Consider the following 72,089-nt stretch of genomic DNA (forward strand, 5'->3'; position numbering starts at 1 on the left):
TTCTACGTGGCTACCATCTACATGGGACATGAAGGTCACGGCCATGAGAGATCATAGGGATCTAAAAACCTATCAACCGATAAGCTCTTTAGTGATCTAAAAGCTTATGAATTTGAGATGAAATCAAAATTAGAGGAAGATCATGAAGAAAGAACAACGCGTTTATAGCCGAGCAACCATCAACTTCAAGGTCAGTACAAAATGTTGAATTATTGCCTAATGATCAATTTGCTCTCTTTGTCAAGAAATTTAGGAAATTCATGAAGAGAAACAACTACAAGAAAAATCCACAAGGGGAAATCGGTGGAATGGCAACAAAGAATTCAAAAGAAAGAAATAGTTGAGGAAGACTCGAATTTGTGCTACAACTGTAGAAAGCCTGGACACTTTGCAGCAAGTTGTCCACACTCCCAAGGTAAGTAAAAGTCAATATACAAATGTCTCTAACTCTCACAGGAAGAATTCAAGCCCAAAGATAAAAGGTTCACAAAGGAGAGAAGAAAAACACTTATTAGTGACCCACTTGAGATAAGTGAGTCAGAAGAATCTTCAAGTGATGAAAGTGACACCTCAAAGGATGACAATGCAATGTTTTGCATGAGCATCTCCAACAACTCACCTACGAGGACATGTGTCTTATGGCAAATGGAAGTGAAGAAAACGAGGTAACATCTAACTCTTATGATTCTGTCATTCTTCATTTTCTTAGAGAGTCCTTCTTTCACTTAATGGAAGAATGTCAAACCGTAATGGACACTCACTCTCACTCAAAGAGCGCAATTGTCTTTTTGATTCTCCGAAAAAGATCAAATAAATGAAAAATTGCAAATTGCTCTACTTGAAAGATAAAATTATTTGTCTTCAAGAAGAGTGTAAGTCAAGGAAGTGAGAGAACACAACCTTAGAGAGGTTATAGCAACATTTACACATTCATCCAAAATAATGGACAAAATGGTAAATATGCAAAAACCCTCAGTTGATAAAACCGGACTTGGTTATGATCCATCGTGTTCTCAAGCCTCCAAAAATTTGGCCAATTCTACTACTACTTTAAATAATAAAGTCCAAGTAGTAAAATTTGTAAAAGGTCAAGAAAGCACAGTGAGACAAGGAATTGGTCACCAAAACGAATGTCAAAATTAATGCTATTAGGCCGAAGCCTCAAAGAAACAATATTTCGCCTAAACAGTATGCAAAAAGACAAAAGTTTGTTCCTAAATGGAAATACACCAATGAGTTTAGTGCACAAAGCCCTCATAGGAGAATGGGAAGGAATCCAAGAATTGAGGCAGGGAGATTTTATCCTCCAAACAAGATTGGTTTGATAACATTAAACCATGGACCAAGTCCAGATTTAATGCCTATCATAGGCTCAAACAATCTACCTCCCACGTGCCAAAAAATCGAGTCAATTTTCAAAAACCGGCACAAAAATTGTTTTCAAAAATTAAATATGATTATAATGTGTTTAATGGTTACCAATCACCTAAACTTAGATCAGTGAGTACAAGGTGGATTTGGGTACCAAAAATGACTAACACCCAAGGACCCAAATCAAGTTGGGTACCTAAAAATATGTAATTTATTTGCAGGAAGTTTGGTACTTCGATAGTGGATGCTCTAGACACATGACTGGAAATAAATCTAGTCTTGTGAATCTTAAAAATATCGAAGGACCAAAAGTCGTATTCGGTGGAAATGAACGATACGGCATAACAAAAGGAATTGGTACAATATTTCGAAATGGTTTGAAAAATCGAAGATGTATCCTTTGTTGAAGGTCTAAAATTCAACTTGTTAAGTACAAGTCAATTTTGTGACAAAAGATATCTAGTAGAGTTCTTCAAAGACAAGTGCCAAGTGAAGAATAATTCCTCGGGAGAAGTCGTGCTTGAAGGAATAAGGAAGAAAAATATGTATCTTGTGGATTGGAACACAACAAAAGAATCAGTGTGTCTACTAGCAAACAACTCACACGTGACAAGTTGGGAATGGCACAAGAAGTTGAATCATCTAAACTTCAAGACTATCAACAAGCTGGCAAGAAATAAACTCGTTGAAGGTCTACCCGACATTGTCTACAAGAAAGATCAAATATGTGATGCTTGCCAAAGAGGAAAGCAAATCAAGTCATCTTTCAAATCCAAAGCCCAAGAATCTACAACAAGACCGCTAAGTCTACTACACATGGATCTATACGGCCCAGTAGACCCAGTAAGTCTAAGTGGTAAGAAATATACACTAGTTGTTGTTGATGATTTTTCCAGGTACACATGGACGATATTTCTCAAAAAGAAAATGAAGTAGAGCAAAAGTTGCCAGAACTACTCAAGCTACTACAAAACGAGAAAGACTTGAAAATTGCAAAAATCCAAACTGATCGTGGAACAGAGTTCGTGAATCAAGTAATTGAAGCCTATTGCAATTCTCAAGGAATTCTACATCAATTATCTGCCGCACGTACACCTCAACAAAACGGTGTAGCCGAAAGAAGAAATAGAACGCTAAAAGAAGCCGCACGAGTGATGATTACGTCAGCCGAGCTACCTAAAAGATATTGGCTGAAGCAATCAACACCGCTTGCTACACGCAAAATCGAAGCTTGATACACAAGTCTTACAATAAGACTCCGTACGAATTATGGAAAGGGAGAAAACCTTAACTCAATTACTTTCATACTTTTGGCATCAAATGTTTTATTCTTAATAATGGTAAAACATATCTAAAGACTTTTGATGAGCGTGCAGATGAAGGAATATTTTTGGGATATTCATCTACCAGCAAAGCATTCAGAGTATTGAACAAGAAATCCATGGTGGTAGAAGAATCAATTCATGTTACATTTGATGAAGCTCATAAGAAGGAAACCCAGAGCAACAAAAATGATCAGGAAAGATGTCAAGTTGAAAAATCATTTAATGATACTGACATATCTTTTAAAGATCAAATTGTACAGGGTATGGAGCAATTGGACATTGATTGCAATAGTGAAGGACACGTGGAAGCTAATGAAGATTCACACGTGGAAAATCAAAATTCTCAAGTTGAAACACAAGTTGGAGAACAATCAGATGAGCAAAATATATCTACCTCCAATTTACCTACTGAACAAGGAAACGTGGAAAGCCCATGCAACCTACAACCTGACTTGAGATGACTCAAAAATCACCCTCCAGAGCTAGTGATTGGAGATCCACGAGAAGGAGTAAAAACAAGGTCCTCAAATATACATACTTTATTTCTTGTTTTCTTTCTCAGGTGGAGCCCACAAGCATTGAAGAAGCTCTAAGTGATCCAGATTGGATTAATGTAATGCAAGAAGAGCTTGATCAATTTAAAAGAAGTGACGTATGGGAATTAGTTCCAAGACCTGAAAATTACAATGTAATTGGAACAAAATGGGTCTTTCGGAATAAAGCAAATGAGGATGGAATTGTCATACGAAATAAAGCACGTTTAGTGGCAAAAGGATATTCACAAGAAGAAGGCATAGACTTCGACGAAACGTTTGCACCTGTGGCAAGACTAGAAGCCATCAGAATATTTCTAGCATATGCCGCGTACAAGAATTTCACTGTCTATCAAATGGACGTGAAAAGTGCATTTTTAAACGGCTTACTTGAAGAGGAAGTCTACGTTGAGCAACCTCCTAGTTTCGAGGTAAAAGGTGATATTGATAAGGTCTACAGATTAAAGAAGGCGTTATATGGGTTAAAACAAGCACGAGAGCTTGGTATGACACCTTATCAACGTTCCTAATTAACTGTGGTTTCACAAAAGGCCTTGTTGATAAAACCTTATTTAGAATTCAAGAAAATGATCACATTTTATTGGTACAAATTTATGTTGATGATATTATCTTTGGTAGTACTAATAAAACTTTATGTGAGAAATTTTCCAAGCTAATGCAGAATAAGTTCGAGATGAGCATGATGGGAGAGTTGAACTACTTTCTTGGCTTACAAGTAAAGCAACTCAACGAAGGAATATTCATCAATCAGGCCAAATACACGAAAGATCTTATAAAGAAATTCGGTCAAGATGGAAAATCCTCAATCAAAATCCCGATGAGCACATCTTTAAGATTAGATAAAGATGATGAAGGCAAGGACGTTGACGAAACAAAATATCGAGGAATGATTGGATCATTACTATACCTCACTGCAAGCCGACCAGATATATCTTATTCAGTGGGAGTATGTGCCAGGTTCCAGTCAAAGCCAAAAGAAAGCCATTTTTTAGCTACCAAGAAAATCATCTGATACCTAAAAGGAACAGTCAATGTGGGATTATGGTATCTCAAAGAAGGTAATTTTACACTAACTGGTTTCTCAGATGCAGATTTTGCAGGATGTAAAATCGATCGAAAAAGTACCTCAGGGACATGTCAGTTCTTAGGGGGAAGATTGGTATCATGGTTTAGCAAAAAGCAAAACTCCATAGCCACGAGTACAGCCGAAGCTGAATATATAGTCGCTGGGAGTTGTTGCGCGCAAATTCTTTGGATGAAACAACAACTGAAAGATTATGGCGTGAATTGTGAAAATGTTAACATATTGTGTGACAATACTAGTGCCATAGCCATAACACACAATCCCGTGTTACATTCAAGAACAAAACACATTGATGTGAGACATCATTTTATCTGGGATCATGTAGAAAAGAAGGAATTATCAATTGAATACATCCCGACCGAAAATCAAATAGCTTATATTCTCACAAAGCCTCTGTGTGAATCAAGATTTTCGAAATTAAGACACGAGATGGGCATGATTGAATTGAGCTAAGTTTCTAAACTCTTCTTAAATTAAAAGCTCAAATTTTTTCATCTGAAAAATTCGTTACTTCATCTGATTTAATTAATTTCGTGCCTATGTGTCTCTCATGCAAAAATGTCACATCTTAACATTTAAGTCTACAATAAATATTGAAAAAGCACACATTGCATGCATATCTAACCGTGAATCTATTTACCTATATGAAAATTATTTAGATTTACAAAATCTTACCATTTAAGAGATGACAAGATGGTATGATGATGAGTTATCTTAAATGAGAGCATCTTTTTATGGTAGTTGCACATAATAAATAGTCTAAAAAGAATCAATTTCTTTTTCTTTCTCCCAATTACATTTAACATGTATATATATATATATATATATATATATATATATATATATATATATATATATATATATATATATATATATATATATATATACATGCACGTTTTATTTTCGAACAGATTTAGTGCTCTATGAATTTTATTTCAGGTAAAATCAGTCCGAGCATCTAAATTTTTGGCGCCACATCAGCAGACAAATTGGATGGAGAGAATATAACCTAAACTAACTATCAGTTAGGTCAAAGGTTGGAAATATTGAAATTTCAAAAATACCCCTCACTTATTAAAAGTCAAACATTCAATTGTGAGGATATTTTTGTAAAAGACACCTCTTTTTCCACCCAACCGGTCGAAGAGCCACCATTACACTCAAAACTCTGAAAACCTTACACCTTCCATAGCCGAAACCTCTCAATCTTCATCTCTTTCAAATCTTCAATCTCTCAATCTCTAAAAATACCAAGCACATTATGGCTGCCATTGGAGATTCAAGCTCTCACCCGAATGAAGAACAACTCAATCTCACCAAGCTAGCAGTTGGAATCAAGGCAGGGGGAAGTTTCGACCGTCAAGGATATCTCAAAGAGGCCAAAAACTCTCAACTAGCACAAAGGATCATCCATGCACTTGAACAAAGCAATCTTATGAGGTTATGTTCTTATTCATACTCAGGTTTTTATGATGAAGATGTAGCAGATTTTTATGTGAATGCCAAGGTTGTTGGATGGACCATTGAGTCCACCGTGAATGGAACTCTCATCACCATTGATGAAAAAGAGTTGCACACAACTTTTGGACTACCTATATCTACTCCAGAACAACCACTGTTGGACTTAGATATTCACACATATGATCACACGGAAGTTTGTACAGAAATTCGAAATGAGAATGCTTCTCTCGAACCAAATCTTTCCGGTCAAAAATCTGATTTGAAGTTAGAGTATGAAATGCTAGTCAAAATCTTGTACAAATCTGTTTTATGCAAACTGAATAGTATGGAGGATATATCACCTGTGAGAATTGGATATTTGCATGCTGTGATGAATGATGTTAGGGGTGACTGGAGTAAGCTTATTTTGAGCCGGATTGCACATTTTGTGACAGGTGCAAAAATTAGGAATGGGAAATTCAATCATATCCTAGGGTTCGGTTTACTTATTGGTGAAATCATAAAAAGGAAAGGATTACCAATGAGATCAAGGAAACCATTTGGAAGCAACCGGATATTGTTCAAAGATCATGAAGTGTCAACCGAGTTGAACTCCAAAAGGAAGAGGAAACCGAGAGGCATTCCTGCTAGGAAAATGCCAGTTGCAGAAATTCTTGGTTTATCTTCTCAACCCTCAACTCAACCCCATAAAACCCTACCTCTAGCCAAAATCCAAACATAAGTCAAAATCCTACCACAAGCCAAAATCCTACCATAAGTCACAATCCCAACACAAGCCAAAGTTTCATGAATCCTTTTTCCCAAATAGCCGAGATGAAAACTATGATGCATGAGGAGATATATCAAGTTGATGGACTTGATTTGATATTGGTGAATGAATACCGAAGAGTTCTCAATTGGAGAAATTGGAGACTTGGTTCCTATCAAGATTTGATGACAAAAGGACCGAGTATGTAAGAAGAAGAATTATTTTCCTTAAATTGGATTGGAAATTTTGATGTTGGCCATGCAACATTGATGTCTACTGTGAATGGAATATTTGAGAATAAATTAAAAGCCAAGTTGGCCGAGACTTCTCTTGATGGCACAGTCCAAGGAAATATGCCCACTGAAGATGATTTCCTAGTTGATATTGATGAGTTTGTCACAAGAAATGAAGAAGAAGAAAATGTCACACGTGGTGCACATTTAATGGACAGTGGCTTATATGATGCGAGTGTGTTGAATATCACTGAAATAAGTCGAGATCAAAATGTCATACAAGTTAGCCACCATACGGAGGAAATTCAATCCATTCATGAAGAAAGTATGCAAGGTGACACACACGTGTTACACACACCGGAAAGAGAAGGGCATCAAGTAGAAAATCAAGCACAATCTCACATGCTTGGAATCAATTATGCTCAAGAAGGAGCAAGGTGTGTTCCCACAAACCGAGAAGAGCAAGACATTGATGACACAACCTCAAATGAAAAATTGAAAAATCTGGAGAATGTTGTACTAAGCCTTGTTGACCGAATGGAAAGTATGTTTCAAGGCATCTACACTCATGTGGATCATGTTGTCAATACTCAAGGAGGAAAATTCGAAACATCTTTTGATGAAAATCGGAGGAGTCAACAACATTTGATCGACACACACCAAGCACTTGAGAGACAAGTTGGTGGATTGAATGCAAATGTCAAAGGGCAACTCAATGAGTTCTACATCCAACTGTCTCAAATCCTCAAAAATTCTGGAAAAGCAAATGAAGCCATTGTCGTGAATCAAAGTCAAGGAATTCTCAATGTGGTTCATCAACATGAGAAGCAGATTAGTGATGTCCACACAGATCTCATCTCCATCAACACCAAAGTGGGCTGCCTTTGAGGTTCATATGAAAATATTTCCGAATCTATTTCATCTCTTCGTGAATCAGTTTATACACTCATTGATTACGCCAAAAAGGGGGAAGAGAGATTCAGTCATTTGGAAGGCATGCTTGAAATGATGATGACTGCCATGGCTACCCGAAATGTTGGTACAAGCAGTAGTAGAGGAGGAGGAGGCAGATCTGCTGGCAGAAATGTTGCTAGAAGAGGAGGATTAGAATATTGGTTCGGTGGTGGTGAAGCTGGCAGTCCAGGAGGATCAAGCAGCACAAATACCACTAAACGTTCATTTCATGATATTGTGTGTACAGGTGGAAATATTGAGCAAATCAATTGGTACAACAAAGCAGCTCTCTATTTGGAATCCACACCAAGAGATGGTAGAGTTGAAATGCCAAAGTTGGCAACTTTGAATGATCTACCGAAGGGAATGAAGAAGAGTGGTCCAAGTGATCAAAATTTGTGGTTTCGAATGAGAACTTCAGGAGGATCAAAAGCTATGCTAGAGCTTTGATTATCATGGTTCTTAAAGACTACATCAAAGTCAATGATGCCGAGCTTCAAGGAGGAAGGAGTCTAGAAGAGTGCATCATATGGTATGAAGAAGGAATACTGCCCGGGGACAACATTATTGAAGCATTCAACTATTATGTGATTGGGCAGGTATGCAACAATTATGCCATTAGTGACAATTTCATTGAAGTCCAAAATCATATAAATCATGTGCTTGAAGAAAGGAGAAATAGAATCATTAGATGATTTGTATGATTGTCACAATGTTTTTGTGTATGGTCCACGAGAACATGAACTCATGATCATGGAACAATTTGAAATGGTTCGAATTATCTGTTTATGATGCTATTAAGTTTTTCCTTGTTATTTATTTTTATTTGTCTTGGAAGGTAACATTTTAGCTTAGAATGTATCAAATCGCATAAATTAGAAAAATTACAAAATTCATTATCATTAAACTCCAAAAATGCGAAATAGGAATATAGTAGCTAAAAATACCTTTCCTAGAGTCAAAATCATCTGTTAAACTCATCTTGGCTATGTCAAAGTTAATAAAATCATTTGAAAAATAATTGTTTTTAAAAGACAAGCCAAATGACTGAGCATAGGTTTTGGCGTCATCAAAAAGGGGGAAAATTGATAGGAATATTTTTGTAAGTTTTGATGAGCCAAATGTACTTTAGATCCCCTTAGTTTTAGGTGTTTTAGTACAAGCATCATAAATCAGAATATCGAATCAAAAGGAATCTACCATAGGAAGAACAAAATTAATTTGAGAAATTAATTTTGGTCCTACGAGTATTCATCCGAGAAAGAAGCATAAAAGAACGGCGTTGCAAGGAATGATTGGATGAGCCTAACGGCGAAATGGTAGAAGTTCTTACTCAAAACAATCACACCCAAGATTGATTCCCCCCAAGGACTTATTTTTTACAAGTCAAGTTTTCGGACAAACACAATGTTCCTCAAAGGAGCACAATGTTACAAAAAGAGCACGATGCGGACAAGCACAATGTGTGCTAAGGAGCACAATGTATCAAAAGGAGCACAATGTTCAAGTCAAAGGAGCACAATGTGGCAAAGAAGCAAGATGTTCAGAATATGAATAAATTCGAAGGAATTTATTTTGGATCAGCCCACATGCCACAAGAATCCAAAATTGCCTAAAGATATTTGATCAGAACGGAAAAAATATTTATGAAGACATGAATATAAAAACTTATCCTAGAAATAAATTCTAACAGATGAATTTATTTCACAGATTCGTTGGATATTCAAATTGACAACTAAAGTAATATTTTAAGAAACAACTAGAAAATCAAGTTGTGTTAAAATATTATTTTGTCAGGCAAGTTGACAAATCAAATCAAAATTGAAGATCTACTATTGTCAACAATATCAGGCTATGAAGATTCGAAATTCAAAATATCAAATTATCCCACTCCAACGGATATATTTGATTGCCTATAAAAAGCCATGAAGACTTGAAGATAGAAGCAGATGTGAACAAGATAGATCAAGAGATAGAAATCAAAGTGCAAAATTCAAAAGTGCAAGTGCTCAAATATTCTTAGAGACTTAGTCTGAATAGTCTCAAATCTAGTTGGAAAGAGATACAATTACCTTTGTATTTGTAATTGTAAAAAGAGTATAGCTGTGTGCAAAATACTCTAGTGAGTGTAGCTGTGTGCAAAACACTTAGTTGGCGTTGAGTATAGCTGTGTGCGAAATACTCGGAGTTGAGTGTAGCTGTGTTCGAGACACTCGGAGTTGGGTGTAGCTGTGTGCAAGACATCCGGAAGAAGTGCTTGTGTAGCGCTTATTCACTATTGTAACTGTGTGTGGAAAATAGTGAATTACTCCTAGAAGTGAATGGAGTAAAGTGGACTAGGAAGATTACGCCACTTCTGAACCACTATAAATTGCCTCTCTCATTTACATACCGCACTTACATAATTTGCTCTATTTATCTATCTTATCCAACTAACCCGTTTACTATTCACAGTTAATCTTAATCATCCGGGTTTAGTGTGTTTTCACGTATGCATGTGACTCAAACTTCACAAGCTTAAATATTGGAATATTCTAAGCAAGTGTGACGTGTTGCATGTAACGTTTGGTCGACGTAACACGATATTTGTTTACAATCTTGAATATTATTATTATTATATATTGAGTGCACCATCTCCTTTATATATTCAAGATATCTCTGTCACTTTACATATCATCTGTACCCTTCTTACATGCGCATTTAAATTATTGGTTGGGCATAACTCTTTACATACTATTATTTTGCTGTGTAGTTTAAACTTACTCTATTTACTTGTTACTTAGAGTTGAAGTTACCAAAGAGTTATTTATTTTGAAAAAGCTTGAAAGTCTATTCACTCCCCCCCCCCCCCCCCCCTTCTAGACTTTCACCACCCTATTGGGACCAACAGGTTAGTAGTAGTATTAGTTTGGAAAATGTAAAATTCTATAGAAAGCAACACAGTGGTGCAAAATTGCAACTCAAGCACAAATATAATGCAGCTATGTAATGCAAAGAGCACTATAAGGAACGTAACCCCCAATGCTGAACTCAAAGTTTCCTACAACTGACAATTTCCTAAACATTTAAACTGCATTCACACGCTCCACTTAGTATCTGCAACCTTGTTTTGCATTTCGTAAGAATGTATTGACTTAACACATACCAGTGGTTAATAATAATTAATCAAAGTGTTATTAGTAAGAGTTGATCTTATACTAGTTTCATAATATTTTAGGCCGGTTTGGTTTTTGCATGATAGTAGTGATTCTTTATGGTTGACTGGTTTTAGGTCGTGTTCTTGGTCTTGTTTTTGTGACTGTGTGTGCACGTTCGGGTGTTTTTGTGTGTTGTTGTTGTTGGTCTTGTGCGCACTTTAATTTTTAATTATTTAGTTCCTCCTCCGAAACATTTAAACTGTCTTTGCATGCTCCACTTAGTATCTGCAACCTTGTTTTGCATTTCCTAAGAATGTATTCACTTAACACCTACCAGTGGTTAATAATAATTAATCAAAGTGTTATTAGTAAGAATTGATCTTATACTAGTTTCATACTATTTTAGGCCGGTTTGTTTTTTGCATGATGGTAGTGATTCTTTATGGTTGACTGGTTTTAGGCCGTGTTCTTGGTCTTGTTTTGTGATTATGTGTGCACATTTGCGATACCCCAAAAATCTAATTCTTAAATAGAATTAATTATGAAATTAATTCTAAATCTTCCTTATGAATTTTTCCCTTCCAATTTCTTACTTGTAAAGTCGGAGGACTTAAATTGACCAATTCCTTGGTCAATTGGTTTAGTCAATAAAAAGGACCTTGAGCTTTATAGGTTGTACACAGCCTTTTGAGGTCTTCCTAGTCTTTTTGAGAAAGTAAGGGTAGTTTAGCCTTTCCACCCTTGCTTGGCATTCAAGATTCACCCTAGCAAGATCACACTTCACTTCCTACATTTGGCAAGAAACTTTAGTCACTCTACCTTCTCTCTAGAAAGGCTAGCTTTCTCTCCAAGCCAAGTAAAATCCACTTTCATCCTTGCAAAAGAACTCTCCAAGATTCCACCTTTCCAACATTAAAGCAGTCGGAAGGGTAAGATCTTGGCTTAGTTGGTGTTTTTGAGTAGCTTTGCCTAGTCTTTATCTAAGTTGTGGTTTTTCTTTGTATGCTTGGTTGTGTTCAGAAGATTTGGTTGAGGAGGAACTTCAAGGAGAAGTCTATGGGCTAGAAATAAAGTATATCTTGGTCTACAAAGGTAACCCATGTTATACAAAACCTATTTTGAACTTGCTATGATGATTCTTGGCATTCTATTTGATGTTCTTGATGTTCTTGTGAGATTTGATTCATAATATTGTGTTTACGCTTGTTAGAGCTTGTATCTAGGGTTCTTAAATGTTATCTTTTGAGCTATTCATGTGTTCAAGTCATTTCCTTGTTGAATGTGAGGTTTTGGGTGTTTTGGACTTGAGCATGGTATTGTTGATGTTTTTCCTCGAAGGGAAAATCTCCCCTGGGTATATGTACCCGCGGGCGGAACAGCGGGTGGACCACCCGCCGTTCCACCCGCGGGTGGAAAACGGCGGGTGGAAAGGTGAAGGGTGGCGGGCAGGGCCGTGGGTGGTTGTCCACCCGTGGTTCTGCCCGCTGGAACCTGTGATGGGGGTAGGCGTGTGGTTGTCCACCTGTGGTTCCACCCTCTGGTACGTGATGTTTTGGCCTCCGTTTGAAGAATTCTTGAGTACTTGTGTGTCTTGTGACACCCTGTATTTCCTAAAATAAATTATAGTCCCAATATTAAATATTTTTAATAAAAATATTTATATAGGTATTTATTTTAAAACGGGCTCGGGTCTACCTATTATGGTGAACCAATATTTTTGTACAAAATATGCCTAGACCCAAATGATTTTAATTCCTAAAAGCCTAGTGATAATTTTTGGAGCCCAAGTGTCTTATCATCCTTAGCCTATACCTATATAGTATATTTAAGTCTTGAACCTAACCAATCAAGCCCAAATATTTATATAAACATGTATGTGTTATTATTGTGTAGTCCAAAACGGTAAGCCCATATGCTATGTATCATTCTTGAACCTAAAAGAATTACCCAACCCAACTTCCTAACCCAAGCCCAACCTAGTGATGTCTACCCTACAAGTGATATATGATGTATATGTTTTTGCGTATAAGCCTAGGCAAGCATGATTCTTCCTTCGAATCTCCTCAGCCGCATTTCGGCCTCTCTCTTGTCGCACCAAACTTCAACCACACCATCTCAAACGCCATCACCAACTTCACACCTCTCTGTTCCCTGCTTCCCTTCAGTTTCCAGCGTGGGTGAGTAAAATCGGCGGTGGTGAAGCCTAAGAGTGTTCCGGCAGTGAAGCTCGACGGATTCCGGCGGCGAGGAAACTTCCATGCTCCGGCAGAGTTCAGCTCCTCCTCCGGCGAGCTCAGACAGTGAACAGGAGTGACCAAGCCCCTCCTTGTTGTCTCCTTCCTTCGGCAGTAGCGGCAAGTTAGCGAGGACGGCAACCTCCGGCGAAGTCGGAGTAGCAACGACCATGGTGGTTGTTCGACGTCATGACGGTGGTTCCGTGCAGCGTTCAGTCAACAAAAGGCAAGCTTTTTCCCTTCCCTTGAGCCCAGGCGACGTCTCAAAGATGCGGCGGTGGGTTTCGGAGTGGCGGTGACAGAGGAGGAGCAGCGACGGTGATGCGTGGCAGTGGCGGTAACGGCGTTGCAGCAACCGGGTCTACGAACCTCGGTGGCTCTCCTCCCTTCTCCGGTGGTGGTTTCGGTTCTCTTCAAGAGGTAGAGCAGCGGGCAGAAGTTGGGTGGTGCTCTCCCTCATGTTCCACCCGCTGCCTTCGTTCAAAATGAAGAAGATCGAAGAAGATGTTGGTGAGTTTCTGTTTCGTTGTTGCTTGTTGTTATTAGGATTCGGTTAGTTAGTTTGTTGTTGTTTAATTTTAATAAAATGTAGCTTAGGGTCTGTTTGGAAACTCGGAAAATGATTTCTGGAAATCATTTTCCGGGTTTCTGGTGTTTGGCTAGGTTAGAAAATGAGTGGTCAAAGGAAAATGATGAGTGGTCAATGGAAAATGAGGCCAATTTTCTGGAAAATGACTTCCCCTTTTTTTGAGGGGAAGTCATTTTCCATCCTTCGGTTCATCACTGCTGGAGCTGAAGGTTCATCGCCACAACATCAACGACCGTCGCCGGATACTACATCAACACCAAAGACCATCACCGGCGACCATCACCACTGTTGGAGGTTCATCCCGCCGCCGCCGATCTACTTGTCACCACTGTCGATCTACCCGTCGCCGCCGTCGATCTGCCCGTCGCCGCCGTCGATCTGCATGTCGCTGCTGAGGAAGACTGAGGAAGAAACCCCAGGTACGCCGTTGCTCTGCCCAGCCACCGCGTCCGGTCACCGCCACTGCTCTGCTCTGCCATTGCTTCCAGTCACCGCCTACCACCATCACTATTGGTTGAGAAAAAAGAAAGAGGTAGACGGAGGTTCAAGGGCCAAATCTGTTGTCCACCGCCGTCTGCTGTCCACCGCCACTGTCAAGGGTTGTTGCTTCAATTTCAATTTCAATTTCATCATTTCTATTGTTGTTGTCCACCACCGTCGTCTGCTGTCCACCACCAATTTCACCATTTCTATTTTCAATTTCAATTTCACCATTTCGATTGTTGTTGTGATTGCTGTCCACCACCGCCGTTTGCTGTGTCTAATACCAATTTCACCATTTCTATTTTCAATTTCAATTTCACCATTTCTATTGTTGTTGTTGTCCACCACCATCATCTGCTATATTTGTCTAAATACTAATTTCACAATTTCTAATTTTGTGCTTTGTTTATGGAGTTAATACCCAAAATTGTCCTCGACTATAGTGGTTTTTCTCAATTTCATCCTAAACGACTTTGGTGACCTAATATAGTCCCAGACTTTTGTGTTTCGCTCAATTTAGTCCTCCATTTGTTATTCCGTCAAATTGGTGTTAAATAAAGGGACAATTCAATAATATCAATATTGACCTCTCTTTACTTTCAACCTGCGAAGTGAGAAATCTCTCTTTCTTACACGAATTACACCCAGAGTTACTCTCAGACCTACGAATCAAATTTTATATTCGTAGCTTTAGAAGTGATTCTAGGAGTAATTCGTAAAAAAAGAGGGATTTCGCACTTCACATGTCTATGACTAAAGAGATGCCAATATTAAAATTACTGAATTGTCTATTTATTTAACAACAAATGGATGGAATAACAAATGGGAGACTAAATTGAGCAAAAACACAAAAGTCTGGGACGAAATTGAGTAAAAACACAAAACTCTGGGACTACATTAAGTCACCAAAGTCGTTTAGGACAAAATTGAGAAAAACCACTATAGTCGAAGACGATTTTGGGTATTAACTCTTTGTTTATGTATAATGTTATGTTAAAAAATAATAATTTGTGATTTTTGTTTTTGGATTTTATCATTTTCCTACTCATTTTCTAGAAAATGAACAAAACATACAAACACAATTTTTCGTTGTGTAGCCAAACACCGGAAATGAACATGTTTTCTGGAAAATGACTCATTTTCCAGAAAACATTTTCCAGAAGTCATTTTCCTGCTTTCCAAACGGACCCTTAGTGTGTTGGTAAGAAGGGTGCTTGGTGTGGGTAGTGGCTAGGGTTTGAATCTCCCTTTAAGTTTTTGTTATTAGTTTTAATTAGCTTTTTACCTTAAGCTTGGTTAATAGTTATTCTCTAGTACTTTAATGTGTGATTTGGTTAACAAAAGTATGCCTAGCTTAGTTGGTTGAGCTTATGGGTAATTAAGGAAAGATCTAGGGTTTAATTCCCCTTATGAGCATACTTAGTTTTGTTTAGTGCTCTTGTTAATTAGTGAGAATCCGGTTTGATTCACAGGTTCCCGATAGCTTGGCTTTTTGAGTTGAGCCTAAGTTGGCATTGTTTTTGATTGGATAAGCGATTGAGGTAACCCATGCTTTACAAAATCTATTTTGCTTACCTATATGAATATTTCTTTGATTCTACATGTGATTTTGCTATGAAATGTGAGTGTTTATGCATTGTCTTGTGAAAATACATATTAGAGCTTGTGTTTAGGGTTCTTGTGTGCCATTGCTTGGCTATTCCTTTGATTCAAGTCACTTTGTTGTATTCGCTGAGTTTTGGCATGTTTTGGACTAGAATTTGAGCTTGGAGTTGAAAATCCCCGTAGGGATTATTTTGGGCACAGGAGTGTACCCGCGGGCGGAACGGCGGGCAGAGCCCTACCCGCCGCCCCACCCGCGGGGACGTGGTGCTTGTAGGTGTATGTACTCGCGGGCAGGACCACGAGTAGGGGCCTACCCGTGGGTCCACCCGCGGGGAACGTTGTGTGGATGTTGGGGGATTTGTTCCCCGTGATTCTTTAGACTCGGTATTTGGTCTTTTGACTTCCCGATGTTCTTTTGTGGAAATATTTGAGTGTCTTCTTGATGTTTCGTATGTCTAGAACTATATGGTAGGATTCCATGTAGGTTTTGGTGTCGTGAACCGTGCTAAGTGTTCAACATTGTGTTTCGTTGAACCGTGGTGAGTCTTGTGCGTTCTTCGGAACTACGTTTGGTTTACCCGTTTGATAAGCATGCTAGTTCGGTGTTTAAATGCTAGTGTGTGTGTTGTTCGTACCTTCTTATTGGTTGATGATAACTTGTGTTATTCATCGTTGTTGTTGTTGGGCTGTGACCCATTCCTTGATTGAGTATGGTTTCATATCTTCGTTGTGATCCGTTGATTGATTCATGTTGTGGTGTGATGCGTGTGTGGCTTTACCTGGATTGCACGATTAGTGGTATGGGACACTATCACCAAGGTATTGCAGTGGTCCTCGTGGTGGCCATGACGTGATTATAGAGTTGTAACCTGTGTGTTAGGTTCACGTATTTTGGGAGAGGCATGTGTTGCCGTGTGTGTGAACGGTACCCTCATGTACTATGAAATCGGTGGTTTTGTTGGCGGTCGTTGGCGTATGGGGACGATGGTCCTCGGAGGGAAAAGGTTGGACTTGGTGTACAGGGGTCCTGGAGGTAATGGTTGGAAGAAGATATAAGGTTGGGGGTAGCCATAAGGTTGGAACCAGGCATAAGTAAGGCATATCAACTCGTGATGGGTGATGTCACGAGGGCTTGTGTAGCCGTTGTTGTGAGTTCTCTTCTTGTGACGTGTGTAGTCACAAAGGCATGTGTTGCCGTGTGTTGTGTCTTTATTCCTTTGAGTTATGCATGTCGGGTATTAATCTATTGTGTGATGATAGATTATGCCTTGAGACTTCTTGTGAGTCGTTGTTGTCCTTTGTAGTCTTGGGATGTGTTCCCGTGTTCTTGTGGATAGTGTTGAGTCTTGTGTTGATTATTACTCTTGGTTTTGGACTTATATATATACGTATTCTGTTTCGAAAATGGCTTTACAACTTATATCTTATCTATGTATGATATTTCACATGTATTGGTGGCTTACCAGCATTATTCGCTGACCAGGCGCCTTCCCCTTTCTATTTGTTGCTTTACAGGTTGGGTAGCCTTGGAGAGCGCGCTAGTGGCCTGTAGATAGATTAATCTCTTCCTTTAATAGTTGTTCAGGCCTGTGAGCCTAAGTAGTTGATTTGTTAGACTGCTGTAGTTGTAGTATCTGCCTGTGCACCTATGTTTGATATAGGTGTGGCATAGCATCTCCCGAATTTATGTAGTTAGCTTCCGCTTTTCTTATGTTGATGTTTAGACTGTTAATCCCTTTAAATTAAGTTTTAAAAATCGTTGAATTCGGGGGTGTTACAGTTGGTATCAGAGCCTAGGTTTGAGCCTAGGATGTTAAGAGTTGTACTTTAAAGACCTAAGTTGAGCTAAGGATAGTGCTCTAAGTTGAGACCTTAAGATGTTTAGTGAAGCCTCTAAGTGTTTAAGTACCTAAGTATAGGATTCTTAGGACGCGCAGTGAGGTTGTTTGTTATCTTTTGATATCTATGTAGTTCTCTTATCTTGTTCTGTTGTTAGCTCTAGTAGTTTTGGGTTGTTGCTCTCGTTTGGTGTGAACCTTCTCGGTTGTGTGCCTCGTTCTGGTTTCGTTAAGTCTTGACGAAGACTGTGTCCAAGAGTAAGAAGACCGAAGATCTGCTGATGCAAGTTAGTCAAGTCGTGGTGGTTGCAGCTGGGCACGTGGTCAACACAAGAAGAAGACTGCTCTACCCGCAACCGGCAGTTAGCTACAACAATCTTCGTTCAAGCAAGTGAAATGTCTCTCGTACGACATCGTCATCAGTTCTACGCTAATCCTAGAGTTTAAGTCTCAGTTTCGTGCAACCGTAATCCGATAAGAAGCAATACGTCGTTTAGAGATCGAAGATCAAGTTTAGAAGACCCTCACTCGCGAGGGAAAGCCAAGAGCGGTCCCAGACGCTCTAAGAAGATGTTAACGCACGCCAAGGGATCGTTCGTGGGTTAAAGTTATAGAAGCATCCCAGAGATTAAAGAGCTACAAGTCAATCTTGGACCTTTCTAAAGCACGAAGAGTTGAAGTGTAAGATCGAAGTGTTCAACATAGAAGTAGTCCTACCAACCTACAGAGAAACCAAGGTTGGGAAAGTTCTAAGCAACGAACTTGGAAGTAATAAAGATCAAGATGGCCATACATGAAATGCTTGGACCTCTAAGGTACATGGAAGAGAAGAGCATCGATGTTGGCAAGTCGTCCGACCCCGTGAAGCGTGAAGAGGTTAAGAAGTAGTTGGGGGATGAGGGTAACCTTTATCCTTTTCGGCACACCTGGAAAGTTATGTCTAGCATGAAGACTTTTGTAAGAAGGTTTGGCAACAAGAAGAAGTGAAGCCGTAACCGAGTTGCAAACAATCGTTGGGGCCAGCGGAAGACTAAAACCGACAAGAGCGAAGCAAAGACAGATCCGATCACCGAGTGTTCTTAAGTTGCAAGTGAGACGTTGTACCAAAGATTCCTGGTAAGAGATCTACCTAAAACCAGGAAGGGACGAGAAGTAGCTAATCTGGTATGGGAAGTTTGAACAGTAAAAGGAAGGACAGTCAGAGATCAACCTACAGACCGATTCTACCGTTGGACCTTCATAAGTAGGACATGTTTGTGCGGCAACAAAGTTTTCAGGGATGGCTTACCGTTAATCAAGACAAGAAAAGACCAAGTGGTTGTGATCGTCTACCGCATGAAGATTGCAAAGTTATCAATAGTGTACAAGACTCGACCAACTGAGCTTCTAGTAAGGACATGAGCAAATCGTTGAGTAAGGAACCATGTCAGGCCTCCAGATGTTGATCTTGGTAAAGACCTTGGTTTACGAAAAGTTCTACCATTTGCGTTTGGTTTAAGGTTACAGTTGAGCTCTACGATCCAATCAGCTAAGAAGTGGTTAATGAGAAGGGATCATACAGAACAAGAAGGCAAGTTGGAAACTTGCGCTACGGATTTACGAAGGCCGTGGATTGTGCTCTAATGATGGATCAAGTTTTCCTTACAGTGGTGGTTATCGTCATGCATTCAAAGGACTCCTTACAAGATTTTGTGAGATTTAGTGTGCCAACGGTCTCGATGCAAAAGAAGGTATAAAGAATACGCAGGTGCTTAGACCTTGATGATCTCCAGGTACAATAAGAAAGGAAGTTTGGTTTGTAAATCACCGACGTCTTGAGACGGAAAGAACAAACAACCGGGTGCGCTTAAAGAAAGAGGGAAGCGGTGGTCAGTGTTTCGACCGATCATGAGTTAGCAAGAACGGACAACAAGCCGAATCTCTACGAAGATCAAGGAAGTATGCTAAAGGTTTCGTTACCGACACAATGATGAAGACCTATACGGGAAGCAAGTCATCTCACAGTTTCCTGGTTCGTGCGAGTTTCGCTAGGCTGTAACAAATATGGAGAAGAAACCAGTGTTTGAAGAAGGGTTTGGGGTGAAGGTGTAACACCCCAGATTTTCAAGATATTTAAAACTTACAAAATAAAGGTGAAATCTCATTAAATTCAAAAACATAATACGAGAGTACGGGGTGCTATGCCACACCTGAGCTAGAGAACTTAGGTGCACAGGCTAACTAACTAATATCCTCAATAATGTAAATGCATAAACATGGCACGCAGGCCGAAAGGGAAACTATCTACTTCTACGTTCCAAGTTTTAGCGCGCTCCAGTGACTTATTCTTCTGTGCCTGAAAGCCAAATATATCTGTTCAGCGAGAGATGTTGGTAACCCACTCCAACGCGTTGAAATACAATACATATATACATATATACATAGATATACGAAAAGTCATTTCGAAGCATGAAGATATATCCTACGAGACTCTAGTTTTCAAATCCGGGAACCGACTCGACAGATAGGGGTACACACAATCAGCAGTCATAATCAAGTATATACAGTTTTCGACATAGGGCACAGTTATAAATAAACACAACCAGCAATCACAATTAAACATGTATAGTTTACTAGCAAGAATCCTATGGTCACGTTTCCATAACAGTCACAACATCAATCCTTCTTATCTCATCATATAGCACACTTTGTTGGCGCCACAGGACCAATCGCATGCCCATACATGAGGGTCAGCGCATATAGCTCTGACACGGCCCCGCAGCACCCTGCCCCGTCTCACATTACGGAGGAGCCGATCGCAACCGACTGATGGACCTTTGTCCTACATAATATTTATATACCTGACCGGTCTTTACCAGCCTGGTTAACAGTTGGGATGGTTCTCAGCCCATTCAACTGCCCGTATAGTGGACCTTTGTCCTATATAATATTTATATACCTGACCGGTCTTTACCAGCCTGGTTAACAGCCGGTATGGTTCTCAGCCCATCCGGTTGCCCGTATAGTGGAACTTAGTCCTATATAATATTTATATACCTGACTGGTCTTTACCAGCCTGGTTAACAGCCGGTATGGTTCTCAGCCCATCCGACTGCCCGTATAGCCCGATTGATCTCAACCACATTGGGGTGACATGCACACATAACACATAGCAAGCACATGCAACCCACATTAACACATTGGGAAGGGGGAAAACGTATAACAAAACCTATGCGTGGTCATCCACAACTAAGAATACTCCTAAGGGGTTCATACTTCTTATACCTAGGTCAACGGGGTGCCAATTCAACTAGCATGCAATATATAAGACTCATACAACCTACGAACGGTACCCGAAATATCAAACTAGACATAGGCACGATAGACGGAGTTCGTTGGGACACCACGGGGGTCGGGGGAACATCAAACGGGGAAGCCGAAATCCCGGGTTGGGGTATTTTCCAGCGGGTAGCCGGTGGGTGAGGGTTCACCCGCCGGCTGCCCGCCGGCGTGCACTGTTCCGGGCAGCGGGTGCCTGGCGAGCAGCTGCCCGCCCGCCGGCAGCCCGCTGCCGGGACTGCCCGACTTGGACGCGGGTAGGTGGCGGGTCCCCTACCTCCACCTACCCCCCACTGACTCATTCTCACCAAAACACGCCCCGGGAACCTTTGTGGAACCCGAAACCATGCTTAGACACTTTCAAACGCAATCGACAACATTACATAGACAATTAACGGATCACAATCAAGAAACATACGGCACATATCCTATCATGCTTTTCTAAACATAATTAACACCCAAACATGTGAATTCCCACCCAACATACCAAGAACAATACCACACGAGTTTCACGATGTAACCTAGCGTTCTAATCACTTTTAAATCAACAAGAACACAATTCATCTTTTAATATCAAGATTCGGTAGGAAAAATCATATAAACCTCAAGATCATCATACGAGCACCAAGAATAACACATAATCGTTAAGAACATCAAGAACACCATAAAATCCTTAAGAACCTCTTATCATCAAGATTATCAAGAATATCAATGGAATCATAACACCAATCATCAATATAACGAATCATCAACACACGATAATATGGGGAATCCTAAGGGAGAATCATAGCTATGAAAATAGGTTTTGTTGAGACACGGGTTACCTCTTAGCCTTAATTAATTCCTTGGCTATGAAGGGTCTTTCTTTAAGCTTTCTTGCTTTCTTGATTTCTTCTAGGGGGATTCTTGGAGCTCTTTGGGGTGGTGTGCGTTATTCTTGTGGTGGGGGGTTTCAAGGTGCCTCTTAAGTCCCCTATTTATATATTTAGAAGTCCTAGTTAGGAACTAATATTATGGGCTTGCTAATTCTATTTCTTTTGGGACTAAGGATTGGGTTTAGGGATAAGGGCCGTGGACTATGGTGGGCCTTTTCTAATTAATTATTGTGATTTAATTCTTTCTTTTGGGTAATTGATTAAATGATTTAATTGGTCTTAGGGGTCGTAACACGGGGTGTTACAATCTCCCCCCCTTATGAGGGGCTTCGTCCCCGAAGCCCGGTATCTTGGCCTCCCGGTTAGGAATGTGGCCCCACGTTTTGCCTTAGTTGGGGTAGACTGGACTCTGGTGGTGCTGTGATAGGAAAGTTTTGGGTCTACCTCGGTCTCCTACTCCGGTACTGGATGCCCCGCGAGTGCCCAAAGTGGCCTCAATTGCCGCCACCCTCTGGTCTAGTGCGCGTGTCGTACGGATCAAGGACGAGAACCCTTCCTCCATGATTTGGTTTTGCTGGTTGAGTTGTGCTAAGATGCGTTCATTGACCGAGCCCTCGTTTTGCTCCCTTGGGTTCCCTCCTGATCGCGGGTGCATCGACGGGTTAGGTTCGTCATCCTCCTCCTGCCCCTCATTTCCCTCCAGGACTCCACAATCTTGCATTGCTCGTTTGAGCTTCTTGTTGGAGATGTCTAGTTGGTCGACCAACTCTCTTCGTTCTTCCTCGGGTTTGAGGCAAATTTCTTCGAGGGTGAGGTAATGTCCTCCCTCAGTGTAGTAGATATCATTGCGGCGTAGGTTCTGGGCATTAAAGACCATGCCATTTGCGGTTTTGACCTCGGTGTGGCTTAGGTCCACCCCCTTTTTCTCCATGATCCAACTTAGGATCATCCCGTAGGGTAGGCTAAGTCGGTTGCTTGTTTTGCAAAACTCCATGTGTTTTAGCATGAGGGCCGGTAGGTTGAACTTGATTTTGTGTTTCAGGAGGTAGGCAAAGGTGCACTCTAAACTCCCCACGTCCTTGCTCTTATTGTTCGTGGGCAAGAGGCTATCGGTTACAATCATAACCAATATCTTTTGCTCCGCCGATAGCCATTTCCTATTCGGTCGCGTGGCCGAGGTGAACCATTCCTCTTTCCCGAGTAGGTACCCGAGATAGTCTTTGTACCCCGCGTTTTGGGTATCAATCCACCCTTTTCGGTCGTAGTCTGACACACCCGTGGTGGTCAACTTCAAGAGCTTGGCCAAACGGCCTTCGGAAAGTATAATTCCTTGCCGCGGACCTTGGTGGTGATTTCTAGCTTATCACCCCGTTTGGTGGCTACTAGATGTTGATAGAATTCTTTCACCAATTCGGGGTACGTATCCCCCTTGATGGTGAGCTACGTATCCAAAAGCCCTTGGTGTTTAAGCATATCAACCAATTCCGGAGAAAATTGGTCGGGTTCAAGGGCTTTACCTCCAATCACGGTGTAATCGGCGTTGCTCCATTCCGGGGTGCGGGTTCCGAGGGGCTTTTTCGGCATTGTGAAGCTTCTCTTGGCGGCGAAATTTTCCGGTGAGGCGGTGGCGGAGCTCCGGCGCGTTTTTCCGGCGAGGTCTTTGGCGGTGCGGCGTTCACGAGGGAGGTGGCGGCTAGGCGGGTTCCGGCGTCGGTGCTGTGAGGGGGTGATGGCGTGGTGGTGGCGTTGGGCAGTGATGGCAGCGGGTTGCAGCTGGGCGGTTGACGGGAGGCGGTGGTGTTGCGGGCTACCATAGGGTGACGACGGCGTGTGGTGGGGCGACGTTTGGGCGATCGTCGGTGGCTCCGGCGGTTGATGGCGGATGGTCGGGCTGTTGGTCCGGTGCTTTGGGGTGGCGGGGTGGTGAGATGGGTAGGTAGGGTGAGGAATAGGGAGTGTGGAATAAGAAAAGGAAGGAGAAGGGTTTATGATTTGGGGATTTTTGTGCGTTTTAGGGATTTGTGGGGGTTTAAGAAGAGAGTGTTCCCTTGGGGTTTTAAGAAACACCCTTAGCCTAGTGGTTAAGACCTTGGCCTTGTAAGTGGGAGGTCAAGGGTTCAATTCTTATTGATAACACTAGGCTTTTTGATGATGGTGCCTTTGTCTTTTTCCTTCTTTTGTCTTCTAGTGGTGAGGGCTTGTATAGTTTTAGTTCTACCCCTGTAAGTAGGACCGAATTTCGAACTAATCTTTTATTTATAATATTTCTGAAGTAATTAAGCTATGTAAGTAATTCTGCTACGGAGGTGATTACAAGGAAATTGCTGAACTACCCTAGACAGAATTCGTCTTCTTGGCTTTCTCCCACGGGGTTTGCGTGGTCCTCGTCTTCTGGGCTTGGGTTTCCTTCCTCGAGATTGCCCTCGTTCCCGAGGTCGGCTTGAGTGCGGCTCATGACAAATATTTTTTCGGGAGCATCGTAGTTTCCTTGATGGGTGGTGCCCCCATGTTGCCCCATGGTGGTAGTGCGTGGTCTTTGGGGTTGGGTGCAAAGGAAGGCCTTGTGTCCTTCCTCTCCGCAGTTGAAGCATCGCAAGGGTTTGCCCATGCAATCCTTGCCTCTATGGTTCTTGTTGCATTTCGGGCAAGGAAAGCTCCTGGCGCTAGCGTCGTTGTTCCACGGAGGTGGCTTTTGGTTGGTCAGGTTACTTGGTCTTGTGTTGGCGTCGCTTTTTGTTCTTTTTACTGGTGGTGCCCCTCCTCCAGGGTTTCTCTTTCGCAATTGCTCCTGAACCCCGCGTTGGAGTAGTTGGATTCGGTAGAGATTAGCGGCACTGGAGTAAGCCTCGTTGAGAGTCCGAGGTCTGCTTACCACTAGTGTTTTTCGGGTTTCAATGTTGAGCCCCGATACGAATCTCTCTATTTTGGTTACCTCAGTGGGGACTAGTTCGGGTGCGAAGCGTGCTAGTTCAAGGAATCGTTTGTGGTATTCCACAACGGTAGTTGTCCCTTGTTTTAGATGGAGGAACTCTTCGTACATGGAGGCTCTCACGTGTGTTGGATAGAACCTCTCTCGTAGTCGCGTTTTGAGTTGTTCCCAGTTGAACCCTGGTTCTTGTTGGTAAGTGGGACCCTCGTGGATCCACCAGAGATCGGCCTCGTTTCCGAAGTAGAACGCGGCTATCTCCACGCGGCGTTCTTCTGGGCATTCCACTAACCCGAGAAATTTGTCAAGGGTTCGGATCCACTCCTCTAGGATTACAGGATCCTCCTCTCCTGAGAATGTGGGTGGTCGGTGGTTAGAGACTTGTCGGGCAAAATCTGCGTTTGCGTTCGACGGAGGTGGTGGGGGGGCTGTCGTTGCGGAGAGCCACGTCGCTTAGTGCTTGGGCGACTTGTGTTAGTTGTTGTAGTGTTTGGGTTAGGGGGTCGTGTGCGGCGGGTTCTGGGGTTCTTGATTGTCTTCTGTTGGGTGCCATGTTGTCGTCGTCCTAGGCCAATGTTTATAAGAACGTTAAATTGGGGCTTGGTGTCCTTCTTCATGATAACGGGGGAAAGTTTTCTCCAGGTAAGGGAGGTTATGTGAGGGTTTCACAATCTCACCGCGTGTCCTAAGATTCCTGAATTCTATGTTCCTGAATACTTAGAGTTTGAGCCTATTGCCCTAAAGTCCGATCTTAAGAGTCTTATCCTCGCGTTGTTCCTCGTGCTATTCCAGCATTTCGAGGGTGGACTTCCAAATTGTTGCGTGAGCAGGAGTTGTCGGAGATTCAAGCTGGTGGGTTTGGGGTTGGTGAGCTGGAACCTGTTGAGGGGGTGGATGCTGAGGTGGTTCATGATCGGGCTGCTGATTGTGATGATCCTGGTGTGGAAGCACCGGTTAATCGAGGAGGTTTGCCTGGTCTTTCTAGACCTCTTAGTTGCTTGCGGAAGGTATACTTTTGTTTTGTCGTGTTAGTGCGGTGTTATATGCGCTGTTCATTGGTTGTGTGTGCACTTGTAGTGATTATTGCATGTTTTGTATGTATTCTTCCGGGTAATCAGTGTTCTTGCTTATTCGTTGCGTGTTTTCTTCTTTGTTTTCATTGTAGTCTTTGCCTGAGCGCTATGCTCATGAGATTGGGTGATATCTCGGAGCATACTTACCCTTATGGAGTTGGGACGGGAGGCGGCCTTATGTTTTGTTCGTGATGTGAATTTATGCCAGTTGGTTGAGGTTGGTCAGATTCTTACTAGTTTAAAACCCCAGCCCTCCATACCTTCGGGCACCGATGCCACCTCCTTGCAGCCCACATTGACTTAGTTTGATGATGAATTCTGGGCTAATATAATCCGGATAATGTTCGTGAGCTGGCTAAGGTTGAGCGTGCCCTTATTGCGAGGCTTCTATTGAATGATTTGCCCTCGTTTAGTCTGGGGCTTACGCAAGAGTTTGGTGGTGGTGCTGTGGATTCTGGTGCTGATATTGCTGTGGGCATTAATCAACAAAGTAGTGGACTTGGTGTGGGTCTTGAACCTCCTGAGCAGGTATTTTGCTCCTTAGTTGGTCTTTCACTTTTGTGTGCCGTAGGTGGTTTATGTTGGTGCCCTATTAGTTTCAAATGTGTGCACAACTCTGTTTTTAATAAGTTTTCATTGCTGTTGTTGACTATTTGAACTGTGTGCAGGAAATTTCTCGTGACCACCGTGAGGATCGTGTGCCGGTTGCCTCTCCAGCTCAGGGTTAAGATGAGGGAGCTCCGTGCCCTAGCAATGTTGTTGAGGATGGTGCTGCGCATGTGTTTGATACCCCAGCTGAGTTAAATGTGTGTTTTTTGTTGGTATTTATATTCTTATTGTTTCGTTTTTTTTAATTCATTTTAATCTATTTCAAAATTCATAGCAAGTTGTTCCTTGTCGCGAATCTTCCCTGGTCTGTGTTGCCCCGTTGAAGCCTGTTAGGCTGGTTCGACCTGTGCCGGATTCTATCCGTGCAGCCGATCTATATAGTGATGTGCCCTTGCCTTCAGTTGATGTGTTTGATGATGATGTGTTCAGCAAGTGGGTGTTGGAGTGTGGTAACGATGCATTGTAAGTATTTGTTTAATTGTTATTTGTTCGGCAGTCTCCCTTGTATTGTTTTTTCCCCCTTTGTTGAGTTATGGTGATGGCTTTAGGCATGAGGTGATGTTTTCTCACGGTGGTTGGTGACATGTCGTGGGAACTTACGGTCGTTGGCTCCAGGGTCCGATGTTAGTATTGCAGTGCTTGATGCCTGGTCTGTAATCTTGTATTATCGTGAGTTTGGCAAGGGTCCTGGTGCACCGTCGAGGGTAATTGAATTCCCTTCCTCCAAGGTAAGTTTGTATGTTAGTGGTGTCTTGGTTTTGTTTCCCCTTTTTTTCCCCGTTATTAGCAACTTTCCTCTTATTTGATGTTGTTTTTGTGTTTTTTAGTTTGGTATTGGGGGGTTTCCCCCAGATTCACAGTCCCAGCGGGTGTCTTTGTTTTCTCAAGCGTTGAGTGCTCAGCTCGCCCTCACCCCTTATAAGAAATGGGAGGAGGTTAATATGGTTAGCATTTTTGTTCGCTTTCGTTTCTGTTAATTGTGAAATATATAGGTATGCATGGGCTGTGTGCACTGCTGGTAGTGGGTGTGTGCCTCTTGCATCGTTCTGTGCATTTTCTGTTTCTTACTCGTTCTGTTGTTAATTTTGGGGGAATATTTTGATTTTGGCTCGTACATGATTTCTATAATCAGCAAGCGCACAGAATCAATCACAGTATAAATTCCTGGAGTATTCCAGGGTCGATCCCACGAAGAACACTATTAATTGTTATCTTGAATAATCAATTTTATTTATAAGGAAAACACAAAAAAATGGAATTAACGTAATAAAAAGAATATTTATGAATTCAAAACAAGGAAAACTTTCAACTGAGAGAAGACTAGGGATTTGGGGTTCACCTATTAGATAATTAACTAACTCTCCTAAGTATTGATTCTTATGATTATAGTGACAATTGCTCCATATATATCCTAATACTCTGTCGAGCTACTAGGTTGTATCCAATTAACTGTGATCATCCATCGATATCTCACCAATATTAATTGAACCCATTAAGCAACAATCAAATATCACCACAAATACCTAAAGCTATGTCTAGTTTAGGTCAATTGTGTTTATCTTACGAGTTCTAGGTTCATAATTCACCTGTCAGTTCTTCTTATAAACCCTAATAATGAGAAATATGCAGTGGCCAGTCACACAATCCACAATTAAAATACATAAAATAAATATAATCAAATTCAATTATTAAACTGAAATTGGAAGAATCAGCAACTAATGAAGAATAATCAATTAATCTAATATAGACTAATCCAAATCCCTAATTAAAAGTTCTAGCCAAAAATCATAATGCAAATTAATATTGTAAACAATAAATTCAAAGTGCTACTGAGTTATGGAGTATTTTTAATTGTTGGATTCTGCTACATGAGTAATGAGAGATAGAGAGGAACGAGACTGAGAAGAGGTGCAGAGAAGATGAAGAAGAAAGATGATATTGATGATGAACAATACACTGGTTTATATAAGGGAAATAAAAGAAATAAAGGGAATGGAGGATATTATTATTTTTATCCTCTAACGCCCCCCCCCCCCCCCCCCCCCCTTAAGCTGGAGCGTGTAGATCCTACATGCCCAGCTTAGATACAAAAAAAACGAGATGAAGAATCAGTACACAAAGTGTCAGTGCTGTGTCCCTAGACTTATTGCACACTCTGATATTGGCTCCAGAGAATACAAGCAACCGGAAGGTATCAACATGGCCTTCCCTTGTAGCGGCAATCATAACAGCAGAGAAACCATTCTTATCTTGATTATCAAGATTGATCCCTTGCTCAATGAGAGCTTTTAGTGTAGAAACATCTCCAGATTGAGAGACAAACAGTAAAAAAAAAACATAGCAACTCTTCCACCTACTTCAAGTCATACTTGCCATGGCAACTCTTCATCCTTCTTGAAATTTGATGCTAGCCAATCAACAATTCTCTTATCAGAATCATCACCACCAACATATGCAATATCAACAGGAGTAAATAGTCCAGATTCCCCAACAATAATTATGCCCTTCTCACGGATCTTTTTCCCCATGTTCTCCTTGAAGGAGTTTCTTTGTGTTGCCAATATCAACTTTGAAAATTCCTAGGTCTCTGTTATTGATGCCTACCAGTTCAACCACATCTATTCCAAGCACACGATCCATCTCCCTCTCATCATGTACCTCAACAAGTGCAGTCATCCCAAGCAATTTGCAGATCTTAATCATATATTTTATATCAAGATTAGGTAAAACAGTTATAGAATAAGATGCCTTAAGAGCACCAACTCCACCTTTCCCTTCAACCATTGAGAGTCCACTTCCCCATTGGAGTACATTAGACAAATAATTTCCAGTGCTTAAAGGGATGATTGCAACTGCTCGTACAACTCACAGCTTTGTTGTGAAAAATTCCAGGCCCAAAACAAAAAGAAGCAAAATCACACCAAACTGAGCAACAGTCTCTACTTGCACAATTTCACTAACAACATTAAACCCTCCAGGTCCAACAATGGATCCTGCTAGTAAGTATCCAGTCATGACTGACTGTCCAGCACAAGCAAAAGCAATTCCACCACAAGTTGCAGTAACAATGACAACTACCAGATCTGATATCAACCTCAAGTCCAATTGTAACACTGGATACTTTGACTTGAAACTAGATATGATAAAGACATTGTCCTTTCTATCAACCAAAGTTGGCGTCTCTTCTGCTCCATTGTCAGTTAAAGACATGGTGAAGTTGAAGAGATTTTTCCTCCTTTTTGGTGTCATTTTGCTTGGACTTAACTCTAGCCACCCTCCCTACCTTGAGATGATTCAGGAGGCGATTGTCACTCTGAAAGAGAGGACTGGATCGATACAGAAATTCATTGAAGGCGGTACTGACTCGAAGGAGACGGCGAGACAGAGAAACAGCGTCCTTGAGCTCTGTCTCTAGCAATGTCGCTTCCTCTGCTCCAACTCCGGCGATGCTCTTCCCAGTTACTCTCTGAACGAATTTCGGATCGAAAGACACAACCGTTGTGGCTGAATCGGAGGACTGCTCCATCTGCTTCAACCGGTGTGAGCTACGAACTCCTTCCTTCCGCTGCGGAACGGCTGTGGAGGTCACTTGTACTGGAGATCGACTCAGAATCAACGGATGAACTCCTTCCTTCCGCTGCGGAACGACTGTGGAGGTCACCGGGGAGATCAAGCAATTCGGATTCTCCTTATCTTCTGGATTCCTCTACGGAATCGTTGCTAATGATCGACTACTCTGCGTAGCAATCGGATTGATTGGCGATGCACGAACTAGGGATTTAACAATCGACATCGCCGGATGAGCCGTTCTTTGACTCAATTTTCTGGCGACGGTGACAGCAGCGGCGTGGCTGCCACGTCGCTCTAATACCATGTTGGATTTTGCTACATGAGTGATGAGAGATAGGGAGGAACAAGACTGAGAAGAGGTGCAGAGAAGATGAAGAAGAAAGATGATGTTATTGATGATGAACACTGGTTTATATAAGGGAAATAAAAGAAATAAAAGGAATGGAGGATATTATTATTTTTATCCTCTAATATAGGCTAATCCAAATCCCTATTTAAAAGTTCTAGCCGAAAATCATTGTTATAGAATATTCTGTGATATTGAGAATCCTATATATTAGGAAATCAAGAAATTAGAGTTTGAGGTATATGGAAACTTCCATATCAGTTGTCCTCTAGCCCTGCATTTATAGAGAGCTGAAATCCTCCCTAAAAGTGTGAGAGAAAGTGAGAGAGAGCTGCTCAAGAGGTATAGCACTCTAAACCTAATTACATGGTATCGGAGCCCCTTCAATAAATTTTTTTTCCGGCGGTCTCCTCTCGTCACCGCCCACTCAGAAAGGTCCGCCGGCGTCCGGCGACCACATCTGCAGCGTTTCCTGGTGTTCTGCCCTGCGCGTGGGCCTCACGCGCCACCACCACCGCCGCCTCCTCCGTCACGCGCCGGCGCGTGCGGCTGCTCCGGTGACCGGAAACTTCTCCGGTCAGGTCTACCAGGGTCGCCTAAGTCCTGCCGTCTCAGTTCCGGACTTAGTTTGGACCATTGCCACTTCGGTTCTAAGGTTAGGTTTTTTCTACCCCTTAGGCTCACTTTTTGGCGTAGTTTCTGATCTGTTTGGGCTCAAGTTTTGGTGGGTATGGCTGATAATAAATCTGTTGTTGTCACTGATATTGTTCCTGTGACATCTAAGATCACGGACTGTAAGCTTAATGACTCTAATTACTTGGAATGGACTCAAGTCATTACTCTTTATCTCACTAGTTTGGATAAGACAGATCACCTAACATCATCTTTGGCTGACCAAGAGCCTACTTGGGTGCGGGATGATGCACGTTTATTTCTGCAGATTCGTAATTCTATTGATGAGAGTATTGTTGGTTTCATTAGTCATTGTGGTTCTGTTAAGGAATTGATGGAGTATTTGGATTATTTGTACTCTGGGAAAGGGAATATTACTTGTATTTATGATGTTTGCAAGTCTTTTTATCGTGCTGAGAAACGAGATTTATCTCTTATGGCATACTTTATGGAATTTAAGAAAACATATGAGGCGCTTAATAAGCTTATGCCTTTCACTACTGACATTAAAACACAGCAACAACAACGTGAACAACTGGCTGTTATGAGTTTTTTGGCAGGTCTCCCTTCTGAGTTTGATACAGCTAGGTCTGCCATTCTGAGTACCTCAGACATCCCTACTCTGGCTGCTGTATTCCCACGTTTGATTCGTTCGGAGCAATTGCAACCGAGTCTTTCCGGTGTAACCATCCCACCAAGCAGTGCTCTCGTTGGCCGCCATCCTCGTAGTGGGAACTCCCAGGGGCAATCATCCAATCCGCCTCATAGTGGGAATAGTAGAAATTCTCAGGGGTACAGTTCTGGTGGTATTGTATGTCATTATTGCCATAAGCCTGGGCATATAAAAAGGGATTGTAGGAAGTGGTTGAGGGAGCGGGGAAATTCTGCTGCTAATATTGCATATACACCTGAGGCATCTTCCAAAACGGTCATGGTCTCTGCGGATGAGTTTGCCAAGTTCTCTCAGTACCAAGAATCCTTGAAACATTCATCCTCTTTGGTCACTGCTATTGCTGACTCAGGTAATACAACCACATGCCTTCTCTCATCCTCATCCAAATGGGTTATAGATTCGGGTGCTACAGATCATATGATAGGTAACTCTAGTTTATTTTCCACGCTCTCTTCCCATCCACATAGTTCCCCTGTCACCTTAGCGGATGGATCCTCCTCTCGTGTACTTGGGTCTGGGTCCATTACGCCAATCCCCACGCTTCCTTTGTCATCTGTCTTGCACCTACCTAATTTTTCGTTCAATTTAATTTCAGTCAGCCGTCTTACTCGTGTTTTGAATTGCTCCGTTACGTTTTTCCCTGATCATTGTGTGTTTCAGGATCTTATGACGAAGAGGGTTATTGGTAAGGGGCGCGAGTCTGGAGGTCTCTACGTTCTTGACACAGCGAGGCCGGAGTCTGTTGCGTGTTCTGGTGCTGTCACTCCAGTTGAAGCACATTGTCGTTTGGGGCATCCTTCCCTTCCCTTGTTGAAGAAATTGTGTCCGCAGTTTTCTAGTTTGTCTTTTTTACATTGTGAGTCGTGTGAGTTTTCTAAGCACCATCGTGTGCATTTGAGTCCTAGAGTTCACAAACGAGCGTCTGCTCCTTTTGAGTTAGTACATTCTGATGTTTGGGGTCCATGTTCTGTGACATCTAAACTCGGTTATAAGTATTTTGTTACTTTTGTTGATGATTTTTCCCGCATGACATGGTTATACCTACTGCAGTCTCGTTCTCAATTGTTTGATGTGTTTTGTGGGTTCTGTTCTGAAATTGAAACTCAATTTGGTATTCCTGTCAAAATTTTACGTAGTGACAATGCTAGAGAATATTTTTCACATCCTTTTGCCTCTTATATGCGTGGGAAAGGTATGATACATCAGTCCTCTTGTGTTGACACACCTTCCCAAAACGGGGTGGCTAAGCGGAAAAATCGGCATCTGCTTGAAACTGCGAGGGCCTTGATGTTTCAGAGGGGGGTTCCCAAGCAGTTCTGGGCTGATGCTGTTTCCACAGCCTGTTTCTTGATCAATCGTATGCCCTCTGCGGTTTTGGATGGGAAAATACCTTGTCATACTCTGTATCCTTCGAAACCTTTGTTTCATATTGACCCACGGATATTTGGTTGCGTGTGTTTTGTTCGGGATGTCCGTCCCAATGTCTCCAAGTTAGATCCAAAGTCTTTGAAGTGTGTATTTCTTGGTTATTCTCGTGTGCAAAAGGGTTACAAATGTTACTCTCCTGAGCTTGGTAGGTACCTTGTTTCCATTGATGTCACCTTTCATGAGGATGTTCCTTTCTTTCCTGCATCTCCTGATGTTCTCCGTGAGGGGGAGAGAGATGATATCTTGATGTATACGGTCACGTCCTCTGTTCCTATCTCTGTTCCTACTCCTCCTGTCTTACAGGTGTATTCTCGTAGACCTCGGCCTACTGCACCTGTTCCGGCACCACCTCCTGCTTCCCTTCCGGATCAAGTACCAGCTCAATGCCCTGAAACCACCTCTGTGTCATTTGATCCAGTCTTGGATGATGATCTTCCGATTGCTCAACGGAAAGGTAAACGTAGTTGTACTTATCCTATTTCCTCTTTTGCGAAATATGATCGGCTGTCATCTGCCTCGTGTTCTTTTATTGCTTCCCTTGATTCTATTCTAATCCCTAAAACTGTTACGGAAGCCTTATCCCATCCTGGGTGGCGTAATGCCATGATTGAAGAGATGACTGCTTTGGATCACAATGGTACTTGGGAGTTGGTCACTAAGCCTGCAAATAAGAAGCCTATTGGTTGTAAATGGGTGTTTACCGTCAAAGTTAATTCTGATGGGTCTGTGGCTCGTTTGAAAGCCCGCCTTGTGGCTAAGGGATATGCCCAAACTTATGGGGTTGATTATTCTGACACTTTTTCTCCTGTGGCTAAGCTTACTTCTGTCAGATTACTCATTTCAATGGCTGCCATCAATGATTGGCCTTTACATCAGCTTGATATCAAGAATGCTTTTCTGCATGGGGATCTTCTTGAAGAGGTATATATGGAGCCACCTCCTGGGTTTGTTGCTCAGGGGGAGTCTGGAAAGGTATGCCGACTTCGGCGATCGTTGTATGGGTTGAAACAAAGCCCACGTGCATGGTTTGGAAAATTTAGTCAAGCTGTTGAGAGCTTTGGGATGGTGAAAGGGAAATCGGATCACTCCATGTTTTACAAGTGGTCCAAAACAGGTATCATCTGGTTGGTAGTCTACGTAGATGACATTGTCATTACAGGGAGTGACACCGAAGGGATTTCATCTCTCAAGTCATTTCTTCATAGTCAATTTCAAACTAAAGATTTGGGACCACTGAAGTACTTCCTGGGTATTGAAGTTATGAGAAACAAAACAGGTATATTACTATCTCAACGGAAGTATGTACTTGACTTACTCTCTGAAACAGGAAAATTAGGTACTAAACCATGTAATACTCCCATGACACCGAACTTGCAATTGTCAAAGGAGGGGGAGTTGTTTGAAGATCCTGAGAGGTATAGAAGACTAGTTGGGAAGCTAAACTACTTGACAGTAACTCGTCCAGATATTGCATACCCAGTTAGTGTTTTGAGTCAGTACATGGCATCCCCAACTATTGATCACTGGGCAGCTGTAGAGCACATTTTGAGTTACTTAAAGGGAGCCCCAGGACATGGAATCTTGTATAAGAATCATGGTCACACTAGGATTGAGTGTTTTACTGATGCTGATTGGGCAGGGTCCAAAGAGGATCGTAGATCAACAACTGGATATTGTGTATTCTTTGGAGGTAATCTGGTTTCCTGGAAGAGCAAGAAGCAGAATGTAGTCTCTCGTTCGAGTGCAGAGTCTGAATATAGAGCGATGGCACAATCAACGAGTGAAGTGATGTGGATACACAACCATTTGTATGAGTCTGGTTTCAAAGCTCCAATTCCTGCAAAGCTATGGTGTGATAACCAAGCTGCTCTTCATATTGCATCAAACCCGGTGTTCCATGAATGAACTAAGCACATAGAGATTGACTGTCATTTTGTACGTGAAAATATACAACAAGGGTTAATCTCCACAGGATTTGTGAAGACAGGAGAACAACTCGGGGACTTATTCACGAAGGCCCTTACTGGAACCCGAGTCAGTTATTTGTGTAACAAGTTGGGCATGATCAATATCTTTGCTCCAACTTGAGGGGGAGTGTTATAGAATATTCTGTGATATTGAGAATCCTATATATTAGGAAATCAAGAAATTAGAGTTTGAGGTATATGGAAACTTCCATATCAGTTGTCCTCTAGCCCTGCATTTATAGAGAGCTGAAATCCTCCCTAAAAGTGTGAGAGAAAGTGAGAGAGAGCTGCTCAAGAGGTATAGCACTCTAAACCTAATTACAATCATAATGCAAATTAACATTGTAAAGAATAAATTCAAAGTGCTACTGAGTTATGGAGTATTTTTAATAGAAAAGAGAAAAGAGAAGAATTCAATCGCTAAAAAGAATTCAAGCCTGGACGTCGAACGGTAGCCGCGCAAGCACGAACTCTTCTCCGCTCCTTTTCCATTTTGTCTCGTCGTTTTCCCTTCTTTCCACTTTTATCTACTGCCGTACCCCAGGTAAAAGATTAATCCCTAAACATTAATCTCCTTTTTCTTTCTTTCTCTGCTGCGCAATTCGGTATAGGAAAAATAAAAACAAAACCAAATTATGTTAAAATAATAATAATTATATTAACCTAATGACACCACTTAACTAAACTTAATAATTAAAACACTAATTTAAAATTTAAAATATAAAACTACCAAATAAATTTAATACTATAGATAGAATAAAACTCCTATTTTATACTAATAAACGTGCAACGTTAGCCTAATACTTATTAAAACCAATCTAAACTAGTCTAAACTAGTAACATATAACTAAATATAATATTTATAATAAAATCGATCCAAAAACTTAATTTATTTATGAAAATAACTTACTAAAATTACTCTAAATAATACCTAGAAATTAAGCTTATCAGTACACTATTCGGCAGTTGTTCCGCCCAATTATGCACAACAATCGTTTCTATGTCGCCTGTGTGGACTTTTTGAATGAACGTGATGACATTATTGATAGTTCTGCTTCGACGGAGGCCACTTCGAAGAAGTATGGTGACTCTTTTGTTCATTTGGTACGTTGTGTTACGATTTTTTTTAAAATTTTTTTTTTTGTTGGTTGTGTCAGTTTTGGGTTGGTTGATTGTGATGGTACTTTGTCTTTTGTAGCAATTGGTGTTGTTCGAGTTTTTCAAAGCTGCTATGGAGGGATATAAGATGGGTTTGTGTCTTGACTTAGAGCCCAAGAGGATGCTGATGAAGTGGCGTGACTCTAGGAACATAGTTGACAGTGCGGTCTATGTGATGCGGCATATGGAAAGTTATTTTGGGCAAGGGGTGGGGGCATGGGTGTGACACCCCAAAAATCCAAATTCGATTCATGGATTAATTGAGTAATTAATCCTATTTCAATTGAATAATAAATTTCTAAAATCCTGAAATTTAATAGTTGGGGACTAGTATTTGACTAGTCAACTCCAAAGTCAAGTTGTACCTTGAGCTTTGAAGGGAGTTCCCTTGTTCCTTACACTTTCTAAAGTTAGTAAGGGTATTCTTGACCTTTCACCAAGTGTTAGTATTGTAACCTAACCTAGAAGACATCTTCATTTCACCCCTTACACTTTCTAAAATATTAGCTCTACCTTCTCTCTAGAAAGGTGAGTAGCTTTTCCTTCAAGCTAAGTTGAGACCTTGCCAAGAGTTCAAGATTTGCTTCCAAGATTCAACCTTTCACCTATTTGGGCATCTAGGAGGGTAAGATCTAAGTCCATCTTGTGTTTTTGGTTCCATCTTAGATGTCTTTTTTCTTAAAAGTATGATCTTTTGGTTTGTTCTTGAAGTGGGTTTGGAAAGTGAGCCTTATGGGGATCTTATTGAGGTGTAAAGTGAAGTCTTTTAGTCTACAAGAGGTAGCCCATGCTCTACAAAACCTATTTTGCTTAACTATATGTGATTTCTTGGATTCTACATGTGTTTTGCTATGAAATGTGAGTGTTTATGCATTTGTCTTGTGAAAATGCATATCTAGAGCTTGTGTTTAGGGTTCTTGTGTGCCATTGCTTGTCATTTCCTTTGATTCAAGTCATTTTGTTGTATTGGGTGAGATTTGGCATGTTTTGGACTTGAATTTGAGCTTGGAGTTGAAAATCCCCGAAGGGATTATTTTGGGCACAGGGATGTACCCCACGGGCGGAACGGCGGGCAGAACCCTACCCGTCGCCCCACCCGCGGGAACGTGGCTTGTGGGTGTTGGTACCCGCGGGCAGGACCACGGGTAGGGGCCTACCCGTTGGTCCACCCGCGGGGTACATGTTGTGGTTGTTGGGGGATTTGTTCCCCGTGATCCTTTTGACTCGGTATTTGGTCTTTTGACTTCCCAATGTTCTTTTGTGGAACTATTTGAGTGTCTTCTTGATGTTTCGTATGTCTAGAACTATATGGTAGGTATCCATATGTTCAACATTGTGTTTCATTGAACCGTGATGTGTCTTGTGTGTTCCTCGGAACTATCTTTGGTTTCCCCGTTGATGCTATGCTAGTTTGGTGTCTAAATGCTAGCATGTGTGCTGTTTGTACCTTCCGATTGGTTGATGATAACTTGTGTTATTCATCGTTGTTGTTGTTGGACTGTGATCCATTCCTTGATTGAGTATGTTTCATACCTTCGTTGTAATCCGTTGATTGATTCCTGTTGAGGTGTAGTGTGTGTGGCTTTACCTGGATTGCACGATTAGTGGTATGGGGACACTAGTCACCACGGTATTGCAGCGGTCCTCGTGGTGGCCGTGACGTGATTATGGAGTTGTGGCCTGAGTGATGGGTCCACGTATTTCTTGGGAAGGCATGTGTTGCCGTGTGTGTGTACGGTACCTCGTGTACTATGAAATTGGTGTTCTCGTTGGTGGTTGTTGGTGGGGGACGACGGTCCCGGAGGGAAAAGGTTGGACTAAGAAGTACAGGGGTCTTGGAGGTAATGGTTGGAAAGAAGAAACAAGGTTGGGGGTAGCCATAAGGTTGGAACAGGGCATATGGAAGGCATACTAACTCGTGATGGGTGATGTTGCGAGGGCTATTGTAGCCGGTGTTGTGTGTTCTTCTCTTGTGACGTGTGTAGTCACGGAGGCATGTGTTGCCGGGTGTGTAAGTCTTATTCTTTAGCGTTGTGCTTGTCGGGTTTTGATCTATTGAGTGATGATAGATCATGCCTTGACTCTTTTGTGTGTCGTGTTGTTCTTGTGGTCTTGGGATGTGTTCCCGTGTTGTTTGTTGAGAGTGTTGAGTCTTATGTTGGCTATTGATCTTGGTTTTGACTTTATATGTGTATATATATATATATATATATATATATATATATATATATATATATATATATATATATATATATATATGCATTCCGTTTCAAAAATGGTTTTTGTATATATACCATATCTATGTATGATACTTAACGGTATTGGTGGGTTACCAGCCTTATCGCTGATCGGGCGTCGTCCCAATGTTTATCTTTGTGTTCTTTCAGGTGATGTCTAGACGAGCGCGATGTCTAGTGGCCGGTAGTTTAATACCTTTATACTTGTTTTGTGGCCTGTGTGCCAATGTAGTTTTAGACTGATGTCTTTGGGATAGATGTATACACATTGCAGATTTGACCGTCGTAGCATTTACCGTGGTTGGTAGACGTGGCATAACACCCCGTTTGGATTCCTTTTATCCAGTTATCGTTTTATCTTCCGCTGTGCTAATGTGTTGTTGTATGATCTGCATGTGTTAAGGCCTTTTTATATAGGTCATGTTTGGGGGGTGTTACAGTTGGTATCAGAGCCTAGGTTTGAACCTAGGAAGAGTTATGTCTAGGCTTTCTAAGTGGCTAAGTGTGGTTTGAGACCTCTAAGCGACCTTAAGAAGCTAAGTGTTAAGCTTAGGACTCTAGGTTGCGCGGTGAGCTGTGTGTTGCCTTATGTTCTTTGCTTGTTTGCTATCTTTTGGTAACCGTGTTGTTGTTGTAGAAGTTGGATGCCTCCTCGTCCCCGAGCCCGCACCCCGGAGACCTCGACCAACGAGCAACTCGCTCAGAACCTTCACCAGCTGACTCAGACCATGCAGAGGCTCAGTGAAGCTTTGTTGAACAACAATCACCCTGTGCCGCCTCCTCCTCCTGCTGGGCACCGTGATGTAGGTCGTTTGGTGTCGAGACATCGGCCGCCAACCTTCGCCGGCGAGGAAGACCCGTTAGTCTTGGAAGAGTAGCTACGGGTGATTGACAAGATCTTCACAGTTGTGGGTTGCCCCGAAGAGAGAAGAGTAGAACTGGCAACGTTCTACTTTTGCCAAGAAGCAGATTTGTGGTGGGTCCATGAAGGTCCGGCTCTTCTTGAAGAACCCGAGTTCGGTTGGACCGCGCTCAAAGACAGAATGCGCGAGAGGTTCTACCCAGCACATGTGCGCGCCGCGATGTATGAAGAGTTCCTCCACCTGCAGCAAGGATCTATGTCTGTGGTTGAATACCACAAGAGGTTCTTGGAGTTGGCACGTTTTGCGAGGATGCTTGTGCCTTCAGAGCTCGCTAAAGTCGAGAAATTCGTGGCCGGTCTGAACTATGAGGCGCGAAAAGCTTTGACTGTGAGTAAGCCGAGCTCTCTTAAGGACGCATACGTGTGTGCCGTCGATCTGTATCGCGTGCAGCAGCTTCAGAGAGGATCGTTCGAGCAAGCTAAGAAGAGGACCGAGGGCGGAGGTTCTTCTACCTTTAAGAAGCCAAGACCGAGTTTCCAGGCCAAGAACGTGTCATCTTCTTCTCAAGCACCTATCAGAATGGAGCACCGGGATCAAGCTAAGTCGGTTGTTTGCCGTAGATGTTGGAAGGTGCACGCGGGCCAAGATTATCATGGCCAGGCGTTTAGGTGTTTCCGATGCGGGGATCGTGGTCACAAAGTCGCGGAGTGTCCCCAGCTTGCCGGTTAGAGAGCGTTGCCGCCACCCCCGGGAGTCGGAGGAGCTTCGGGAGGGAGTTCGGGTCGCGGAGCAGTCGGAGCTAGGCCACCTGGAAGGGTCTTTGTGATGGCGCGTTCACAGGCTGAGTCGGAGGGCTTGATGGAGGATGAGTTGGCAGGTAACCCCTTTCCTCTAGCCTATCCTTGTTTTTCCGTGATCATCGTGTTCGTTGTTGTCTTGAGTGTTATCTTGTGTTTCGTAGTTGTCTTTTGCTTGGCAATCCTTGGCATGTTTTTCCTTGATAGCAATTCTTTTGGGGCTTAGTGTAAACTCTTCTTGTTAAGTGATTTCTTTAGTTTGGTATATAAGCTTTGTTGTGAAGTTAGCAATCCATCCTTGTAATGTTTTGTGATTTGGGCCAATTCTACAATCCTTATACTTGGTTGTTCTTACAACAATTCCTTGTGAACTCCCTAAATTTTCCAAGTATTCTTTGAATTTGGAAATAGCAAAATTCATACCAAAAACCTTTCCTTGTGTAGCTTAAAAGCTAAGCCTAATGTTTAAATTGTAACCTTTGAGTTTCAAACCCAAGCCTATTCTTTGTCAACCTAACCTCTAAACCACTTAAGCCAATTATCTTTCTTGGAAATTATCCAATTTTAATCCCATCTAAACCACAAATTCCTACTTCACCCAAAATCCCCAAATTAAATCATCTTTTTCCCCAATTTCTCCCAAATCCCTAAAATCCCACATTCTCTTTACTTCTTCTCTTCTCTACCCATGAGATCACCTAAACCCCACCCCCAACCCGTAGCTTCACAGCCACCACCACCTGCCCGTCGCCGAGCCACCGCCGAACCACCACCGTCGCTGTTCGCCGGAGCCGCCACCGCCGACCTGCTGTGCGTCGCGTCGCCGTGAGCAGCCTCGAGAGAGAGAGAGCTCGAGAGAGAGAGGCAGCGTGAGTGTGAAGAAGAAGTTGTGGGCTTTGTTTGTTGAGTTTTGCGTTATCTCTTGCCATGCCTAGAAGATCAAGTTTGGCTAGGAAAGCGGAATGGGTGGATGCCCACTACCTTGTTCTTGAAGGTAAAGCTTTTGACCCGGAATCTTTTCCTAGTGCCTTGTTGGATATGCTTAGATTCCAAGGTTTGTTGGATGGGTTTCTTGCCATAAGGGCCGAGACTTACCCGGGGGCTATTGTAGCCGGTGATGTTGCGAGGGCTATTGTAGCCGGTGTTGTGTGTTCTTCTCTTGTGACGTGTGTAGTCACGGAGACATGTGCTGCCGGGTGTGTAAGTCTTATTCTTTGGCGTTGTGTTTGTCGGGTTTTGATCTATTGAGTGATGATAGATCACGCCTTGACTCTTTTGTGAGTCGTGTTGTTCTTGTGGTCTTGGGATGTGTTCCCGTGTTGTTTGTTGAGAGTGTTGAGTCTTATGTTGGCTATTGATCTTGGTTTTGACTTATATATATACGTATTCCGTTTCAAAAATGGTTTTTGTATATATACCATATCTATGTATGATACTTAACGGTATTGGTGGGTTACCAGCATTATCGCTGACCGGGCGTCGTCCCAATGTTTATCTTTGTGTTCTTTCAGGTGATGTCTAGACGAGCGCGATGTCTAGTGGCCGGTAGCTTAGTACCTTTATCCTTGTTTTGTGGCCTGTGTGCTAATGTAGTTTTAGACTGATGTCTTTGGGATAGATGTATACACATTGCAGATTTGACCGCCGTAGCGTTTACCGTGGTTGGTAGACGTGGCAGAACACCCCGTTTGGATTCCTTTTATCCAGTTATCGTTTTATCTTCCGCTGTGCTAATGTGTTGTTGTATGATCTGCATGTGTTAAGGCCTTTTTATATAGGTCATGTTTGGGGGGTGTTACAGTTGGTATCAGAGCCTAGGTTTGAACCTAGGAAGAGTTAAGTCTAGGCTTTCTAAGTGGCTAAGTGTGGTTTGAGACCTCTAAGCGACCTTGTTCGCAGTTCTAATTGTTTCGCCACCCGTTGTTGCTTCTCAGTGGTTTGTTATTCGTTTTTGGCTTTAGTGCAGTTACGGCTGCCATTTGGTGCCTCGGGTTTCTAAATTGTGTGCTACCGTGTGAAATTGTTCGTGGGCGCTTTCACTAGTTGTTCGTAGATGTAGCCTGCTGGTCATAGTTTTAGTGCTTTGTTGTTTCCTGGGGCAGTTTCAATCTGTTTCTATCTAAAATCTTAGCGCAATGTATTGTGCCGTATTATGAATTATTGTGTGCACTATCTAATTAAGTGTGTGCCCTAGATTGTAGTTTCAGCTAGTTGGGCTCCTGGTCTTTTTGGTCTTTGATTTTTTGTTCGTTTTTGGCTTTTTGGTCTCCCCTGTACACACCAATGGAGTATGGGGCTTGGGCAGGGGTGTTTTTTTTTTTTTTTTTTTTTTTTTTTTGAGAGGGTGTGTAATTATTCTTGGATAAAACGTAATATGCTGTCGAATACAACTGCAGTATCGTACTGGAATTTTAGCTAATAGTAATGTGTTTCACTAGTATTTATTGTGTGCAGTATCTAATAAAGGGTGTGCCTGGGTTCTGTACCTTCAACTATTGGGACTCCCGTTCGTTTCGGTCTTTGCTCTTTTTTTTTCGGTTTTGGCTTTAGCGGACAGTTCCGGCTATCATGTGTCGCTTTTTCGTCGCAGTAATGGCATATGCGTCCGCCTTTTCTTTTCTTTTCTTTTGCTTTCTCCCGTGTGCTCTTTAATCGTTTTCCACTACCTTTGTTCTTTGATACTTGTGGGGGTTTCACCTGTACAGCTGTTGTTGCTTGTGTGCCATAAAATGTCTCTACTAATTCGTTTCTGTTACTTGTATCGTGTCTCTTCTCGCTGGTCTTCAATACCTTACTTTTGTGCTCTAGTATCAAGTTCAACATCTCCTGCTTTTCTGTTGTGTTCCCCTGTGATATTGCTATGCAAGAGTAAAACTCACTCCATAGTTTAGCTGTTAGTCTCTTCTCCTCTTCGCAGGTGGCCAGGTTGTGTGCACATGTATTCCATGTCCACCTTGGTATTATGTATTTTTCCGTTATCACTTCTGCATCATCATCCTTTAATACTACGAACACATGCCTGCATAATATTTCCACCCTAGTGAATTTCCCACAGGAACACGTCACTGTATCGTTTTCTTTATAATATTGTACTGTGAAGCTCTTCTTTTTGCCCTCTTGGATTGTATATAGTGTGTGATCATGAGAAACTACCTTCTAATATCTCTGTTTGGATGTCACAAAAAACTGTATTGGTGTACAAGGAAGTTGCATGTTTCTCCATTTGTAGTGGTGTCTTCAACGGTGGGTAAGATATTTTTCACTCTGCGATTAATCGTGCTTGCTTGTGCCGCTGCATCTCAATAGCGCTTTCAAACTGGGTGAAGAATTCTAACAACGTTCCATGTGTGTTGATGAAGTCCCCAAATAGTCCGTTTTCTGACTCCGATCTAGATGTCGTTCTCATTAACCCTCCTATGAACACGTCGTTGTAGTATGCCTCTATCCAACTCGATATTATGTCGTACAGTTGTTTGAACCACTTGTGCTCTTCGAGGTTGTACTCGGTCATTAGTGCGTTCCATTGTGTTTCAAACTCCTCACGTCCCAAGGTTTTGTTGCACACGATTGTATTTAACCCCTTTCTGAACTTTTCATCTTTTGCTAATTTCCCACCAACCTTCTCCCCCACTTTGGTCATTATGTGCCACATGCAGAATCGGTACCTGGTTTTCGGGAACACTAGGGGCATTGCTTCCTTCATTGTTGGGTCTTGGTCCGTTATGATGCAAGTTAGTGCGTGCCCCATACATCGTTTAAAAGCATCTAGGAGCCACACGTAAGATGGTATATCATCCTTTGCTATAACGCTCACCCCAAAAGTTACGCAATTTTTGTGGTTGTCTATCCCGGTGAATGGCACAAATACGAGCTTGTACCTGCACATATTTCTGAGTGTTAGGCGGCCCTTCTGATTTTCCGGTCATGCAGCGTTTATTCTAGGTTATATTCTCTGCATTCTGCCGTGCACAGTGGGGCACACAAGGTAGTGAATATTGGCACAAAATATACGCTGAATATTGGCACAAAATATACGCTGAAACGTAAGACTCTCATCTGGGGTGTTATTCAGGTTGAACACTCTCTTAAATCTGGTATATATAATTTAAATAATTTTTAACTAACCTGTTGGTTCGGTACGTTGCATCGATTGACACCATATCTCCGAAGCATTTGTATTGCGTTTTTATTGTTTGGTCCGCCTAGAACACCCTGCGGAAGTGGTTTTCCTCGTCCACATCGTTCTAAAATTTCAAACTTGGATACAACGCTTGCTTCTTTGCGTACTTGTCTATCACTGCTTGTGCATCTACTTAATCTGGGTTTGCATTAACGTCATTCTTGCAATTCCTAAACTCTATGCATGTAGGACCCATATTTGCAGCCCCTCCCCCCATCTCATTGAATATCTTGAATGCTGTTGTTGCTCCTACGTTGACTTTTCCACAGTTTGCAATGTAAACTTTGTGTCCAATATCAAGCTTTCGATTTATCTTTAAGAATGGCCTTGCTACGGGTGAACATAGGCAGTGGTTGTGTTGCTCTTCTAGTACAGTCAGTTCGTAGTAACCTTCCTTCAGTAGCCGAATTCCACATTTTGCCTTACACCCCACTCGGTTTGACACATGTCGTCGTGTCTGCTTTTTGGCTTTGCTATCATTATTTGTGTCTTTGCTCCCTTCAGTTGGTGTAGTTGGGTACCCTTCTTGCGAACATAGCAAATAGTTCAATTCAATCTGCCCGTGTCTATTCCTTCTCACCGAGCTGCATCTAACATCGAAACCTATCTCTCGTGCGTACTGTTTGTAAAACTCTACGCGTTGCTCTACATTCTCAAAACGTTGCCCACGGTATGGCTTTAATGAGTCCTCACATTCTGGGATGGGTTGTTCTATTATTCCGAGATATATTCCGTGATCGTACTCTATTCCCTCATCCACCGCAATGTTTGTTACATTTAAAAATGTCAATGGGAGTAGGTCATTATGTATGGTGGCAGACAGTGGCACATGACAAAAAGCTATCGTGCACATGAAATATATAATCATGGCACACAGTAGGCAGAAAAATGAAACTGATCTGCATTCAACAAACCTAGGCTCTATTAATTTCTTGTTAGTTTGTTCTTTGCTGGTGATGAGTTTTCCTAGTGTTTGTCTCCGGTTTTATATTTCATTACACAGAACCCCACTACCCCTCTCCACAGATCGCTAAATCATATGATCATGCACACGTCTAACCATTACCCTACATCCAGACAGTACTCTATGTACAGTATACTGTAATAATATTTATTATTCTCTAAATGTGTGGTTCATATATTTTTAGGCCCATCGATCATGTCGTCTTCATGCCCTGCACAGTTCTCCCCGTCAATTGCTGCCTCTGGAACTACGAAGTCGTTGTCGCTCATGGAATTTCCCTAGCTACTGGTTTCGCCCGCGTCCATGGCTGCGCGTAGACAGTTTTTCCCTTCTCGTCCGTATTGTTCTTACGCCAATGAACGTCGCCCGATTGTAATTAGTATTTGATTCCCTATCGTATTCAAATGCCTGCTCCAGTCATATTTCACGGTGATGGAATCCTTCAATAATTAAACATGTTGTCAATTCTCTTATTTGCCCCCTGTTAATTATTTATGGCGTTAATCATATTGCTAAATGGGCAACATCTGAGCATATATATATATATATATATATATATATATATATATATATATATATATATATATATATATATAACATCCCCTATGTTTGCAGTACATATAAACAATTGTTACTTTAATTTAATTTGTTAGACAAACTCGATAAAATGGGGTTAGGTTTTTTTTTTTTTTTCTTTTTTTCCTTTTGAAATTATAATTGTTGCAAAATAAAATGTTTGGCATCACTTTGTAAATTGTTTATAGTTTTAATATAATTGGTATACATAACTTGTAAAATTTCCCAAAAAAGGTCAAAGGTTTGAGTTTGTTTACCAACTTTTAAAGGTTTGGATATTATTGTCACAATACATAAAGATTTGATTTTTTTTGGTGTGTGTGGGGTGTTATGGTAATTATAGTGCCATTTATAGCGGTCGGGTTCCAGAAATACACCAACAGTGTTGACAACATGCACCAATAGTGTAATAAAACACACCATAGTGAAACACACCAATGATGTATTTCTGAACACTATATGGTGTATTTATTCATATCTAATGACGCGTTTTGGGTGATTCGTACCTAATTTGTGTATATATGTTTTTTTCTATGCATTTCATAACATGGATGGTGTATATTTGTATAACAATTGATGCGGCCGTACTGACCACACAGGAAGGCGTTGCCGCACCTAAACTTGTCACCAATGAGAATCTACAAATATACCAGAGTGAGGCTAATAATGCACCAATTACACAAATAAAACACACAACAATGTGATTTTCCCTATTCCGGTGCCTTATGACGAGTTTACCCTTGCAGTTTGCTAGGTAAGAGAATGTACGCAAAAATACTGGAAGAATCTTGATTAATGTGATTCATTGAATCTATATAATCTATTGGTCTATAATTGACCATATGACCACACCTAACAACATGGCTGCACTTGATCTTCCCTATATATATATATATATATATATATATATATATATATATATATATAATATATATATATATATATATATATATAGCAAACATCCACTCTGTTTGCAGTATAAACAATTGTTACTTTAATTTGTTAGACAAACTCGATAAAATGGGGTTAGGTTTTTTTTTTTTTCTTTTTTTTTTTTCTTTTTGAAACTATAATTGTTGCAAAATAAAATGTTTGATATCACTTTGTAAATTGTTTAAAGTTTTAATATAATTGGTAGACATAACTTGTAAAATTTCCCAAAAAAGGTCAAAGGTTTGAGTTTTTTCACCAACTTTTAAAGGTTTGGATATTATTGTCACAATACATAAAGATTTGATTTTTTGTGTGCTACTCACCCTCTTAATTTCATTTAAAATTGGGTTAGAATTTATTTTTTCGCCCATACTTTTTACTATTTAGTTACAAGTTGATGGTGTTAGCTAATTTACGAACACTACAAACCACATGAAGAGGGAAAAGTAGGAGGAAAAACTTTATAAGAGGAAAAAAACATTTTTTCCTTTAATTTCTTCAATAAGTGATTTTTTTATTAAAATAATTTGAAACTTAAAATATTTATTTACACTTTTTTATAAATTTATTTTAATATAAATAAAAGCATAATATAATTACATGGGTACAAATTTTAAACTCTAAAAAATAATAAATACTCTTTATTGAATTAATAATAAATAAATTATTTTAAAAATTGCAACTAAGAAAAAGTTTTACAAATAAATAATAGTGTAGCTAAAATAAATTATTGTAAACATAACTTTGTAATAAATTTCTATTTATGTTTAAGAAATTTAACCATACAAAAAAGGATAATTTATTCATTTCCAACCACGCACCCAAAAAAAAAATAAAAAATTAATGAGTCATTTATTAAAAATCATTTTTTTGGATTTTGTCATTTATTAAAAATAAATTTTTTGGGATAAAAATTCAAGTTTCCAAACGGACCCAAAGTGGAATTGTTCAAGTTTTGTTTCTTTTTAAGAATAGTTTTCCTTGGCAAATTGTGTGGACCACCGTTTAAACAACGTCATTATGATGTTAAAAAAAAAAAATCATTGCTCCTTGTGCTTGTTAAAATAATAAAATTTCAGGTGTAAGAGAATGTATTTTTATGAGTTAGAATAATATAATTTGTGTTATAATAATGTATTTTATTAGTTAGAATAATGAACTTTTATGTATTTTTAGACCGTGGTTCACACACCTGCGTGGACCACGGTACACACAATAATGATTGGTCTTCGTTATATAGAAAATAATTGTGAGGTCATTAAACCATAAGGTAGTTTCTTGTTTTAGTTTAGATGAGTTATGAGAAGGCAAGTGTATTTGTATATGGTAATATGCACGCACAACCAATTCAACTAAATATAAATTTAAACATTCAGTTTAGATTTATTGACATAACCTTCGATTTAATATAAAAAACTTGGTAAAAAAAAATGGTTCAACGAAAACACGTGAATGGTGCCATAAAGTTGAGCATAATATCTACGAATTAATAAATGTATAATCTCATTATAATTTTAAACTTTTAATTGAGATAAAATATATTGATTAATTTATAGAGTTGGTAATGCCAATATTTTGAGATAAAATAACCACTCTCACCCGTGATCCTAATTCTTAAAAAAACACGAGTTTAAAATGATCACGAGATATCCTAAAAAGATCACGAATGATTATTTTTTAAAACATGAAAGATCATTGGGGGTTATTTAAAACTCGGATGATCACATCTCGTAAATCGTTAATACTCAGAAGACCATTGGAGGTGTTAACTCTAAAAAAAAAAAAACAAAAAAAAAAAAAAAAAACAAAGAGAATGTCAACTACTATAGTTTATATCTATTTATTATTTGCAATACATAGCACGTTAATCATTATTATTTGTGCTTCAACATTCGATATGTACTGTCATATCTCATACGTTGAATTCCCAGATTTTAATATCCTTAAGAATTAAGATAGACCTAAAACTATGTGGTTTAATGGTACGCGGGTTGGACTTCTATTTGGAAAGTTGTGAGTTCGAGTTTCAGTGGAGGCGTTATTGGTTCTTTGTGTTTTAGTAGGTTGAGAAAGTATATGAACATATACTACATTGTAATAGAGCCGCATTAAAAAAAGATAAACCTAAAACTTCGGAAAAAAGAAATAATTATATTGTAGTCAAACTAAGTTGTCCTGATTTGCTATTAGGTATATTAATCTTTTTAATATATTTTTGCAATGCTCTATAGCCTCAAGTATGCCTGAATTTGTTGTATTATTTATTTAATGAGTTAATATTTAATACACAAATTAAATAACATGTAATTAATTAATTATATACACCTATGATACTCTACACAAATATATTAGTTTATAAAATTATTGAATTTAATCTTAATTCAACCTTTTGTGGAAAAAAATAAATATTTTTGCCATGTTACTTCCATTTCATTCAGTAGTGAATAAAATTTGAGCAAAACTATGGTGGCGTTTTGCATTTGGTATACCGAATAGATTGAAAATGAAATAAAATTGTATAAAATAGGTTGACTTAGTTTTATTTCCCCTATTTTCATATTGTAAATAAACTAAATAGATCAATACTTGTCAAGCGCCTTGTGCTCAGATGGAATGTAGTGACCTCTTTCATGTGGGAGCTAATGAGATTGAGCCTCAGTGGAGGCGTTGTTGGCTCTGTGTGCTTCATTAGGTTGAGAAAAAAACTATGTTTAAACACATATACTACAATGTAATAGAGTAAGTAACATTTAAAAAAAAGTTATATATTTCATAATAATGTGTTAGACAACCGTTATATTGTGGATCATGTTCATCATATTCATAAGGCAAAAAATTTTATAGCTCAAGACACAAAAACTCACAACATGATACATATACACATGTTATATATTTACCAATATCCAAATGTTATTTCACAAGGCACACAATATGGTCTATGCTTACACAGGTACAGAATTCATACTCTAATTAAACATACAAACGTTCATAATATAATATACAAAAACTCATTACATAAGACACATACTTATGTTATATATGTAGTTATTTCCAAATATCATCTTCGGTATATATTTTATGAAATGTTAGATTACATAACATATAAGATTGCAGAATCATAATTTGTATAACCCTAGTAAACTGAAATGGTCATAAATATTGAATTTCATGCAAATATGTGGAGAGATAGTAGTTCCTCATATGATATTTATCAGTTATTTTCAACTTTAATAGTTGTTCTTAATGTTTTGAACCTCAAACAAATTAAAGGTTTGACGATTCACTTTGTTGCGTATGAGTTGGAGAGAAACTATTTGACAAGTAATGTCTCTTGCTGGATGTGTTGTTATTGTCTCAAACTTTGTTCTTCAGGAGATTTTCTAGTTTGAATTCTACATTATGCGAATGAATGCAGTGTGGAAGAAGACATGTTTGCTTTTATATTAGAAAAAAAACTGTAACTGGATTAAGTGACGGTATGGTGTCTGTCTTGTCAAATTCCACTTAAATGTCGTCACAGAGCGACGTTATACATGACCACGGTCCATGATATATAAGCATTGTAAATGTGGATATCGACTCTCATTTTCCAATTTTAGTTTAATGGTTCAACCCACCCGATAAGTCCAACAACCCGAAAACAAAATAAAAATAATAATAATATCGATTAGTCCGAACCGATAAGTCGATTTGACAACCCAACAGGACTAGCCTGAACCCAATCAGGTTAGCCCGGTTGACATCCCTACTTATAAAAAAAGAAAAGGAAAAAGTATCAAATTAGCCCCCTAAGTTGACCGGATAGTGCAATTGGGTCCTCTAACTAAAAAAAAGCTTCATTTAGATCCCATAAACCTGTAGAACTGTCCAATAGTCCAAAACAACTTGTTTAACAGGTTAAGTCCTTGTATGTTTGACATGTGTCTTTTTGAAATTTTTAATTTTTATTTTATTTTTATAAATTTGTTAATTTATTTATTAAAATTTATATTAAAACAAACCAAAAAAAAAAAAAAAAAAAAAAAACCAAAAAAAAAAAAAAAAAAAAAAAAAAAACACAGCCGCTGACTGGTGGCTGCTGCCTGCATCGTTGTCTTCCAGATCTGGAACCATGATCGCCGCCCTCGTTCCGGACGGCCATGGCTGTTCCCAGACAGCCATGACCCTCTAAAAAAAAAATCAAATTTTTTGAATTTTGTTGTTTCGTTGATTGAAAACATATCATGGTTGTGATGCTCCTTATACCTGGAACCCATAATCCAGGACCTGAAATCCAAGTACGATCCTCTCATCATCCTCCGTACGCTCTCCCGAAGTTATTCATCGCCAACCATTCTCTCTCTCATGAAGCTCTTGTCCAACAGCGCCGTGTTTTCCGATCGACCGAGGCCGGCGCCTTTGATTAGGCTGCTCAGTAGTAATCAGCTCCGCCGCTTACGGCCCTACCTTGTGCCAAAATCTTACGTCAGAGATTCTCCACCCTTCTTGGAATACGACGAGGTAGGTAGAAGGAGCGTCGCAGGCAACAACAGATCTAGAAAGCGATGAGGCAGGCAACAGCCTGCGGCTGTATTTTTTTTTTTCTTTTAAATATAAATTTTAATAAATAAATAAACAATTTTATAAAAAAGTCACTTTGGACTTAATTGAACAATTCTACAGATTTAGGGGATCTAAATGAAGCTTTTTTTAGTTAGAGGACCCAATTGCACTATCCAAACTACATAGATGTCCAATTTGACACTTTTCTCAAAAGAAAATAATTACATTTTTTGTTCTCGGGTCTTGCACTACAAATAATCGTTTTGATTTTGGTTATTCACTTGTGTTATAAAATTGTTCTCAATAATTGTGTTATAATTTAGGTCCTTAATAATGTATTTTTAAACCATTCTCCTAACGTCCTCACCTATCTAGCTATATTAATAAATAAATGATTTTTATCTTTTACTTTATATATGATCCGTGTTGTAAATCAAAACTTAATCTCATTTGAATCCTGTGAAAGTCTACGCTCAAACCGGTATAGAGAAGAACAACAAATTTGAAAGTAGAACCTCAGTAGCTATTTTCATTAATAACTCTTTATATATATATATATATATATATATATATATATATATATATATATATATATACATACGGGATAAGTTGATAAGCATACACGAATAACATAGAAGTAGGAAAGAGTGGGATAATGGCCACATATTAAAATAAATATTTATAACACTCCCCCTTGGCCATTATCTCAACATACTCATGACTCATTAAAAACCTCGCTAGAAAAATCTAGTGGGGAAAATCTAGTCGAGGAAAAGAGTACACAAAGTATATGATATCATATGTTGCACCTGTTGCCCTTAAAAACCTTAACCTAAGAAAACCTAGTGGGAAAAAACTTAGCTAAGGGGAAAATACTACAACTAGAAATCAATCATATACCTTCAGGGCATAATCATTAGGATTTTGCGGTTTGTCTATTCAAATATATATTTCCAACTTTCCCCTTTTGACATTACTATATCATAATCATTCCTCGTTAAAATCTTCACAAGGAAAACCCAGTGGGAAAAACCTGGTAAGAAAAAGAGTACATGATATACGTGTTCATGTGTTGCACTAATTGCCTCGATAAAAAACCTTTAATTAAGAAAATAATACGAAAAACTCAATCAAAGGAAAAATAATACAGTTGTTGGTCCTCAAGACCTAATCTTCATGGTTATTCAAGTCCAATCTTCAGGATCGATTCAAGTAAATGTCAGCCCCCCCCCCCCCCCCCCCCCCCTCGGAAGGTAACAATCTTCAAAGTCTACATGTTCTAATACAATAAAAAAATTGTTCCATTATAAGTGTAGAAAAAGAATATGGTACAATCATCAAGGTTGTCACTAGAACGAACATTCTGTATAGCAATCTTGTGACTCTTTTGGAGCTCGCGTGGGTTGCATCTTGACACTATATATGCTATGTCAGATATTCTTAAACATACCAATATATCATTTGTGCAACACAAGCTTTATTGTCCTCAAATAGAGTAGTGGAGATAAAACAAAACATAACCAATTTGAGACTTAGCATCATCAGGATCATATAAAATACCCAGTACCCAAGTTGTGACACCCCGTAAATCCAAAATCTATTTAAGGATTAATTAGATAATTAATCCTAGTTTATTTGGTAATTTATTCCTAAAATCCTAAAAATTCAATAGTCGGAGGACTAGAAATTGACTAGTCAATCCAAGTCAAAGAGTTGTACTCTATGCCTTATACGTGTGTATTGGTTGTACCTTGATTGCACGATTAAGGTATGAGACCTTAATCTCCAAGGTACAGATGTGGTCCTCGTGGTGGACATGAATGAAATTGGTGGTGTAACCTGAGCGTAGGCTCATATGTTGGTGGTTGTGTGATTGAAATGAACGATACCTTCGTGTACTATGTGTTGGTGCAAATGTTGGTGGTTGTTGGTGGGGGAACGACGGTTCCCTGAGGCATAAGGTTGGACTCAGAAGTACAGGGGTTCTCGGAGGTAATGGTTGGAACTGTAATAAGGTCGGGGGTAGCGATAAGGTTGGAACAGGGCATAAGGTTGGAACTTGTGACATGAAGTGTCACTGTGGCATGTAGTTGTCAATGTGTGTATGTGTTTCTTTGCTAATGAGCATGTCGAGTGGTATTCTACTTTGTGATCAGTAGAATACGCCTCGAGTTGTACTTGTTTACTGTTGTTGTCCTTGTTTTGATGTTGTCTTGGGATGTTGATTTCCCTTGTTCTTTTGAGAGTGAAATAGAGTCTTTGCAGTTGACTTCTCCCTATGACTTTTGAATTAATATATACTGTATCCCGTTTCGAAAATGGTTTTGTTTCATACTATCTATATATGCTACTTAACGCGTATTGATGGGTTACCTGCAATGTTCGCTGACCGGGCGTCGTCCCCTTTCTTTATGTTGCTTTACAGGTCTTGAGTAGCTTATGGAGAGTGTGCTAGCTGTCGATTCATTAGTGTAGCTCCTTTGGACAGTTTTAGTTAGAGTTTTGGGCCTGTGTGCCATGGTTGTTATGAACAAGATAGTACGTTTGTTTAGACTAGCCTGTGCATCCGCTGTGATGTGGATGTGGAATAGCACTTCCCATTTTTCCCATTTTTATTTAAAGTCTTCCGCCGTGGTTTAAGTTTTATGCTACCTGTTAGTTACCTTGCCTTATGAATTTAAGTTTTAAAATGTCGTGAAAATCGGGGTGTTACAGTTGGTATCAAAGACTAGGTTTGAGCCTAGGATGTTAGAGTCTGGACTTTTAAGAAGTTAAGTGTGGTTTGAGACCCTAAGGTGACCTTAAGTATCTAAGTGTTTAGGACTTAGGACTTTTAGGACGCGTGGTGAGCTGTGTGTTGCTTATCGTTTGTTCTGTTTGCTTTGTTGTTTCTGCTTAGCTTAATGTTCTTTTAGCTAGCGCCAGGTAAGGGTGCGTTGTTTTGCTTGTGCCTTTCGTAACCGTTTTTTTGTTGTAGAAGCTTTGTCATGGAACCACTTCGTCAACGCGTTCGTATGCCGGAGACACCAACTAACGAGCAGCTGGCTCAAAACTTGCAACATCTCACGCAGACCATGCAAATCTTAAGTGAAGCTCTTCTGCACAACAATCATCCTGCTCCGCCGCCACAGCCTGCCAGACACCGGGATGTTGGACGTCTAGTCTCGGGCCATAGACCCCCGACGTTCGTTGGAGAGGAGGACCCTGTCGTACTCGAGGAGTGGATCCGGACCTTCGACAAGATCTTTTCCGTTGTGGAGTGCCCTGAGGAGCGCCGAGTGGAGTTAGCATCCTTCTACTTCAGTCATGAAGCTGACTTGTGGTGGGTGCACGAGGGACTCGCCTGCCAAGAGGAGCCCGACTTCGACTGGACAACTTTAAAGGACCGGATGAGAGAGCGGTTTTATCCGGCACATGTCCGAGCTGCTATGTACGAGGAGTTTCTACACCTCAAGCAAGGTTCATCGTCTGTGGTGGAGTATCACAAGCGATTCTTAGCTAGGAAGAGGAACGAAAGCGGTGGACCCCACAACTTCAAGAAGCCAAGACAGGACTTCCGAGCCAAGACCGCACCTTCCCCACCTCAAGGATCAACCCGAGCGGAGTCCGGAGATCAAGCTAAGACCTTTGCATGCAGAAGATGTGGAAAGGAGCATGTGGGAAAAGACTGCCAAGGCCAAGCACTTCGATGTTTCAAATGCGGGGAGAGAGGACAAAAGGCTGCCGCTTGCCCTCTACAAGCTAACCAAAGGGCGTTACCACCTAGCTCGGGATCCGGTGGAACATCGGGAGGGAGTTCAAGTCGAGGTGCATCTGGAGCTAGACCTTCGGGTCGGGTGTTTGTGATGGGTCGATCCCAAGCTGAGACGGAGGGGTTGGTTGAAGATGAGATGGCAGATAACCCTTTTCTAAGCCTATCTTTATCTCGAGAGTGTGCCTTTCCTTGTTGCCTTATTTCCTTGTTATGTGATCCTTTTTGGCTTTTCAAGTGAGTTTCTTTCGTGAGTTAATTGTTTATTTCTTAGTGGCTTGTGCTTGTGTATTTCCGTAGCCTTGCATTTATGTTCTTTCAACTCGGCCATTTTCTTTTAGGTCATCTAAGTTTAATTGAGTACCCTCGAATTTATATTAGACAAATCCTTTAAAAAAATCCCTTTCTTTAGTACCTTAAAATGACTGAAAAAGCTTTAATTTATAGCCATCTAGTTTTGAACCCAAGTTTGAAAGTTACCAATCCTACCTTTGAACCACTTAAACTAATTATTTTTCTTAAACTATATCCCATCTAAATTCCATTTAATCAATAATTTTTCACTTTACCCAAAAATCCCCAAATTAAAACCTTCTTCTTCCCAATTTCCCCAAAATTTCCCAAACCCTTCTCCTCTTTCCTTCCTTCTACCCGCGAACCCCCGAGCAATCCCTACCCGTCGGCCCATGTTCCCGTCGCAGCCGGAGTCACGCCGCCACCAACTGCCGACGTCGAGCTCCTGCCGCCGTCGCCACCGTAGCCGACCGCCGCCGCTGTGTTCTGCTGCAGGCTCGCGGAGAATCCGCGAGAGAGAGAGAGAGAGAGAGAGAGAGAGAGAGAGAGAGAGAGAGAGAGAGAGAGAGAGAGAGAGAGAGAAAAGAGAGAGAGAGAGAGAGATAGAGACAAAGAGAGAGGAGAGAGAGAGAAAAAGCGAAAAGAAGAAAAGAGTTTTGGTCTACTTTGAGTCTTTGGGTCATCTCAGACTCATGCGCAGGAGGACTAACTTGACGAGAAGAGTGGAATGGGTGGATACCCACTACCGCGTGTTGGAAGGTAAAACCTTTGATCCTGATTCTTTTTCAAGTTCTTTGTTGGAGATGTTGAGTTATCAGGGTCTGTTGGATGGGTTTCTCGCCATTAGGGCTGAGACTTACCAGAATTTGGTAAAGGAGTTCTACCGTCACATGGTTGTGACTAAGGTGAGAGGTGTGAAAATTGTTTTGACTGAGAAGAGGCTGGCTTAGCTTTTGAGTCTGACCACTACGGGAGTCTCGCAGTATAGTGGTAACTCTTGGATTGGGACGGATAACATGGGTTATCGAGACTACTTGAGTTATCTTTTGGGACGAACTAGTGGTTTTACCCAGGCCACACGACCGGAAAGGAAATGGTTGACTGCTGAACAAAGAATCTTAGTTATGCTTGTTTCTGACTGTCTGCTGCCTAATAACAACAATAGTCGTCTGTTGGGAAAGTTAGAGTGCACTTTTGCTTTTTGTTTGAAGAATATGGTGAAGTTCAACCTGCCTGCTTTAATTTTGCATGATATGGTCTTTTGCCGATATCATAACCGTAAGAGTCTGCCGTATGGAATGGTTTTGAGTTGGATCTTCGTCAAGAAAGGAGTAAGTGTTGACGGATGTGTGCCCAAGCCAGTGGGTAAGATGGTGTTTGATGCTACAAACCTTCGGAGTTGCAACCTATTTCAAATTGATGACGGGGAGTACATCATGCTTGAGGAAGTTGCAAGAAAAGCCCCCGCCGAGAGGAGTGTGTTAGTTCCAGAGCTAGAGATCCCTGTTGGGAAGTTGAACCTCGCAGTTCAGAGCTTAGGAGGAGACGCCGGGAATGATGATGATGAAGACCAAGAAGAGGAAGAAGGTGGGCAAGAAGCCGAAGCAGCCAAAGAAAGCAACTCTGAGGATGAAGAAAACCTATGAAGGAGGGAAGCTAGAACCAAGAGGGAACACGACGCCATGACACACGAGGAGCGTGTGGTCACCCTTCTTCGCTAGCAGAACAGAATGATAGAGGAAGGCTTCGCATACATGAAGACACAGTTCGTCGCGGTCAACCAGAGGTTGGACCAGCTAGAGGCCGGTTCTAGCTGAGGAAGAGCCGATGAAGGTTCAGACGAAGACACCGAGGAGTCGGAGAGCGAGTCCTTCTAGTTAGGAGTTGTGGTAATCTCGTCTTCCTTCCTTCGTTTGTGGTCATCGTTATGTTTTTGCCGCTTGTTATTTGTTTTGTTGTTTGCCTTGTGATATCTTTCTTGTTTGTTAGTCGTGTGGGAGTAGTTAGTGTTCTGGGTTGTTTTACTAGAATCTAGTTGTTTGGAACTCTAGTGTTGCTTAGAAGGCTTTGGTTGTTGTGTTTTGGCCTTAGTGTTGTTGTGCTCAAGGAATTTCGTTGGTAACTTCTTGCAATGCCATGACTTCTTGAAATTGTGCATCTTTTTGAATTCTTGAAGTTTTGGTCAAAAGATGTTCTTGCTTCTCTTGTCACATTGTTGTTCCATTTTGCCGTTTTGTTTGGATTCGTCGTACCCAAGCTTCGGGCACGAAGCTTCTTTTTAGGGGGAGAGGATGTGACACCCCGTAAATCCAAAATCTATTTAAGGATTAATTAGATAATTAATCCTAGTTTATTTGGTAACTTATTTCTAAAATCTTGAAAATTCAATAGTCGGAGGACTAGAAATTGACTAGTCAATCCAAATCAAAGAGTTGTACTCTATGTCTTATGAGTGGTTCCCTTGTCTCCTTATTCTACCAACTTTAGTAAGGGAAAAGAAGTCTTTCTACCTTATGTTTGTGCCCCAAGCTAACCTAGCATCATCCTTTCATTTCATTCACTAACACACTAAACACAAAAACTCCACCTTCTCTCTAGAAAATTGATAGCTTCTTCTTCAAGCCAAATTTTAGGTTTCTTAAATCCTACAAGTTGGTCTCCAAGATTCAAACTTTCTTAACCTTGAGCAGATGGGAGGGTAAGATCCTTGATCTCTTGGTGTTTTTTGTACCTTTTTAGGTGTCTTTTTCTAAAGATGGAATCTTTGTTGCCTTTTGGTGTGTTTATGAAGTTGAAGTTGAAGGAGAGCTTTAAGAGAAGCCTTTAAGGGTGTGAAAAGTGAAGTATTAGGCTACAAGAGGTAACCCATGCTTTTCAAAATCTATTTTTTTTTTACCTATATGATGATTTCTTGACTTCTACTTGTGATTTTTGTGATGAAATGTGAGATTTGATGCATCGTCTTGTGGTAATGCATATCTAGAGCTTGTTATTAGGGTTATTGTATGCCATTGCTTCGCTATTTCTTGGGTTCAAGTAATATTGTTGTATTGAGTGAGATTTTGGGTGTTTTGGACTTGAATTTGGACTTGTTGTTGAAAATCCCCGAAGGGATTATTTTGTGGTACAGGGTGTACCTGCGGGCGGAACGGCGGGCAAAGCTCCACCCGCTGGGTACACATGATATGGGCATTGGTACCCGCGGGGTACAATATTGTGGTCGGTCGGGGATTTGTTCCCCGTGATTCTTTTGACTCGGTAATTGATGTTTGACCTCCCGATGTTGTTTTATTGGGCCTTTTGAGTGTCTTCTTGATGTTTTGTATGTCTAGAACGGTATGTTAGGAATCCATGTAAGATTTGGTGTCTTGAATCATGCTAAGTGTCCAACTTTGTGATTCGTTGGACTATGATGAGTCTTGTATGTTCTACGGAACTATGTTTGGTTTACCCGTTTGATAAGCATGCTAGTTTGATGTTGAAATGCTAGTGTGTGTGGTTTGTTCTTACCTACTGAGGTTGGCAACTTGTGTTGACCACCGTTAGTGTCGGATTGTAATCCTTCCTTGTTGAGTATGGTTTCATATCTTTGTTGTGATCCATTGATTGATTCCTATGATTAATACGTGTGTATTGGTTGTACCTTGATTGCACGATTAAGGGTATGGGACCTTAATCTCAAAGGTACAGATGTGGTCCTCGTGGTGGCCATGAATGAAATTGGTGGTGTAACCTGAGCGTAGGCTCATATGTTGGTGGTTGTGTGATTGAAATGAATGGTACCTTCGTGTACTATGTGTTGGTGGAAATGTTGTTGGGGGAACGACGGTTCCCGGAGGCATAAGGTTGGACTCAGAAGTACAGGGGTTCTCGGAGGTAATGGTTGGAACTGTAATAAGGCCGGGGGTAGCCATAAGGTTGGAACAGGGCATAAGGTTAGAACTTGTGACATGAAGTGTCACTGTGGCATGTAGTTGCCAATGTGTGTATGTGTTTCTTTGCTAATGAGCATGTCGAGTGGTATTCTACTTTGTGATCAATAGAATACGCCTCGAGTTGTACTTGTTTACTGTTGTTGTCCTTGTCTTGTTGTTGTCTTTGGATGTTGGTTTCCCTTGTTCTTTTTAGAGTGAAATAGAGTCTTTGCATTTGACTTCTCCCTATGACTTCTGAACTAATATATATTGTATCCCGTTTCGAAAATGGTTTTGTTTCATACTATCTATATATGCTACTTAACGCGTATTGATGGGTTACCAGCAATGTTCGCTGACGGGCGTCGTCCCCTTTCTTTATGTTTCTTTACAGGTCTTGAGTAGCTTATGGAGAGTGCGCTTGCTGTCGGTTCGTTAGCGTAGCTCCCTTGGACAGTTTTAGTTAGAGTTTTGGGCCTGTGTGCTATGGTTGTTCTGAACAAGATAGTACGTTTGTTTAGACTAGCCTGTGCATCCGCTGTGATGTGGATGTGGCATAGCACTTCCCGTTTTTCCCGTTTTTATTTAAAGTCTTCTGCTGTGGTTTAAGTTTTATGCTACCTATTAGTTACCTTGCCTTATGAATTTAAGTTTTAAAATGTCGTAAAAATCGGGGGTGTTACACAAGTAGGCCATGAAAATCATATATTGGTTTTTCGCATAAATGCCAACATCTTTTGTAACTCGAAGATTCCCGAGGACGTGTTAAACACTATTCCAATATTTCATTGTAGGAACACTAGATGTTGTTACCAATTTCATCACAAATACAATATCATGACTGATGCGATTATGGAACTTCAGGTCCTAATTGTTGCTCCGACAATGAAGTAATAGGCTTTTACTCCAAAAAATATCCTCATTATCTTCTTCGAGTCTAAATGGTTTATTATATACTTCTAGAGATTGGAAACCATCAATGTGATAAGTAAATGATACTTATCCCTCTAAAACATCTTTAAGACGTTTCTCAAGGTAGGCTAACTGGTGAGTAACATTCTTTCAAGGAGATACTTGATCTGCAGGTTGAGATACTACTTGGGTTTACCTAGTTTTTCATTTAGGGAAGGGATTCGGGACCTAGTCACTCTATTTTGATCAATATGAACAATAGATATGTTTGGCAGATTATTTGCTAATGTCGCAAAAAGATTATTTTCTGAACTCCCGTTCAATCTAACTAGCACGTGGATTTAAATAATGAAGATATTTCCATTCCATGGAACTTTTCAACATTCTATTAAATTTGGGCTCATATATCTCTCCCTAATGTTGTGACCAATCTTCATAAAGTGTGCAATCAGCGTACACAATTATATATTGATCCCCTATCATGAGCTCTAGGTATTTAGGAAACAGACGGAGGTTTATAACCAACATGTATGCCGAGTTTCTTAGATAGCCCCTAGAGGTACGCTATGGTGGTAACATATGAATATAGACTACATTCTAATGCCAAAACGCAAATGAGGAAATGTTCAATTCTACCACGCACTAGGTGTATGGGGGAATAATCACAATGCAATGAGTCTGATTTTGATTAAAAAAAAGTAGTATATCAAATTGGGTGTCCCCAAAACAAAACCGATAATTCAGAAATTTCATTTCATATATTCTTTAGAAAGTATTCATGTGAAAAAAGGAGACTACTGTATGATATATATATATATATATATATATATATATATATATATATATATATGATGTCCAACAAGATTAGTACAAATCTGCTCATTATATGTGCCCAATGTGACTCAATAGCTCAAGCCATAATTTAAAATAATTAAGTCATTAAATTTAAAATATTATCGCAACACGAGGAGTACTCAAATGTATATGCATATATGTTCAAATAGAGAAAGCATGCACTCATTATATGAAATTATAAGAGAAATCAACCATCTTAGAGATGTTAAATGTCAAATAAATGTATAGATGGTTAGACCATTCAAGATCTCCAAAGTCCATTTTCTCAACTTATGAAGGGTCATCAGCATCAAATATTCACAACTTATTTGCTTCACTTATGGCTTTCAAGCACATAGCATTTTTTCATAGTAGCATAACAATAAAAATAGAACTTGCAGACTTCATTCATGAGACTTGAGCCATTAGTCACCCAAATATTTATCACTATTATAAGGTCTTATAGACCTTATAAGAAAAGCATTCGAATATCAATTATGTACACTGTCAAGTAGGGAAGGTTTAGAACTTAGATAGTATATTCCCACAAAAAAACTAAGTTTTTGATATCTTTCAAAAACAATGACACTCTAAATACTTAGTATAATTTTATCATGTACTACTTGTCTACTACTGGAGCACAATATCATTATCATAGAAGACAATGAAATTCACAATATGTAGCACGATTTTTCCATGTACTTCTATTGGATCACATGGTGACTAACCTAAAATTATACTGGTCATATTCAAAGACTGATCCAGCATTATGCAATATCATATTTAGTCGATTGACGATTTTAACAATTTATTGATAGTAGCAATCCTTCATGATTGATTTAGGGCATGTAGATCCTTTTCGATCAAATATTCATAATCGAGGGCTTGAGTCAAGGGGTGAAAGTACGAAAAATTAGTGCAATTAGTTTACCTTCTGGGCAAAATTGTATTAAAATTAGGCACTATCATTTTGTTTAGATACTCATATTTGATATTTATCTCAATGTCCAAGACACATGTGAAATAATTTCTATAACAAATTAGTACTATATAAAAACTCGAATTTAGATATATAACAATTGCCGTTTAAATAAATACCAAGTCATCAATTTTACATTGGAAAAATTGTCATAGTGTTGTTATCTGTAATTAGTGCTATGACTAATCGTCTTATGGGCAATGCTATGTTTAGAATTCAGGCTATAACCATTTTTTGATCAAGACAATCCTTTGGGGACTATCATATAATAATTGCATCATTTCCAATAGAGAAGAAGAGCAAAATTGAAAGCAAAACCTCAGTAGTTGTTATATATATATATATATATATATATATATATATATATATATATATATATATACACACACACACACACACACACACATATAACTACATTCAAGTAAAAACACATCTTAAAATGGGTCCGTTGGATTTTAAGTTTGGATGGCCATAATTGTAGCGTTCAATCAATGTGTGTCTACAGTAAGATTAATAAGTTTTTATGTTTAGGGGGGTATTTGTGGTATTTTTCTTAGATAGAAACCTAGTCAAATTAGTCCTTCACTTGACTCGCACGCGCACGTTTCGTGTTTCTCTTCTGCCCGCGTTCGTCTCTGTGCGCAGAAGGCATCCGTGATTCGAGTCGACTTCACTAATTCCTCCTTCATTTTTCACTTCCATGTAGCAATGGTCGTCGGTGGGGGCCGCGGTACATCGAACACGCGGGGACCACCGATTGGAACTATCGGCCGAGGTACGTGGACATCTATTATTGGCATTTTTTTTGTGGGTTCATGTGTTTTGTGTGTTTTTTGTCTTCTTTGTTGGGGGTTTGCCTGTTTGTAGGAATCTTAGTCGTTATGTGGGATGTTGGGGTGTGTGTTTTGCAGAATTTTGGTCGGAATTTGAAGATAAGGTTTTTTGTGTTGGGTTTTATGCATGAATTAGATGAATTAATTGACAAGAATTTTCTTATTATTTTTCTAGTTTCGGTTGTTATGCTAGTTTGATGATTTCCTTGTTACTTCAAAGTTCAATCCTTTGAAGCTTCTAAATAAGTTCGTAAACTGTTACCCTTTGAATAATGTACATGACTTCAATTTTTTTATTCTTTCATTATCACTTTTGTTGGTCCCGATAGGGTGGTGAAAGTCTAGAGAGGGGGGGGGGGGGGTGAATAGACTTTCAAGCTTTTTCAAAATAAATAACTCTTTGGTAACTTCAACTCTAAGTAACAAGTAAAATAGAGTAAGTTTGAACTGCACAGCGGAATAATAGTATGTAAAGAGTTATGCCCAACCAATAATTTAAATGCACATGTAAGAAGGGTACAGATGATATGTAAAGTGGCAGAGATATCTTGAATATATAAAGGAGATGGTGCACTCAATATATAATAATAATAATATTCAAGATTGTAAATAAATATCGTGTCACGTCGACCAAATGTTACATGCAACACGTCAAACTTGCTTAGAATATTCCAATATTTAAGCGTGAGAAGTTTGAGTCACATGCATAAGTGAAAATACACTAAACCTGGATGATTAAGATTAACTGTGAATAGTAAACGGGTTAGTCGGATAAGATAGATAAATAGAGCAAATTATGTAAGTGCGGTATGTAAATGAGAGAGGCAATTTATAGTGGTTCGGAAGTGGCGTAATCTTCCTAGTCCACTTTACTCCATTCACTTCTAGGAGTAATTCACTATTTTCCACACACAGTTACAATAGTGAATAAGCGCTACACAAGCACTTCTTCCGGATGTCTTGCTCACAGCTACACCCAACTCCGAGTGTCTCGAACATAGCTACACTCAACTCCAAGTATTTCGCACACAGCTATACTCAACGCCAACTAAGTGTTTTGCACACAGCTACACTCACTAGAGTATTTTGCACACAACTATACTCTTTTTACAATTACAAATACAAAGGTAATTGTATCTCTCTCCAACTAGATTTGAGACTATTCAGACTAAGTCTCTAAGAATATTTGAGCACTTGCACTTTTGAATTTTGCACTTTAATTTCTATCTCTTGATCTATCTTGTTCACATCTGCTTGTATATTCAAGTCTTCATGGCTTTTTTTTATAGGCAATCAAATATATCCGTTGGAGTGGGATAATTTGATATTTTGAATTTCGAATCTTCATAGCCTGATATTGTTGACAATAGTAGATCTTCAATTTTGATTTGATTTGTCAACTTGCCTGACAAAATAATATTTTAACACAACTTGATTTTCTAGTTGTTTCTTAAAATATTACTTTAGTTGTCAATTTGAATATCCAACGAATCTTTGAAATAAATTCATCTGATAGAATTTATTTCTAGGATAAGTTTTTATATTCATGTCTTCATAAATATTTTTTCCGTTCTGATCAAATATCTTCAGGCAATTTTGGATTCTTGTGGCATGTGGGCTGATCCAAAATAAATTCCTTCGAATTTATTCATATTCTGAACATCTTGCTTCTTTGCCACATTGTGCTCCTTTGACTTGAACATTGCGCTCCTTTTGATACATTGTGCTCCGTAGCACACATCGTGCTCCTTGGCACACATTGTGCTTGTTAGCATCGTGCTCTTTTGGTAACATTGTGCTTGTCCGAAAACTTGACTTGTAAAAAATAAGTCCTTTGGGGGGAATCAATCTTGGGTGTGATCATTTTGAGTAAGGACTTCTACCATTTCGCCGTTAGACTCATCCAATCATTCCTTGCAACGCCATTCCTTTATGCTTCTTACTCGGATGAATACTCATAGGACCAAAATTAATTTCTCATATTAATTTTGTTCTTCCTATGGTAGATTCCTTTTGATTCGATATTCTGATTTATGATGCTTGTACTAAAAGACCTAAAAGTAAGGGGATCTAAAAGTACATTTGGCTCATCAAAACTTACAAAAATATTCCTATCAATTTTCCCCCTTTTTGATAACGCCAAAACCTATACTCAGTCATTTGGCTTGTCTTTTAAAAACAATTATTTTTCAAAAGATTTTATTAACTTTGACATAGCCAAGACGAGTTTAACAGATGATTTTGACTCTAGGAAAGGTATTTTTAGCTACTATATTCCAATTTCGCATTTTTGGAGTTTAATGATAATGATTTTTGTAATTTTTCCAATTTATGCGATTTGATACATTCTAAGCTAAAATGTTACCTTTCAAGACAAATAAATAACAAGGAAAAACTTAATAGCATCATAAATAGATAATTCGAACCATTTCAAATTGTTCCATGATCATGAGTTCATGTTCTTGTGGACCATACACAAAAACATTTTGACAATCATACAAATCATCTAATGATTCTATTTCTCCTTTCTTCAAGCACATGGTTTATATGATTTTGGACTTCAATGAAATTGTCACTAATGGCATAATTGTTGCATACCTGCCCAATCACATAATAGTTGAATGCTTCAATAATGTTGTCCCCGGGCAGTATTCCTTCTTCATACCATATGATGCACTCTTCTAGACTCCTTCCTCCTTGAAGCTCGGCATCATTGACTTTGATGTAATCTTTAAGAACCATGATCATCAAAGCTCTAGCATAGCTTTTGATCCTCCTGAAGTTCTCATTCGAAACCCACAAATTTTGATCACTTGGACCACTCTTCTTCATTCCCTTCGGTAGATCATTCAAAGTTGCCAACTTTGGCATTTCAACTCTACCATCTCTTGGTGTGGATTCCAAATAGAGAGCTGCTTTGTTGTACCAATTGATTTGCTCAATATTTCCACCTGCACACACAATATCATGAAATGAACGGTTAGTGGTATTTGTGCTGCTTGATCCTCCTGGACTGCCAGCTTCACCACCACCGAACCAATATTCTAATCCTCCTCTTCTAGCAACATTTCTGCCAGCAGATCTGCCTCCTCCTCCTCTACTACTGCTTGTACCAACATTCCGGGTAGCCATGGCAGCCATCATCATTTCAAGCATGCCTTCCAAATGACTGAATCTCTCTTCCCCCTTTTTGGCGTAATCAATGAGTGTATAAACTGATTCACGAAGAGATGAAATAGATTCGGAAATTTTTTCATATGAACCTCGAAGGCAGCCCACTTTGGGGTTGATGGAGATGAGATCTGTGTGGACATCACTAATCTGCTTCTCATGTTGATGAACCACATTGAGAATTCCTTGACTTTGATTCACGGTAATGGCTTCATTTGCTTTTCCAGAATTTTTGAGGATTTGAGAGAGTTGGATGTAGAACTCATTGAGTTACCCTTTGACATTTGCATTCAATCCACCAACTTGTCTCTCAAGTGCTTGGTGTGTGTCGATCAAATGTTGTTGACTCCTCCGATTTTCATCAAAAGATGTTTCGAATTTTCTTCCTTGAGTATTGACAACATGATCCACATGAGTGTAGATGCCTTGAAACATACTTTCCATTCGGTCAACAAGGCTTAGTACAACATTCTCCAGATTTTTCAATTTTTCATTTGAGGTTGTGCCATCAATGTCTTGCTCTTCTCGGTTTGTGGGAACACACCTTGCTCCTTCTTGAGCAGAATTGATTTCAAGCATGTGAGATTGTGCTTGATTTTCTACTTGATGCCCTTCTCTTTCCGGTGTGTGTAACACGTGTGTGTCACCTTGCATACTTTCTTCATGAATGGATTGAATTTCCTCCGTATGGTGGCTAACTTGCATGACATTTTGATCTTGACTTATTTCAGTGATATTCAACACACTCACATCATATAAGCCACTGTCCATTAAATGTGCACCACGTGTGACATTTTCTTCTTCTTCATTTCTTGTGACAAACTCATCAATATCAACTAGGAAATCATCTTTAGTGGGCATATTTCCTTGGACTGTGCCATCAAGAGAAGTCTCGGCCAACTTGGCTTTTAATTTACTCACAAATATTCCATTCACAGTAGACATCAATGTTGCATGGCCAACATCAAAATTTCCAATTCAATTTAAGGAAAATAATTCTTCTTCTTGCATACTCGGTCCTTTTGTCATCAAATCTTGATAGGAACCAAGTCTCCAATTTCTCCAATTGAGAACTCTTCGGTATTCATTCACCAATATCAAATCAAGTCCATCAACTTGATATATCTCCTCATGCCTCATAGTTTCCATCTCGGCTATTTGGGAAAAAGGATTCATGAAACTTTGGCTTGTGTTGGGATTGTGACTTATGGTAGGATTTTGGCTTGTGGTAGGATTTTGACTTATGTTTGGATTTTGGCTAGAGGTAGGGTTTTCATGGGATTGAGTTGAGGGTTGAGAAGATAAACCAAGAATTTCTGCAACTGGCCTTTTCCTAGCAGGAATGCCTCTCGGTTTCCTCTTCCTTTTGGAATTCAACTCGGTTGACACTTCATGATCTTTGAACAATATCCGGTTGCTTCCAAATGGTTTCCTTGATCTCATTGGTAATCCTTTCCTTTTTATGATTTCACCAATAAGTAAACCGAACCCTAGGATATGATTGAACTTCCCATTCCTAATTTTTGCACCTTTCACAAAATGTGCAATCCGGCTCAAAATAAGCTTACTCCAGTCACCCCTAACATCATTCATCACAGCATGCAAATATCCAATTCTCACAGGTGATATATCCTCCATACTATTCAGTTTGCATAAAACAGATTTGTACAAGATTTTGACTAGCATTTCATACTCTAACTTCAAATCAGATTTTTGACCGGAAAGATTTGGTTCGAGAGAAGCATTCTCATTTCGAATTTCTGTCCAAACTTCCGTGTGATCATATGTGTGTATATCTAAGTCCAACAGTGGTTGTTCTGGACTAGATATAGGAAGTCCAAAAGTTGTGTGCAACTCTTGTTCATCAATGGTGATGAGAGTTCCATTCACGGTGGATTCAATGGTCCATCCAACAACCTTGGCATTCACATAAAAATCTGCTACATCCTCATCATAAAAACCTGAGTATGAATAAGAACATAACCTCATAAGATTGCTTTGTTCAAGTGCATGGATGGTCCTTTGTGCTAGTTGAGAGTTTTTGGCCTCTTTGAGAAATCCTTGACGGTCGAAACTTCCCCCTGCCTTGATTCCAACTGCTAGCTTGGTGAGATTGAGTTGTTCTTCATTCGGGTGAGAGCTTGAATCTCCAATGTCAGCCATAATGTGCTTGGTATTTTTAGAGATTGAGAGATTGAAGATTTGAAAGAGATGAAGATCGAGAGGTTTGGGCTATGGAAGGTGTAAGGTTTTCAGAGTTTTGAGTGTAATGGTGGCTCTTCGACCGGTTGGGTGGAAAAAGAGGTGTCTTTTACAAAAATATCCTCACAATTGAATGTTTGACTTTTAATAAGTGAGGGGTATTTTTGAAATTTCAATATTTCCAACCTTTGACCTAACTGATAGTTAGTTTAGGTTATATTCTCTCCATCCAATTTGTCTGCTGATGTGGCGTCAAAAATTTAGATGCTCGGACTGATTTTACCTGAAATAAAATTCATAGAGCACTAAATCTGTTCGAAAATAAAATGTGCATGTATATATATATATTTTTTTTTTTTATTTTTTATTTATATATATACATGTTATGTAATTGGGAGAAAGAAAAAGAATTAATTCTTTTTAGACCATTTATTATGAGCAACTACCATAAAAAGATGCTACACATTTAAGATAACCCATCATTATACCATCTTGTCAACTCTTAAATGGTAAGATTGTGTAAATCTTAATAATTTTTATTTGTGTAAGAAGTAAATAGATACACGGTTAGACATGCATGCAATATATGCCTTTTTCAATATTTAATGTAGACTTAAATATATAGGATGTGACAAATTTGCATGTGAGACACATAGGCACGAAAGAGATTTAAATAAATCAGATAGTAACGAATTTTTCAGATGAAAAATTTGAGCTTTTAATTTAAAAAAAGTTTAGAAACTTAGCTCAATTCAATCATGCCCATCTCATGTCTTAATTTCGAAAATCTTCATTCACACAGAGGCTTTGTGAGAATATCAGCTATTTGATTTTCGGTCGGGATGTATTCAATTGATAATTCCTTCTTTTCGACATGATCCCGGATAAAATGATGTCTCACATCAATGTGTTTTGTTTTTGAATGTAACACGGGATTGTGTGTTATGGCTATGGCACTAGTATTGTCACACAATATGTTAACATTTTCACAATTCACGCCATAATCTTTCAGTTGTTGTTTCATCCAAAGAATTTGCGCGCAACAACTCCCAGCGGCTATATATTTAGCTTCGGTTGTACTCGTGGCTATGGAGTTTTGCTTTTTGCTAAACCATGATACCAATCTTCCCCCTAAGAACTGGCATGTCCCTGAGGTACTTTTTCGATCGATTTTACATCCTGCAAAATCTGCATCTGAGAAACCAGTTAGTGTAAAATTTCCTTCTTTGGGATACCATAATCCCACATTGACTGTTCCTTTTAGGTATCAGATGATTTTCTTGGTAGCTAAAAAATGGCTTTCTTTTGGCTTTGACTGGAACCTGGCACATACTCCCACTGAATAAGATATATCTGGTCGGCTTGCAGTGAGGTATAGTAATGATCCAATCATTCCTCGATATTTTGTTTCAGTCAACGTCCTTGCCTTCATCATCTTTATCTAATCTTAAAGATGTGCTCATCGGGATTTTGATTGAGGATTTTCCATCTTGACCGAATTTCTTTATAAGATCTTTCGTGTATTTGGCCTGATTGATGAATATTCCTTCGTTGAGTTGCTTTACTTGTAAGCCAAGAAAGTAGTTCAACTCTCCCATCATGCTCATCTCGAACTTATTCTGCATTAGCTTGGAAAATTTCTCACATAAAGTTTTATTAGTACTACCAAAGATAATATCATCAACATAAATTTGTACCAATAAAATGTGATCATTTTCTTGAATTCTAAATAAGGTTTTATCAACAAGGCCTTTTGTGAAACCACAGTTAATTAGGAACGTTGATAAGGTGTCATACCAAGCTCTCGGTGCTTGTTTTAACCCATATAACGCCTTCTTTAATCTGTAGACCTTATCAATATCACCTTTTACCTCGAAACCTAGGAGGTTGCTCAACGTAGACTTCCTCTTCAAGTAAGCCGTTTAAAAATGCACTTTTCACGTCCATTTGATAGACAGTGAAATTCTTGTACGCGGCATATGCTAGAAATATTCTGATGGCTTCTAGTCTTGCCACAGGTGCAAACGTTTCGTCGAAGTCTATGCCTTCTTCTTGTGAATATCCTTTTGCCACTAAACGTGCTTTATTTCGTATGACAATTCCATCCTCATTTGCTTTATTCCGAAAGACCCATTTTGTTCCAATTACATTGTAATTTTCAGGTCTTGGAACTAATTCCCATACGTCACTTCTTTTAAATTGATCAAGCTCTTCTTGCATTACATTAATCCAATCTGGATCACTTAGAGCTTCTTCAATGCTTGTGGGCTCCACCTGAGAAAGAAAACAAGAAAATAAAGTATGTATATTTGAGGACCTTGTTTTTACTCCTTCTCGTGGATCTCCAATCACTAGCTCTGGAGGGTGATTTTTGAGTCATCTCAAGTCAGGTTGTAGGTTGCATGGGCTTTCCACGTTTCCTTGTTCAGTAGGTAAATTGGAGGTAGATATATTTTGCTCATCTGATTGTTCTCCAACTTGTGTTTCAACTTGAGAATTTTGATTTTCCACGTGTGAATCTTCATTAGCTTCCACGTGTCCTTCACTATTGCAATCAATGTCCAATTGCTCCATACACTGTACAATTTGATCTTTAAAAGATATGTCAGTATCATTAAATGATTTTTCAACTTGACATCTTTCCTGATCATTTTTGTTGCTCTGGGTTTCCTTCTTATGAGCTTCATCAAATGTAACATGAATTGATTCTTCTACCACCATGGATTTCTTGTTCAATACTCTGAATGCTTTGCTGGTAGATGAATATCCCAAAAATATTCCTTCATCTGCACGCTCATCAAAAGTCTTTAGATATGTTTTACCATTATTAAGAATAAAACATTTGATGCCAAAAGTATGAAAGTAATTGAGTTAAGGTTTTCTCCCTTTCCATAATTCGTACGGAGTCTTATTGTAAGACTTGTGTATCAAGCTTCGATTTTGCGTGTAGCAAGCGGTGTTGATTGCTTCAGCCAATATCTTTTAGGTAGCTCGGCTGGACGTAATCATCACTCGTGCGGCTTCTTTTAGCGTTCTATTTCTTCTTTCGGCTACACCGTTTTGTTGAGGTGTACGTGCGGCAGATAATTGATGTAGAATTCCTTGAGAATTGCAATAGGCTTCAATTACTTGATTCACGAACTCTGTTCCACGATCAGTTTGGATTTTTGCAATTTTCAAGTCTTTCTCGTTTTGTAGTAGCTTGAGTAGTTCTGGCAACTTTTGCTCTACTTCATTTTTCTTTTTGAGAAATATCGTCCATGTGTACCTGGAAAAATCATCAACAACAACTAGTGTATATTTCTTACCACTTAGACTTACTGGGTCTACTGGGCCGTATAGATCCATGTGTAGTAGACTTAGCGGTCTTGTTGTAGATTCTTGGGCTTTGGATTTGAAAGATGACTTGATTTGCTTTCCTCTTTGGCAAGCATCACATATTTGATCTTTCTTGTAGACAATGTCGGGTAGACCTTCAACGAGTTTATTTCTTGCCAGCTTGTTGATAGTCTTGAAGTTTAGATGATTCAACTTCTTGTGCCATTCCCAACTTGTCACGTGTGAGTTGTTTGCTAGTAGACACACTGATTCTTTTGTTGTGTTCCAATCCACAAGATACATATTTTTCTTCCTTATTCCTTCAAGCACGACTTCTCCCGAGGAATTATTCTTCACTTGGCACTTGTCTTTGAAGAACTCTACTAGATATCTTTTGTCACAAAATTGACTTGTACTTAACAAGTTGAATTTTAGACCTTCAACAAAGGATACATCTTCGATTTTCAAACCATTTCGAAATATTGTACCAATTCCTTTTGTTATGCCGTATCGTTCATTTCCACCGAATACGACTTTTGGTCCTTCGATATTTTTAAG

Source organism: Ipomoea nil, unplaced genomic scaffold (assembly GCF_001879475.1).
Source record: "Ipomoea nil cultivar Tokyo-kokei standard unplaced genomic scaffold, Asagao_1.1 scaffold2494, whole genome shotgun sequence".
Classification (NCBI taxonomy): Eukaryota; Viridiplantae; Streptophyta; class Magnoliopsida; order Solanales; family Convolvulaceae; genus Ipomoea; species Ipomoea nil.